The sequence below is a fragment of the Eulemur rufifrons genome, chromosome 9 (assembly GCF_041146395.1).
Source record: "Eulemur rufifrons isolate Redbay chromosome 9, OSU_ERuf_1, whole genome shotgun sequence".
Classification (NCBI taxonomy): Eukaryota; Metazoa; Chordata; class Mammalia; order Primates; family Lemuridae; genus Eulemur; species Eulemur rufifrons.
Window position 1 is genome coordinate 33,591,353 of NC_090991.1, and position 69,555 is coordinate 33,660,907.

At 55.0% G+C, this 69,555-nt stretch overlaps 2 protein-coding genes across 2 annotated transcripts; one reads left to right on the top strand and one right to left on the bottom strand.

Annotated features, from left to right (window-relative positions):
* The first annotated feature begins 11,620 nt into the window (after positions 1–11,620).
* DLX3 (distal-less homeobox 3) lies at positions 11,621–16,846 on the top strand. Its single transcript, XM_069481227.1, has 3 exons — positions 11,621–12,172; positions 13,209–13,399; positions 14,993–16,846. Exons 1-3 carry the CDS (start codon positions 11,848–11,850, stop codon positions 15,338–15,340), a joined length of 864 nt encoding a protein of 287 aa, XP_069337328.1. The 5' UTR covers positions 11,621–11,847; the 3' UTR covers positions 15,341–16,846.
* A 14,557-nt stretch (positions 16,847–31,403) lies between these two features.
* Positions 31,404–35,907, bottom strand: DLX4 (distal-less homeobox 4). Its single transcript, XM_069481229.1, has 3 exons — positions 35,625–35,907; positions 32,035–32,231; positions 31,404–31,646 (listed from the first exon to the last, which is right to left on the bottom strand). The coding sequence occupies exons 1-3, from the start codon at positions 35,905–35,907 to the stop codon at positions 31,404–31,406; spliced, it is 723 nt and encodes a 240-aa protein (XP_069337330.1).
* Between the last annotated feature and the right edge of the window lie 33,648 nt (positions 35,908–69,555).

The window sequence follows — 69,555 nt, forward strand, 5'->3', positions numbered from 1 at the left end:
TTCAAGACCAGCCTGAGCAACAGTGAGACCCCATCTCTACTAAAGATAGAAAGAAATTAGCCAGGCAACTAAATATATAAAAAATTAGCTGGGCATGGTGGCACATGCCTATAGTCCCAGCTACTGGGGAGGCTGAGGCAAGAGAATCGCTTGCGCCCAGGAGTTTGAGGTTGCTGTGAGCTAGGCTGATGCCATAGCACTCTAGCCCAGGCAACAGAGTCAGACTCTGTCTCGAAAAAATAAAAAATAATAAAAATTTAAAAATAAATAAAATAAGAAAACATGTCTTTTATGTTTACCTACACATTTATCACTTCTGGTGTTCATCTTTCCTTTGTGTAGATGCCAATTTCCATTTGGTATCATTGTCCTTCTGCCTGAAAATTTCTTTAGCAGTTCCTGTAGTACAGGTCTGACAGTGATTAATTACATGATCTTTGTTTCACTTTCATTTTTGAGAGTTTTTTTCATTTATTTACCACTTTTAGCTCTTTAAAAATGTCATTCCATTGTCTTGGACCTGCATGGTTTTGACAAGAAGCCAGCAGCTGTTCTTTCCTTGTTTCCCATGAATATAATGTGTCATTTTCCCCCTCTGACTCCTTTTAGGATTTTCTCTTTACCACCAGTTTTCAGCAATTTGAATATGGTCATCTGTGGTGTCGTTCTTCTTTGTTTCTTCTGCTTGAAGTTCACTGAGCCTCTCATATCTGTGGGTTTACAGTTTTCATCAAATTTGGAAAATATACAGGCATTATTTCTTCAAAAATTTTTTTTGTTTCTGCTTCTCTCTCCTCTTCTTTTGGTGCTCCAATTATACATATGTTACACCGCCAGCCTCTCTCCTGCATAAATGCCCTCTTCACCCCCATCAGGCTCCAACACCTCACAACTGGCCATTCCCCCTATGCGGAAGCCTTTCTCAACCTGCTCAGGCTCCATCACCCCATTCTGGGTCACTCCTCCCACCTTGCCACAGGGATGCCATCCTTAAGCCACTTGGGCTACAACATCTCATGCTAGGCTGCTGCACTCCTCACCATGCTCTGGCTCGGACTCCACACACTGGACCCCGCCCCCCAGATGCACTCCTCAGCCCACTCGAGCTCTCACCCCTGCTGCCCCCACCTCTGGCATCTTGTTTTTAATTTTACCTTCAAGTTGGCTGTGGCAGATGTAGAGAAATGCTATTACATTTTTGTATATTGGTCTTGCATGTGGTGATCCGGTTGAACTCTCTTATGATTGCTAATAATTTGTTGATTCTATTGGGTTTTCTAGGAATAGGATTATATTATCTTCCCTTCTAAACTGTATACTTCTTATTTCCTTTTTATTTGTCCTACAGCTTTGCTTATCTGTGATTTCTAATACTATGTTAAATGATGGCAGAGATAGTGGTGTCCTTCTCTTCATCAGTCTTAAAGAGCCCACATGTAGAATTTCTCCATTCACCATAGTGTTTCTGTGGATGTTTAGTAGGTGCTTTCACCAATTTTGCCAAATTCCTTCTATTTCTACTTTACTAAGTCTTAACATAGAGATATTTAAGTTTATCAAATGCCTTAGAAAAGAAGCCGAAAGGAATCTGTTGGCAGGATATCCATGGTACATGTACTAAATAGGTGCCTAGTGAACCAGGCTTGGGAATGGGCAGGAACAAGGGAAGTCTGGGGGGATGATGTCATGGCCCATAGATAGTCCTATCAAGACACTGCCACTAAATGGAGGGGCCCTATCTTTTTTAACTCTGTCTCATTTTTTAAAGGGATTATTTTTAAAAGCAATTTTAGGTGTACAGGTAAATTGAGCAGATAATGCAGAGAGTTTCCATCTACCGTCTTTCCCCTCAACACACAGTTCCCCTGTTATTAACATCTTGCATTAGTGTGATACAACTGGTCACCCAACATCGATACAGTATTATTAACTAATACTGTAAACTAAAGTCCATGGTTTACATAAGAGTTCACATGTTGTATTGTACAGTTCTATGGGTTTTGACAGATGCATAATTTCAGCACCCGTGAAGACAGTATCATACAAAATAGTTTCACTGATCTACCACCTCTTATATTTTCCTGGATTGAGCTTGAGCCCATTATCCACAGTGAGGTATCACAAGATCAGAGGAATAGCCTCCACATGTACTCGCCATCAGATTGGTACTAACTGATCAACACTATGGTCTTCACATGGTAGTAATATTCTCCAGGGATTAGGGGGTCAGGGCGGAGGTAAACTCACAACTAATGGTCACAGACACAGTGAGCATTGTAGAGGGGAAGGGCATGCCTCTAAACCTCGCTTGGGGGAGGCAAAGACATAAAATGTAACCAGAAGATATTTGCACTTCAGTGTTTATTGCAGCATTATTCACAATGACTAAAATGTAGAATCAGCTTAAGTGTTTATCAAGGGACGAATGAATAAAAAAGATGTGGTGTATGTATACAATGGAATATTATTTAGCCGTGAAAAAGAAGGACATTTTGTCATTTGCAGAAACATGGATGGATCTGGAGGACATTATTTTAAGTGAAATAAACCAGGCACAGAAAGACAAATATTGCATTTTCACACTCATATATGGGACCTAAAAAAAATTGATCTCAGGAGGTAGTGAATAGAATGGTGGCTGCTAGAGATTGGTAAGAGTGGTGGGAAGGGGTAGGGAAGAGGTGTTGGTGAAGGGGTAATTCTGTTAAATAGAAGGAAAAAGTTCTAATGTTCGATAGTGCAATAGGACAACTATAGTTAACAATAATTTCTTATATTTCAGAATAGCTAGAAGTTTTCAAATGATCCCAACATAAAGCAATGATAAATGTTTCAGGCGAATCATGTCCCAAATACCCTGATTTGATCATTATATGTTATATGCTTGTATCAAAATATAACATGTACTCCACGAATATGTACAATTGTTATGTATCAATAAAACATTAAAAAAATAGTTTCACTGTCCTAAAAATCCCATGTTCCACCCATTCATCTCTCCCTCCTTCCCTATTAATCCTTGAGACCACTAATCTTTTTACTGTCTCTATAGTTTTGCCCTTTCTAGAATGTCATATAGTTGAAATCAATATGTAGCCTTTTAAACTAGCTTCTTTTACTTAGCAGTATGTATTTAAGGTTCCTCTATGTTTTCCTGTGTCTTGATGGCTCATTTCTTTTTATTGCTGAATAAAACCTCCATTGTATGAATGTACTACCGTTTGTTTATCCATTCACTACTGAAAGACATTTTGGTTGCTCCTAGTTTTTGGCAATTATGAATAAAGCTGCTTGTAAACGTCCATGTGAAAGTTTTTGTGTGGCTATTTAAGTAAAAACCTAGGAGTGCAATTGCTGGATGGTATGATAAGACTATGTTTAGCTTTGTAAGAAACTGATAAACTGTCTTCCAGGTGGCTGTACCACATTGCATTTCCCCAGCAATGAACGAGAGTTACCGTTGCTCCTCAGCCACCTCCAGCATTTGATATTGTCAGTAATTTGGATTTTAGTCATTCTAATGGGTGTGCAATGATATCTCATTGTTGTTTCAATGTGCAATTCCCTGATGACGTACGATGCTGAGCATCTTTTCATGGGCTTATTTGCCATCTGTGTATCTCCTTTGTCGTCGTGTCCATTCAGATCTTCTGCCCATTTTTAAATTGGGTTGTTTTATCATTGTTGAATTTTAAGAGTTTTTGTAAATTCTGTATATAAGTCCTTCATCTGTTATGTGTTTTGCAAAGATTTTATCCTCGTCTGTGGCTTGTCTTTTCAGTCTCTTAATGGTATCTTTTGCAGGGTAGGTTTTCCATTTTAATGAAGGCTAACTTACTAATTTTTTCTTTCATGTATCATGCTTTTGGTGTTGTACCTAAAAACCCATTGCCAAACTCAAGGTTACCTAAATTTTCTCCCCAAACCTGGGGTCCCATCCCCTCCCCTCTCACTGGCTATTCACATCTACTTTGCATAGGCACCCAAAGAGGAAGTCCCAAATATCCTGAAGAATTCTTTGTACTCTGAGATGTTTCACAGAGAAAAGGACAGAGAGACACCCAGGTGGCCAGTACCCGGCTCTGTCACATTACCTCTGACAGCCAAAGCTGAGAGCTCACCTGCCCACCCCAAAGAAGTTAAGTCAGGCTACCTGGGCTCAGATCTTGAATCCATCACTTGCTTAGCTGCTCTGTGCCTCAGTTTCCCCCTCTGTCAAAAGGCAGAAATGAGAGTGCCCACCTCATAGGGAGGCGGGGAGCGGTGGATGAACTTACATACATAGAATGCTTTGAACAGCGCCTGGCACATAGTGAGCACTCAACGGGAGCCAGCTTTATCCTTTCATCTTCCCTCTTGATTCAACGGAAGAGATAATCATCTGCTGTAAGGCTAACCTCTTTGGTGGGCTTCCAGATCCTTCCCCTCCCACCTACTCGGAGATGGCACTCTTGATCACCCCCTCTCTACTGGCTGTGATAATTGATGTCTAAACAGGCTTGCTCCCATTTAAAACTCACCCTCTCCTCCAGACGTGCCAAATACCCTCCGGCTACCGCCCTCTCCGCCTTCCTTCTCCTTTCACAACCATCAGGACAGAGTTGCCTGCACGTGTTCTCCGCTGTTTCCTCCCATCCTACTGGCCCCTCAGCCAGCAGTGAACAGCCTTCCAGTTCCCCCTCCCCGGGCTCTTCCTGGTACCATCCACGGCCCGCTTGAGACACCATCCAGTGGGTACTTCTTGGTTCTCATCCTGCCCTGACCACAGCAAGATTTGGCCTTGCTGAGTCCTTGGAGCACTGCCTAGCACCCCTCCCCCCAACTCAGGCCACCTCCCTCTGCATTGCCCCCCACCTCTCTGCCCACTCTGTCGCAGGGGCTGCCAGGACCCTCCCTGGCCCAGGGTTCTCTTCCTCCCTTCCTGGACCATCTCACCCATGCTGGTGGCTCTACTTACCATAAGAGATCAAAGACTCCCAATTTATATTTCCAATCCCAGCATCTTCACTGATTTTTCAGATCCATGAGGCCTGTAGTCAACTACTGCTAGGACAGCTCCTCTAGATGTCTTAAAGACACTCAAATGCAACATGATCACAGTTGAGCTAATGGTACAACCACTTTGGAGAACTACTTGGTGATATCTTCTAAAGCCGAACATACACACACCCGGTGGCACACAATTCTACCTTTAGGTACCCACGGCAACATAGACACAGGCACCAAAAGACATGTAAGAGAATGTTCAAAGCAGCACGACTCACAACAGTCACAAACTGGAAACTCCCCAAATGCCCATCCACAGTCGAACAGATAAATAAGTGACAATATGTTCATAGGAGAGAATGCCCACATACAGCGATGAAAATGAATGATCTGGAAATATATCCAACAATATGGAATAAATCTCACAACATAATGTTGAGCAAAAGAAGCCAGACACACAAGAGTACAGCCCTCGGTGTCCGTGAGAGGTTGGTTACAGGAATTCCCTCAATACCAAACTCTGCAGGCGCTCAAGTCCCTGATATAAAACGAAATAGTATTTGCATATGGCCTAACCACATCCTCCCGCATACTTTAAATTATCTCTAGACTACTTATAATACCTCGTGCAATGTAAACGTTATATAAATAGTTGTTAACACTGTATTGTTTAGGGAATAATGACAAGGAAAAAAAAAAGTCTACACGTCCAGCACGGACCTTTTTCTCTGCATATATTGGATCCAGTTGGTTGAATCCATGGGTGCAGAACTCACGGATACAGAGAGCTGACTGTGTATACCATATACTTCCATGTATATAAAAGTCAAGGATATGCAAACCTGGTCTATGGTGCTAGGACTGGAGACAACGTTTACCCCTGGGGAGCAACAGCTGGAAGGGAGGGCGAGGGGCTTCTGAGTGTTGGGGGTGTTGTCTTCCAACCTGCCGTTCAGCCCGGGTGCTGGGTGTACAGCAGTGTTTGATTGTGCAAGTTCATTAATTATGATCTGTGCACTTTTCTGCATGTATATTAGACCCCAAAGAAAAGTTAAAAGAAAAAAAAAGGCCGGGCGCGGTGGCTCACGCCTGTAATCCTAGCACTCTGGGAGGCCGAGGCGGGTGGATTGCTCAAGGTCAGGAGTTCGAGACCAGCCTGAGCGAGACCCCGTCTCTACTAAAAATAGAAAGACATTATATGGACAACTAAAAATCTATATAGAAAAAATTAGCCGGGCATAGTGGCGCATGCCTGTAGTCCCAGCTACTCGGGAGGCTGAGGCAGTAGGATCGCTTAAGCCGAGGAGTCTGAGGTTGCTGTGAGCTAAGCTGACGCCACGGCACTCACTCTAGCCTGGGCAACAAAGTGAGACTCTGTCTCAACAACAACAAAAAAAAAACAAACAAACAAACAAAAAAAAAAACCCTAGATTCATCCTCTAGATTTATCCTCCTAGATTATTCCCTGTTAAGCAATCCCTCTTTCTGGTGTTCTCTGTCTTTCACAGAATGGCTCCAACTTTCTACTCAGTTGCCCAGATCAGAAACTTGGGGGTCACCAGCCTGAGCAAGAGCGAGACCCCATCTCTACTAAAAATAGAAAGAAATTATATGGACAGCTAAAAAAAATATATATAGAAAAAATTAGCCGGGCATGGTGGTGCATGCCTGTAGTCCCAGCTACTCGGGAGGCTGAGGCAGGAGGATCGCTTGAGCGTAGGAGTTTGAGGTTGCTGTGAGCTAGGCTGACGCCACGGCACTCACTCTAGCCTGGGCAACAGAGTGAGACTCTGTCTCAAAAAAAAAAAAAAAAAGAAACTTGGGGGTCATTCCCCATGTTCCCCTGTTCCTACCATTCACATCCAGTCCATCCCGAAACCCTGTCGCTACAGCCTCCTCCCTATGACTCAGATCTGCCCACCCTCTCCACCCTACTGCCTCTTCCTTAACCCAGACTCTATTCCTCCTACCTGAGCTCCTGCCTCCTACCTGAGTAGCCCCCCATCTGGGCCCCTCACCCCTGATCTTGTCATCTCTGATTCATCCCCACACAGCAGCCGGGGGATCCTTCTAGAATGAAAATGCAATCATGACTCTCCCTTGGTTAAAAATCTTTCAATGGCCTGGCGCAGTGGCTGATGCCTGTAATCCTAGCACTCTGGGAGGCCGAGACAGGAGGATGCCTTGAGCTCAGGAGTTTGAGACCAGCCTGAGCAAGAGCAAGACCCCGTCCCTACCAAAAATTGAGAAAATTAGCCAGACATGGTTGCAGCCAGCCAAGTAGTCCCAGCTACTTGGGAGGCTGAGGCGAGAGGATTGCTTGAGCCCCGGAGTTTGAGGTTGAAGACTGCCTCAAAAAAAAAAAAAAAAAAACCCACCACAAACTTTCACTGTTTCCCCACAGCCTCTAAATAAAGCCCATTCTCCTACTCTAGGCTTCCAGGTGCGCTGAGTCCTGGGTCTTTGACTCCACACCTGCTTCACCTTTAGGCAATCCCCTACAATGCTTTGCTACTCCAGGCAGTCCCACGAGCCTTTGCACAGGCTTTTCCAGGGGCTGGGAACCCTCTCCTTCCCCTCATCCCTGCTTTTCCCAGCCAAGTCCCGCACAGCCTTTATTTATTTATTTTTTTTTTGAGACAGAGTCTCACTCTGTTGCCCGGGCTAGAGTGAGTGCCGTGGCGTCAGCCTAGCTCACAGCAACCTCAAACTCCTGGGCTTAAGCGATCCTACTGCCTCAGCCTCCCAAGTAGCTGGGACTACAGGCATGCGCCACCATGCCCGGCTAATTTTTTGTATATATATATTTTAGTTGTCCATATAATTTCTTTCTATTTTTAGTAGAGACGGGGTCTCACTCTTGCTCAGGCTGGTCTTGAACTCCTGACCTCGAGCGATCCACCTGCCTCGGCCTCCCAGAGTGCTAGGATTACAGGCGTGAGCCACCGCGCCCGGCCCCGCACAGCCTTTAGTTCTCAGTTCAGATGTCCTCCTGCCTCCGTGAAGAGTTTAGGCCCATTTGGGCTGTCACAGTGGCATGTGCACCCGTCACAGCACACATCACATGATAGTGAGACTGTTGCTGTATGTACACTTTCCCCGCTGGAATGTGGGCTCCATGGAGGGGGAATCGTGTCTGTCTTGTTCATCACCACACCCCCTGCACCTAGTGTGGAGTCTGACGGGTGGCAGAGGTTCAGCAAAGGTTTGTTGAACGGGTGGTGACTCCACAAGAAGGTCTAGGCTGCAGAGTGCTGGAGGCCGGGGGTGTGTCTCCAGGGGGTTGGTAAGAAAGTAGACAGGAGTTCACCCTTGAAAGACAAGAGTCCTAGAATTTATCATCATGGAACATGGGCTTGAAGGGACCTCAGAGGCCATCTAAAAGTCCGTTTATTAATTTACAAATGAGAAACCCAAGGAAAGGAGCCACTGGATGGATAAAGATTGGGGGGAAGAAGAAGTGGTAGCCACAGAGTAAAGCAAGATGATAATGAAAAACGAATATTTAGCGCTGAAAGGTGGCCCACTTCCGGGTCTCCCCGGTGGAGCTGGACACCGGCCTCCTTGCATCAACCACTAGATGGCGCCAGCTCCCCAGGCAAGGGAGAAAGCACGGTCAGCCTGGCTCACCTTCTGTTCCATCCTTCCTGAGTTACCCCCTCAGGCCTGGCTCTCTGTGAGCCCACATGCTGTGCCCATGCCCAGGTGACATGATACCTGGGCTCCAGGGAACAGCTTTCGTCAGCAGCATAACTTCTCTCAGAGCCAGGCAGGGTGGGCAAGGGACCTTGCCCTAGGCATTGGCCAGCACTGCTCTTTCTCCCAGAGGGCCCAGACACAGGCTGCCCCGGGGACCTCTCTACCAGGGGCAGGACTCTGGCCGGGCTGGCACCTGCTCATCTTGTTGGCCCAGGCAAGGAAGGTGGGGCAGGTGGCACTGGTTCCACTGCATCCTCCAGCTACCTCGCCACCCTAGCTGGCAGGTGCCCACTCAGCAGTTGATGGCTCCATCCTGCTGGCCTGACAAGCCCCGTTGGGGCCACTCATGGCCCCATCTGGGAAGCTGCTCCCGCTCCTCCCCTGGAGCCTTCAGTTGTCCTAACCCTGCCAAGCATGGCTCAGCCTCAGGCGAGGGTCTGCTAGAGCAATGCCAAGATGATTCAGTCCCTCTTCAGTAGTGGGGAGTCTCATTTATTCATTCAACAAACATCTATTGAGCACTGTTCTGGGTGTCTGGAAGGTAGTGGTGAAGTGGATGGGCACAGTCCCTGGCATCTGGGAGCGTACATGGGGGGAGAGATGTTAACCTCACATTATCAAATAATTGTTTGATTACTTATTTAAGTTTCTAACGTCACAGTTTCAGTCCATTTCTAGAACTCTTAGAATTTCAGAACAGGATGGAACCGAGAAATTATCCTCATATAACCCACCACCACCACGCTTTCAAGATTGAAGTCCGGACTCCCGACTTCCAGCCCGGCGCTCATTCACTTTACTCCGGAGCCACGGGCCGGGTGGAGTGGGGAGGGAAGTGGGGGCTCTTGAGGAAGGTAGATTCCCCCAGCTCTGAATCACTGGTTCCTCCTTGGTCTTGGCTGATGAATGAATGAACCCCCCCACCAGAAGGGTCTTGCCCTACCCTGTCCCTTCTCTGTGGGGAGTTGGGGGCTCCAAAGCAGGCCCCGCCCGCCTCCCCCGCTCCCATCCTGGGAGGGGAGCCGGCCCGCCCAGTGCCCTTCCTGCCCCCAACGCCGCGGGCTCTCTTGGCGCCCTCTTGGCAGCAGAACAGAGGGCACCCAGAGCGGGTGGCAACTCGCCCCGCCACGGGCTCGGAGCGGCGGGCCATGGGCGCTGGGGGGACGCGGAGATAGACAGACAGATAGCGCTCCCCTCGCCCGCCCCCGCCCCCACCTTTCCCACGCGGCGGCCTCGGGGAGCGGCCCGGACCGGGCGGGCATCCACCCCTGCCCCTCGGCCCGCGGGCTGTGCCCTCTGTTTCTGCCGACTGCAGCTCTCAAAGCCCTTGGAGCCCCCGGCAGCCTGCTGGCGCGGAGGTGTCTGACTTTGAAAGGGGACACAGAGCCCCTTGCACACTTCTCTGCCTGGCGGTGTCTACGGAGACCCTCCCTGGGGCTTGGCGAGGCGCCGGGCTTGCAGAGCCCAGGAGTGACCACTAGGTGGCGCGCTGGCACCGCGTGTCCTCGTCGCGTTCTCCCGGCTAGGCAGGGCAAGGGGACAGGCGCTTGGAAGGGGCGGGCTAGGAACTGAGTTTGGTGGAGCCCTCCCTCCCCCAAAGAAAGGCGAAGAGCAGAATTGCGGGTGGAATGGAGATATCAGCTAGGCGTCGGCAACGGCTAGGATGACCTCCGGGCCTGGCCTTGGGGGTTAGACAGAACTAGGAGCTGGGGGGCTGGGGAGTCCCCAAGGAGGGGAGGCAGTTACTCAGGACTTTTGTAGGGGAAGGAGCTGAATGGAGCATCACCGCTCCCAGCCCCCCTGGGGATTGGGAAGGTACTGAGAGGTCTCTAGGCACCTGCATACAACTACACATTCACACAGAGATGGCCCTGCACGGCCCTGCACACACCGCCACTTTCTCACTCACTCACCCCTGCACTCACACACATCTGTGTGTACCGTGGAACACACGAAACCCGCACATTACACACCCCAAGGACACCCATCTCAGGCACCTGATCCCTAACAATGTCCACCTTCCCCAGTGCTGTCCCATGATAGAATCTGCCCCCAGAAGTGTGGGGGCACAGAGCCATAGAGCCAGCCTGTGTCCCACCCAACCTCATGGGGACTCCAGGTCCCTCGCTCCCCCCAGCAAGCCTGGGCCACCTCTAAAACTGCACACTTACAGTTTTGGAGATAGTTCTGGCATCACCAAACAGGCTGTACACCCCACCCTTCCCATCAGCCCCTAAATCCACATTTTCCTGCCCGCCCCCGCACCCCCCGCCCTGTAGGGTCACCCCAGGGCCAAATTGCGTCTTTCATAGACCCAAGGCACTTTTGCCTGGTGGGCCCCTTCCTCCATAAAAAAAAATTTTTTTTTAATTACATTTTATAACTACATTGCTACAAAGACAAATATCATATAGTCAAACATTTTCTCCCACCTAAAAATTGTTTTTCTTTTCTTCTGACTTAAGAGAAATTAAAACATTTTCTTGGGCCCTGAGTCCTCATCACGTTGGGCACATTCGTCTGTCATTTGCATACCACACACACACACACACACACACCAACTCAGACTACCTCCTTCCACAAACACCCAATGGGCAAATTCCCCTCCCTCCTCAGCCCACCTAAGCCCACCTCCCATCCCCAGCCAGGGAAACAGACAGACTGACAGATCCTGGGGGCTTTGCTGGAGCGACAGGAGAGCAGCGAGGGGCGTGTGTGTGTGTGTGTGTGTGTGTGTGTGTGTGTGAGTTTTGGATAACAACAAAGGCTGAGGGAGAGAGAAGAGGGAGGGGAGAGCGCGGGGAGAGGGAGAGCGAGCGAGAGCGCGAGAGCATGTTTTGCCTGGAAGGCAAGACTCGCGGCCAATCAGCGCGCAGGAGCCTCCCTCTTCGACTCCAGTATTGAGTCTATAACCGGCCGGCCGGGCGGAGCAGGCAGCATTTGACTGTGGCTTGGGACGCGAGGAGAGGCGTGCAGCGACCGCCGGCCGGCGGCGATGGTGTAAACCCCCTCCGCCTCCGCCTCCCCCGAGACGCGGCCGGGCCCTCCCCTCGCCCTCTGGACACACACCCCTGCCTTGTCTCCTCCGCCTCCCCTGCGCTCCGGTCGGCGTCGGCGCTGCTCCGCGGAGGCCAGCCCCAGGGAGGTGCAGCGCCCACCAGGATGAGTGGCTCCTTCGATCGCAAGCTCAGCAGCATCCTCACCGATATCTCCAGCTCGCTTAGCTGCCATGCGGGCTCCAAGGACTCGCCCACCCTGCCCGAGTCTTCTGTCACTGACCTGGGCTACTACAGCGCTCCCCAGCACGACTACTACTCGGGCCAGCCCTACGGCCAGACGGTGAACCCCTACACCTACCACCACCAGTTCAATCTCAATGGGCTTGCAGGCACCGGCGCTTACTCGCCCAAGTCGGAATATACCTACGGAGCCTCCTACCGGCAATACGGAGCCTACCGGGAGCAGCCGCTGCCCGCCCAGGACCCAGGTCAGGACCAGGGGGGTCGCCCGGAGGGTGGGGGACACTGGAAGGTTCCCGAGGGAGAGAAAGGTGAGGAATATAAGCTGAAATCTAGGGAAGCCTTGAGGGTACGAAAAGTACTGCCTGGAGTTAGAGGGGGTGGGCGAGATGACCCCTAGAGGGGCCAGGCGACCTTCCAGCCCCGAGACTGCGAGCGTTTGGGGCACGGTGCGCGCTGTGCGCCGCGATCTCGGGTGAGGATCCGGGCGAGCTGGAGAGGAAGGAGAGGGCGGTGGATTGTCAGGGAACCTCCTAATCCAGGTGATTTTGCGGGCACTTCAGATCGAGTTGCAGAGAACTGGAAGCTCTAGGGACCCTCCTTCGGATGGGAGATGGGGAGACGCGGAGTAGTGAGGGGGACATGGAAAAAGATCCACCAAAGTCACGGGAAAATGGGGGGAAGCAGCGATCGAGAGGCAGAGAAGCCGAACAAGAGAAAGGTGGAGACAGCAAGAGAGAAAAAGACTGAGTGAGAGAAAGGACGGAAGAAAGAGAGGAAAGGAAGGAAGGAAAGAAGGAAGGAAGGAGGTGAAAGAAAGAAAAATAAAGAAAGAGAATCTGTACTATCCTTGCAACTTTCTGAAAATCTAAAACTACTCTAAAATAAAAAGGTCAAAGAGGGGGGCGGGAAGAGCGAGAGAACAACGCCGACAAGGGGGGGCTGAGACGCCAGCAGACGGTGGCGAGGGGCCGCGAGGCTGGGCGGCCAGCCGGGAAGGCGTCGTGAGCAAAGCCGCGCGGGTCCTCGCCCGGCGGTGGCTGGCGCTGGGGACCGCGCTCCGGGGGCCGGGCGCGGAGCTGGGAGCGCCGCGTCGCGGGCGGCCGCCGGCTCCTGATCTGTCGCCTTGGCTCCCTCCTGGGCCTCGGGCGGCGGAGCGCGCAGCCTGGAAATCCCGGAGCGAGTCGGTGGGCCGGAGGGAGGGCGTTCCCCGGGGCCCTGGCGGGCGCCGAGTCGCAGCCTAGGCTGAGCGGCCCCCCGCCCCCGCCCGGTTCGTTCCCGCAGTGTCGGTGAAGGAGGAGCCGGAAGCTGAAGTGCGCATGGTGAACGGGAAGCCCAAGAAGGTCCGAAAGCCGCGCACGATCTACTCCAGCTACCAGCTGGCCGCCCTGCAGCGCCGCTTCCAGAAGGCCCAGTACCTGGCGCTGCCCGAGCGCGCCGAGCTGGCTGCGCAGCTGGGCCTCACGCAGACACAGGTTGGTGTGGGTCGGTCGAGGGCCGCGGGGGCCGGCTGGGGGCGCGCGGGAACTCCGGGTTCCCCAGTCGCTGCGGAGCCTGGCTGGCCTTTTAATGGCCCTGCAAGCTCCTGGAACTCTTGTCTGTGGGAATGCGGGCCTGCAAGTCTCAACTTCTGCCAGAAAGTTGTGCGTTAGCACGAGTACAAGTGTACATAGTTGTGAACCCGTGCAACTGTGTATGTCTGTCACAGGGAGAGGTGCCCTCCTTCTCTACCCCAGGATCCCCAGCTCCCAAGTCCCCCTGCAGTGCTGGTCACTTAGCAGAAGTCCACCTCATGCTTCCCCTCCAGGCTAGGTATGCACTACATGTATACGTAGGGTACGAGTTTGCACGCATGCTGCGGGTCTGCACGCAGGAGAGGATGCTTCCATAGGGAGTGCGATCCTTCAAGGGTCATTGTGTATAAAGATGGGAGCACATGTGTGTGACTGTGCACCCTGGTGAGTGGATGTACAAAAATGCGTGCTTTCATCAAAATACCACATTCCTGCTCAGCACCCAAACGCTGCACCCTGGCCTCTGCCAGGAGCTAGGAGGAGAAGTTCCCTACCAGTTCCCCCAGGAGATGGGGACTCAAAAATGGGAGGCCCACCCCCACCCTCAGTCTGTCCCTAAAGCCCCCAGCAGCCTGTCACTGCTCAGGGGAGGAGTGGCAGATGCCTGGCTCCCTGCAGGTGTTGACAGGCGGCCTCCCGTTGTGGCTGTGGCTGGCTGCGTGGGGACCAGGCCCTGGGAATCTGGGTCACCTGGTGAGGAGCTGATTCATTGTTTGTACCAGTCATGGGGTGGGGAGTGGCTGGGGGAGGGGGGTGATACCCCAAGGGAAATTTGGGGAATCATGGCTCATCTGCTCCTGAGTCCTCAGGTCACCCCCATTCCCAAGCTGGAGCCCAGGAGGACTTGTCCATGCCCGAGCGTGTGAACCTGGGTGCTCGTGTCTGTGGGTGTTTATCTGGGTGGGTCTGTGTATGTGTGTGTCTTTGCAGTCTTAGCCTGGTGTCTGTGTGAGGCTGTGTTGGGTGCGTTGCTGAGTAGGGAGATGCGGATGTGGGTGTGTTTGTCTCTGTGTACCTGTGCGCCTCCGCTTCTGGGTATCTAGTGTGAACCAAGTGCCACAGACTGCCCGTCTCCACCTGGACTGCTTCTATTGAGTGCTTACTGCATACCGGCAACCTTAAGTTTCTTCTATGTCGTAGCTTATTTAAGCCTCGGAATGACCCTGTTGGGGAGGCAATAGTTCAGTCCTCATCCTCATCCTCCTTTTGCAGATGAGAAGAAGGCAAGAACCAGAGAGGTTAAGTAACTTGCCCAAGGTCACACCTAGTAAGTGGCAGAGCAGAAATTGCACCCATTTGGTCGCATATTCCTAGCCACGGTTCTCTCCCGAATTGAAGGAAGACAGGCATGGGGCAGTCAGGACACCTGGGTTTTGCCTGGTGCTTGTGTGAAACTGGGTGCTGGCCTTGTCTTCTCCGGGCTGGGTTCCTCTTGGGAGTTCTTCCTCAGCATTCTGTGAGGCTAACCAGCTACCCTTCTCTTTTCCGGCCCAGGTGAAAATCTGGTTCCAGAACCGACGCTCCAAGTTCAAGAAGCTCTACAAGAACGGGGAGGTGCCTCTGGAGCACAGTCCCAACAACAGCGACTCCATGGCCTGCAACTCACCACCGTCACCTGCCCTCTGGGACACCTCCTCCCACTCCACTCCAGCCCCTGCCCGCAGCCAGCTGCCCCCTCCGCTCCCCTACAGCGCCTCCCCCAGCTACCTGGACGACCCCACCAACTCCTGGTACCACGCACAGAACCTGAGTGGACCCCACTTACAGCAGCAGCCGCCTCAGCCGGCCACCCTGCACCACGCCTCCCCCGGGCCCCCGCCCAACCCCGGGGCTGTGTACTGAGCACCCACCTGGCCTGTAACCCCCAACGAAGGACCCCGGGACCAGGCAAGAGGCGCCTCCGTCCTAGCTGACACTCAGGAATAATCGAGGAGCACAGGGGAAGGGCGCCCCCTTTCCCTCCTTCCTGCCCCTTCTTCCAGGGACTCAAGAGCTTCCAGATGAAATTTGCATGGACCAAGGATGTCCCCTGAACCTCCCTCCCCCTTCCTAGACACTGGGGTGCCCCTCCAGATGTTGGAGCATTCTACCCCAGTGGGGACATCTGTCCCCCTTCTGCTCCAGGAGCCTGGATTGGCTTTCAATGGCTCATCACCTTCCAGCTTCTAAAACTCAGTACCTGTTCCCAGACCGGAGACCGTGGGGACAGGGGGACTGTGAAGGGTTTGCAGGTCCAGTCTGGGCCGGGGCACCAGGCACTCCGGATCCTACAACCTGTCAGGCCTGGTTCCACCTGTGGCCTCCCCCTGCTTGAGTGGCCCCTCTGCCAAAAAGACATCGGATGTCGTGACTGGGACTCAGGGTGGCGACCTGAACTAGCCCCCACCCTGCACTTCTAGCCCTCATTTAAGATTTGAGGGTTAAACCAAAGAAACCCCCAAAGTGAGGGAATCTTTTAATATTTGTGGTTTAAGAGGAAAGAACTAAAGGAGCCATCTCTCTCCTCTCTCGCCTTCTGTCCGGAGAGAAGGAGGGGTGGGTCTCAGATGTTTTTCCTAAGGACCTATTTCTTCTTCCATGTACAGGACTTTGCACAACTTTGGTTTTAAAAGCTGTTGAAAACTAGGAAAACAAAGGGCATTGTTAACAGATAGGACCAAATCTCCCCTTGCGCGGGCATCTCCATTCTGCCCCTGCCCCCCAACCTCACCCCCTCCCCTCCCCCAGTAAGTTGGCAGTTTTGGCGCCAAACCCCACATCTCCAAGGAGACATACCAGGCAAGACAAACCCCCAACACCCCCTTTCCAGTGGCCTTGGAAACAGATCGCTCCCGAGCTAGAGAACGTCCAGCGACATGCGCAGGATAGGAGGGGAGGGTTCATTCGTGCCTTTCGGGGTAAGGGGTGGCTGCCTGGAGGGCTGATGGCACTGCCCCCACCTCCCTGACCCAGACATCCCCCCAAAGCTAACTTTCCTCCACCCCTGATGTGGTAAAGCATCAAGAAAAGGAGAGGTAGAAGACCATAGTGATATATAGAAATGTATTTTTTTTTAAGAGCAACAGAGAGAAGCAGCCTCCTCCCTGCTGTGGTTTCCTATTTATGTGACCCCGGTCCTCCTGGACGCATCTCCCTGTGTGCTGTGAGCTGAGAGAGAGCGGTGTGGGCTCTGGCTGCATTTGGGTTTCGTGGGAGGTGCAGGAGCCAGGAGAGACACGGTGGGTCTTGAAGAGTCCCACCCAGGGGGACAGGAACAAAGCCATCTCCCATCCCCTCCCAGCCTTCTCATTCCTGCTTTCTTACTGGACCCATCTTTATATATAATGTTAATAAAAAAGAAGCAAATAATCACTGAGCTCTGTGAACTGGAGGCCGGTGGCAGACAGCTCTTTCGGGGAGGGCCTGGGAGTCAGGAAAGGTCTTTGGTGGGGAGGGACCTCTGAGCCTTGAGGGGCTCCTAGGGACACAGAGTCCCAGGGAACCCACTGCGGAGATGTGGGCTAGGCCTGGCCCTGGTGGTAGGTGCTCCTGACCCCATGGCTGCCCCCAATCTGGGCAGGTCTGGGTGAGAGGCTCCCAGCCGTGGCCTCCCTGACTCCACTCTGCTTGGTGGCGTGGCGTTCCCCGTCAGCCGGCTCCCTGGGCAGTGCCGCCGCCGGGTGACCTCCGAGCTCCTCTTTGATCTTGAGCTCACATACAGACGTGCTTGCACACGCATGTAAACCCCCTGCCTCCACGCCCAGGCACTCCCGGCCCCTCACCCTCCTGTCTGCCCCTTCCAGCTTGGGGTGAGGGTGGAGCACAGGGACACCGCTGCTCCCTCAGCTGACAGGGACCTGGGCCACTGGGATCCAGGCCGGGAGATGGTGGGGGTGGGGAGGCTCTGTGTTTACCTTCTTGGGGAGGGCTCAGGCCCTGACTCAGAGCCTGGTTAGCTGTCACCACCCTCCTCTCCTAGGTGCTCAACCCCAAAGCTCTGGAGACCGAGAGCTGGAGGTGGCTGAATGAACGGAGGTGTGTGCGAGTGACACATCCTGGCACAGATGGGAGACAGCGCGAATGTGTGCACACACCTGTGAAGCTACCTCCCTCTTTTGTACACACGAACCAAGACACAGAACAATATCTCTCCATTGTCACACACACGTGGGCTCCCGTCTGAGGCCAATGTGTCGTCATCTGCAGGCACAGCTGTAGACAGGAACACACACCTGAGACACACTAGCATCACACAAGCTGCAAAGCCAGAGCCTTAACGCCCAAGAGATATAGGCTCCCCAACACATAGGTGGCACAGACACTCAAGTCACCCGGTGTCACTCACACACACGCAAACACACACACACACACACACACACACACGTGCGCGCGCACAGGCAGAGGAAACTCCCCGTGATGGAAAAAGTTGGATAGAAAATCAGCAACGCCACCCAGCAGCCGAGGTGACCCAGCTCAGCCTGGAACCTCCCTGTCAGGCCCTCAGTTTCCTCATCTGTCAATGGGGATAACAATCCCCACCCTGTTGGCTGGGCTGTTGCGAGGCGCAAAGCCGCATAAGGAGGAGAAGGCAGACAGAGTGGGTCTCAGGCTCACGAAGGGACTTGGGACACAGTCACAGCCATGGAGATGAGGGGTTCTCCTGGCAGGGCTCCAGAGCTGGGGGCACCCAGCCCCCCTCCATCCTGCTCCCTCTCAAAGGCAGGCCCTTCCCTCCCCCCACGCTCCAGGGAGGCGGGAGGGAGGAGGGCCTCCAGCCCACAGACGCCGCCAGCCAGCCGGGCTGGCAAGGGTTAAGGTGGCAGCTGCCAGGCGGGGCTGAGCCGAGCAGTTTGGTTTGAGGGCTGCGTGCAGGCAGAAGCAGCGAGGCGGCAGCCGGGCAGACTTGCTGGAGACACTGCATTTTATTAGGGCTGGGCTGCCAGCAAAGGGAGGGAGAGGGAAGAGAAGGGCAGAAAGAGAGAGGAAGGAAGGAGGGAGGCTGGGCGGGCAGGCAGGCAGCTTCTTCGGGATGAAAGGATGTTGTAAGCTCCCTAATTCCTCCCAGCTCATCCCTGCTCTGTCGGGCTGGATTAACTGCCCAGGTGACCTCCTGCTGGGGTCAGCCCCACCCCTGACCTCCCCTTCCTCCTCTCCTCACCTTTAGGCCAGGCAGGTCGCCCTCTTCAGCAGCCCTGGTGGGGGCCGGGCCCCCATGGGGACAGGGGCCTGGGTGTGGGACCAGGCAGGGTGTCCAGCCCCTCTTCTGCCAGGTGCTTCTTGACTACACCCATTGCCTCATGTTGACCTTCAGGGAAGAAGGTGGGTGTGCTAGGGAACCCCAGTCTGCCCTGAGGGTCACTGTTCTCCAAACCTTAGAAACAGCTGGCATTTGCTAAACTCCTACTTGGTGCCAGGGACTTTGCATGTGATCTTCACAACAGCTTGGGAGGTGGGTGGTATAGTGTCCATTTTTCAGATGGGAAAACTGAGGCTGGAGAGGTTCCGTCTCTGCCAAGTTCACCTAACTAATACTTGGCAATGCTGGGATTTGAACACAGGTCTGTCTGGAGAATGAGTGCTCTTAATGGGCTTTTTGGAATCTCAGTTTACTAAGACGCCCCAGGGCAGAGTGTCCAGAGCTGGACCCACTGCAGCCCCACCCGCCCCAGCCACCCAGCCCTCCTTCCTGGGTTCATCCCTCGGAGGAGAATTGGAGAGGGGAGGGCTGCTTCCCCAGGGCTGATCCTAGGAAAAGCTTAATGCTGGGGTTGGGAATGTGCACACTGGAGTCAGGAGTCAGCTGACCTGGATTTGAATCCTGCCTCCACTTTATTGGCTGTGTGACCTTGGGCAAGTCACTTAACCTTTCTAAGCCTCAGTTTCCTCACCTGTAATGTAGGGATAATGCTACCTACCTGGCAGCGTTGTCGAGAGGATTAAATGGGATAATGTGAGTAAAATGATTAACAAGGTACCCAGCAGATGGTGAGTCGTACTCAGCTCATGGAAGTGGCTGCTGACAATGGTGACAGGGAGACGGGGCTCACTCCCCACCCACCTCGCCTCCTGCCCCATCCAACTCCCCACACCCCAGATTCAGCCCCCCGACCCCTGCTGCACTGGCCACATTGGTTGATCCACCCCTCTCTAGGTGCACTCAGAAAAGGAATAAGTCAACCAGTATTTATTGAGCACCTGCTGTATGCCAGGCACTGCTCTAGGAGGCAGCCCACCAGATGACCAAAGCCCGGGGAAGGAAGGCACAGATCCCGGGCCAGGAGCCCCAGGGCCAGAAGCAGGCCCACCCTGGAAAGGCCCGCAGCTGGGCACATGTGACCCAGTCCAGGGAGGACAGGACGGACTGTCAGAGGAATGGGGCAGGGCAGCTGGGGGTGGGTGGGAAGGAAGCTTGGGAAGACATCATGGGGAGAGGTGGCATTGGAGTTATGCCTCGAAAGAAGATGGGAGTCTAGGGAACATACTCCAATAGCAGAGTGACTCCCCCTCCAGGACTCCATGAAGAATGAGGCTTGTGGGAGCGCCTGAAAACAGCAGCCTCGTGGGTCATGCTAGGGCCACTGCGGGAGGGAGGCGGGCACAGGCCAGAGGGTCCCTAACTCCTTTCCTGGATGCTGGGCTCAGAAACGGACCAGGGTCTGGCTGTTCGCAGCCCCTCAGATGCGCTGGAAGATGCCCTCACACCTTGCACTTGGGGGTCGGGGGGAAGCTCCAGGCCCTTTTATGGGAGAAAATAGCTCCTGCCCTTCTCGCTTGGGGAGGTGGATGAGAAGGATGGTCTCCAACCCTGTTTCTGAGGCCCCCTCCCTGGAGGGCACCCCAGGCACTAGGGATCTTAGAGACGCCACCCAATTCAGTCCCCCTCAGCACCACGCTGCACAGAGGCTGGGGTAATGGGAGTGAAATGGCGGGATTCTGGGCAGCTGAGAAAGGACCCTTGAGGTTCAGCTCCCAGCCCCTCCCCTGGCTTCCAAGACCCTAGGTGAGGGTCTGGTTGCCTAAGCCGGTTGTGTTGTGTCCTGTCAACTGTCGGAAGGGAAGGGGAGAAGAGAGAAGGGAGGGGGGGGCAGAAGGAGGGGCTCCAGCCAGCACCCTGGTCTCTGTTTTTCCAGCTTTAATTGCAGCGTTAATCACCTTAATAAGCTGTTTACCAACTACCCAGCAGCCTGAGACTCAGAAGCCAGAAAGTGCTTGGAGATGAGTTTCCGAGGCCCCAGGGAAGGGGGGCAGGAGGAGGATGCTGGGGGGCCTGGTGGGACTGGGGCAGAGGGAGCAGGTGAGGGGCTGCGGGAGAAGGCAGGGCCAGGAAGTCAGAGATGCCAGCCTCACGCTCTTCCAGGGGGCCCCACACCCCACCCCCAGAAGCCCTTGAGGTCACTTCCTTAGGGAAACCTTCCCCAATCTCCAACCTGGGTCCCCAGCCCCTGTCTTTCTCTTGTCCCTCACTGTGCTTGTCACCACCAGCTCAGGGACTCTTTCCAGGCTCCGTTCTCTCTGCATGGAGGCAGAGCCTGCATGGTGCCTCCTTTATTGCTCTGCCCAGCTCATAGCTTGGGCACGAACCACGTAGAGTAGTTTTGTTCACCCTGGGGAGGGCTGCTGGGCTGTAAGGCCAGGGGCCTGGGGATGCCTTTTATACCAAGGTCCCTGCGGCAGAGCTGGGGAAGGACCTGAATGGGGGCATCGAGAATGAGGGCAGGGACTTGGGCATGTTCCCCTGGACACCTTCCCCACCCCCGCCCTGTGCCTAGCACAGCCTGGAATGACAAGATGCTCCGCGAACATCAGATGCATGAAGGAATAAGCGAGGCAATAGCTCTTGTGACCCTTCGCACAGTCCCTCTCTCAGCACCAGGGGAGGGGCTGTGAGGCTGAGGGGAAATGATCACCGCCCCTTGCTAGGCTGTTGGGTGTGAAATGGGATGTGACACGAGCAAAGCCCAGCACCCAATGGCTACTCCCGGGCCACTGTAGAAGTTGACAGTGATTAAACTCTCACTGGGTATTATCTCATCTAATTATCAGGAAGCAGGCCCAGAGAGACTGTGTGACTTACCCCAGGTCACATAGCAAGTGAGGGGCAGTGCTCTGAGTGCTGGGGCTGCTCTGCCTACACCAGGCCACACCTAGACAGGAGCTACTGAGTGGGCTCTCAAGCCCTGCAGAACTGAGAGTGTCCCCTGGATAACGAGCAAGTGGCCCCGATGTTCTGAGGCCCCTGCATGCTTTTCTTCAAGTGGCCTGGTCAGCTGGGGGATCTAGGAGGCTTCCTGGGGGTGGGAGAGAGTACAGAATGGCCTGATGAGCCCTCAGAGAGCTCTGGGAAGCTCAGAGGCCCAGGAAGCACTTAGGAAGGGTCTGGAGTCCCCCGGCTGCTCTCTGCGGGAGGTGGGAGTCAGAGAGGAGGGGCGTAGGGCCAGGGCAGCAGGACAGGCACCCTGGAAAAAGTCAGACCTGGGGAGGGGGACTGAGGGGGTGGGGCCTTGAGGCCCAAATTCCTAGGTTGTCTCCTGGGGCAAATCGGAGCAGGATTGGAAGTGTCTGCTGAGTAAGCAGGGAACAGAGACTCCACACCCTGGAGGATTAGCTGGAGCAGGGGGAAGGGCGTCCCCCCACCTCAGGCAGTTCACCTAGCACCTGGCAAACGGCAGCAGCCTGCCCTTCCCTGCGCACTGAAGGCGCCTGGCCACGTCATGCAACGCGTGTGGCACTGTCCCACGCCCACCCCTGGGGCCAGGCAGGCCTGCCCTAAACTCAGAAATAACTGATGGAAGTGGCGGCAGGGGTGGGGGGTGGGGGGAGGTGATGTGACCTCAGCTGGGGGAAGGGAGGGAGCTGAAGAAGTCAGAAGGCCAGAGGGAGCAGGAGGCAGGCTGGGAAGGAAGGAAAGCAGAAGGAAATTGCTCCCAAGAGCGGAGATCCTCCTGAGATCTGGGCAAGGCAAGGTGCTAACCGAGGACCTTACTATATGCTTGGCCCTAAGCCAGCAGCTTTCACAGGCACTATCTCATTTTATCCTCACAACTGCCTAGCAAGGTCAGTGCCATTATTATCCCATTTCACAGGTGAGATAACTGAGGCTGTGTAACCTCAGGTCAGTCACTTGCCCTCTCTGTGCCTTACTTTCTCTCATCTATAAAATGGGGCTAATCATATTTCTCTTGCAGGGCTGCTGAGGAAATTAAATACTGTCACACGTATAAAGGGCTTAGCACAAAGCTTGGTACAATCATGGGAGCTCAACGAACTCATCAATTTTAGATGAAATCAGCTGTGGGCAGTTAGGACCCTCCTCAGTTGACCTAGGGAGTTCTACAACCCTCAGTGGGCCCAAAGTTGACCCTTCCTCCCCTGTTGGGGGAGGTCTCATATAGAATGCCTCCCTCTGCTAGGAAAGTGCTTTCTTGACTCCAACCTCAGTCTACCATGCTTCAGATATAATGGAAGGATGACCACTTAGGAAAGAACCATGTGCCTAGTGCCAGCAGAATGGATGATGACAGGGGTTAATATAATATATGTCAGTTACTAATCAACTAAAGAGCTGTTCTCCACATCCGTATGCTTACGGTATTTTATGATTTTGTGTTTCCATTATAAGATGGATATTTTTCATTATTTATTGCTATACTAGAGAATAGCTACCGATATATTTATCTTGTATCTAGCCACTACACCAAAATTATCTTAATTCCAAAAGTGTTTTTTTCTCCAGAGTTTCTTGAGTTTTCTAGGTATATAATCAAATATCAGTAAAAAAAAAAATAGTTTTATTCCTGATTTTTTGCCTAGTTGGAGAAACTCTGGAGTTGCAGGAAAGGTAACTTTTCATGAATGATGTCATGAAAGGGGCCTTGTCTGCCTCTGCGTGGGCTCCCCAGCAGGCTCTGGATGGCCTCACCTCTTCAGGCACCTTTGCGCCTGAGGTGCCCAGAGGGCTCTCTTGGGGAGCACAGTCAGACATCCTCGCCCTTTTGACAGCCTTCTGCACAACTTCCTGCACACATAGCAAGGCAGCTTTTGTGCAGCCCACCACCCATGCTACTGGATGTCTGTGTGAGACAGCCCACACCAGGGCTTTGCTCACAGGTAGCCCCCAGCCAAGAAAGATGCTTGGTGGGAACAGAGACTCCCAAGCAGAGAAGAACTACGGAGGAACAGGGGTATTGGGCAAGATTCCTCATGGATAGAGAAAGTTTTTCTTGCTTGGCAGTCAGAGATCCTAATAACTACTAATCCGTGCTGAATCCTTAGTGTATTAGAGTACCTTTTGTATTTTAACTTGTTTAGTCCCCACAACAACTCTCTGAAGCACATGCTGTCATCTTTATTTTCTAGGTGAGCAAGGCGAGGTACAGAGAGGTTAAGAAACTCACTCGAGGTCATGGAGTTGGACTTGAACTCAGGAATCTGGCTCTTTATTATTTTGTGTTCCCGAGGGTAGAACTACCCCCTTGAACATTACGTGGTAAACTGGTGAGCCAGAGGGGAAGTTAGGGGTACGGGAGAGAGAGACACTTCTGGCACCAAATTGGTGTAGCCAAGGTGAAGGTATAAACCACAGTATCTCCTGGCATACCTGGTAGATTTCATAGCTTCCCAAGGGTGCACTCTCCCGGTCTCCACGACCTTGGGAGGCATCACTTTCATCATTATCCCCACTGCATAGGTGAGGAAATAAAGACCCAGAGAGGTAAAGTGACTTGCCCAAGGCCTCTTAGCTGAGGGCCTGCATCCCAGAGTAGAAATCCATGAAGATTCTCTGAAGGAGGAGGTAATTTTTATTTTTTTCAGACAGAGTCTCGCTCTTTTGCCCTGGCTAGAGTGCCGTGGCATCAGCCCAACTCACAGCAACCTCAAACTCCTGGGCTCAAGCCATCCTCCTGCCTCAGCCTCCCGAGTAACTGGGACTACAGGCATGTGCCACCATGCCCGGCTAATTTCTTCTATATATATATTTTTTACTTGTCTAGATAATTTCTATTTTTAGCAGAGTCAGGGTCTCGCTCTTGCTCAGGCTGGTCTCGAACTCCTGACCTTGAGCGATCCTCCGGCCTCAGCCTCCCAGAGTGCTAGGATTACAGGCGTAAGCCACCATGCCCGGCTGGTAAATTTTATTAATATTTTTCAAGGGGGCCGAGGGGATACTTCTTATTGCTCAGATCGGACTCATAGGGACTGGGAGTGGGAGGGACCCAAAGGTCAGAGACGAGTCCCAAGGCAGAATTCAGGGTTCGGAGAGGGTGGCGGGAGGACTTGAAGAGGTGAGACAAAGACCTGGGGTCACGGTGGCTGGGAAGAATCCTGCATTGGTGGATCCAGCTGATCCCCCTGGGCTCGGGGAATGTGACAGGAGCTGGGCAGAGGCATGTCAGGAGCCTCCCGCAGTCTGGCTTCCCCCAGGATCTGTTGGAGCAAAGAATTCCCGGCGGCTCCAGGGCTGGGAGGAGGAGTTTGCAGCAGGCCCCAGCTTGCAGAGACAGAGAAAGCAGCTCCTGGGTCCAGCCCTAGAGGAGTGGTCTCGTGGCTCTGCGGCGGGCAAGGCGGGCAACAGGAAGGGCGCAGCCTGGCAAGGGCTGCCCCCATCCCCTCTCAGACCTCTTCTCAAGCCCCCTCACTGATCCCCTCCACCCCATGACGCGGTGGGAGCATCAGGGTTGGGGCAGGGGTGAGCAGGCAGCGGAAGAAACCACTGAGCCCGGGAGCCCCCAGTCTGAGAGGGCAGGACAGTGCCCGGCTCTCTGGCAACCTCTGGCAACCCCCGTGTGCGGGAGGAGTACACGTCCCCATGGGGCAGGCTAACGTGTAAAACAGGACGGAGAAGGTGATCGTGGGGCCATTCCAGGGAACCTCGTGACGGAGGCCGGACAATCCAGATGCCAGCGCTGGCGATCAGCTGGAGGGGGGAGCGTTAGAGAGTGGGGGCCACTGGCCTGCGTGAAAAGGATCCTCCTTAGGTGTGACCCAAAATTCAACTAAACCCCCAATGGGGGGTGGTCATACGGAGCTGAGAGGAATATATTCCACAGAGAGCGGCACCCTGCCCTGGAAATGAAGTAATCTCTCCATCTTGGGGCCAGAGAGGCTGAAGGCCTGGCATTGTGAGGCGCTGAATCAGAAAGCTTGATGTTTGGAGGAAGCTTGGGACCAACTCCTTTCCCCTTCCCGGACTGGCTAGACATGTCTCCCACAAGGCCAATGGGGCTGAGTCCCTTAGTGTCATCAAACTATGAGGTTGGAAAGAGCTGCAGGACGCATCCAATCTGATGGAGGAGGCAGAGTCCTATACTCCAGGAGCCTTTGGTCTGGTGGGAGACACAAGGTCTGCCTTACAAAGTCCCAGACCAGAGTGGAAAGTGGTGGCACACACATGTTTAGCACCCCACTCCCCACCAGACACACACACACACGGGATCTAGCAAGAGAAATTATCTGAGTTTCAGAGAGGTTATGTAACTTTCCCACGGTCACACAGCAAGTAGGATCAGATCTGTGGCTCCCAGAGCAGTGCTTTCCTCATCACTCTGTGATCTCAGGCCCCCTTCTCCCTCCCTGGGACTGGAGTCACTGTCAGGGCAGGGGAGCAGAGGGGTCAGTGGAGACATCCCAGGGAAAAGGCACTTAAGCCCCCCTTACCCAGGCCCTGCAGCAGGGCCAGACTCAATGGCCACATCTGGGAGCCACGGACTGTGCCAGGAAGGGCTGGGGACAGGAGCTCTTCTTGCTAGAGCTCAGGAAAAGAAGCGGGCAAGGCTTCAGGGAACAAAGAAAATAAAGTCACAATAAAATTATTGGGTTTCTGTGGCTGTTCAGCCTCCCTCCCCAACGGCTCACCAGGGAAGTATTCCCAGAAAATAGGAGATGGAGAGCCAGGAAAAGGAGAGGGAAACAGAACGGGGCAGGAGACGAGAGAAAAGGAAGAAAAGAACCGCCCCCCCCCCAACCCATGCACACGTGTGCTCACACTCTGGAAAGCTGGTCTGTATATTTTCGTCTGTTTCTGCCTATGTTTAAGTTCCTGGCATCTCCTTCTTGGCTCATCCCTCTGTGTCGTGCTTGTCTCTGTGAGTATGTAAGTTTCGAGTGCATTTCTCTGTGCATGTCTGTGTACAGCCATGGGCATGTTTCACGCACATACACACGTGTGCCTGTGTGTGCAGCTCTGCCCACTGTGTATCCTGTCGTGTGTGCCTGCCTGCCTATGCGTGTGACATCTTGGAAAAGTGTGTGCATGGGTCCCTGTGTCTGCTTGTCTCTGAGTATTTGTCCGGGGCCTTTGAATTTTGAGGTTTGGGGTAGAAGGGTCTTTTATTCCCCCTTTGTAACCAATCTGTGCAGGCCAGAAAAGGGGGAAGGAGAGGCAAGCAGAGGAGGCCACCTGGCCCTCTCTGAGCTTTCTCATCTTGGAAGAGGAGAGACAGCAGTCAACCAAGGACTCACTGATGGAATTTCTCCCTGGCTCCCAGGTCCAACTGCCACGCTACTCAGAGAAGGGGCTAGACACTAGAGCTGGAGGAACCCCTCCTTGGAATGAGAGGGGGGTAGATATGAAAGAGAAACACTTTGAGGTCAACGACTTTTTCTTTTCAAATATTATTGTTAAACATTACTCACCGCCTGGAACAGGGGCTTCCAGGTCAAGGGGGACCCTAGCTCCTTGGGAAAGGTTGCAAGGGTCTTTGTAGAGGCCTGAAGCCCCTCCCCGCACCTTTGCTTCAGCCCTGGCCTCCCAACTCTCACCTCTAGTTGCCTCTCAGCTCCATGAGGTCCCCTCCTGCCCCCTCCCAGGCCGAATGAGCCCTGGGAAGGGAAGGGTTATCCCAGGGAAAGTGGGGGTGGGGTGGGGTGGGGAACACCTGTAGGACGCTTTTGGGGAGGAAGAGGCTTCAGTGGCCTCGATGACAGAAAGCAGAGAGATTTGCTGCCACTACAGTGGAAGGAATGGAGGTTAGGCACCAGGCAGAAACTGGGAGACTTTTGGCAGGGGAGCAGAAAAATGGGTGTCTCATCGGCAACTTGGAGCAGGAAGTCATTGTCCGCCTTCTCTAGCTTTCCCCTCTCTACCTATATCCCTTAGAAATTCTGGGGAGGTCCCTGATCTCCAAGGCCCCCCGTCTACACAGGCCTCAGCTACCCGGATAACATTCCAGTGACTCTCTGGATACAATCCCAGAGGCAAGTCCAGGCATCCAAACCCAAATGAGGCTGGGAGCTGAGTAATCAGCTGCTAGGGCTCTGCAGACATTTTGTCGGGGAACAACCAGCTCCCCACCCCCACCTCCTCGGATTTGGGGGTGGAGGAGGGGCGGTCTGTCACTGGGTGTCTTTCCACCCCTGCTCCCACCGCCACATTCTCCCTCTTCCCACCTGCAAGTAATTTGGCCAATGGGAGGGCAGTTAAGATTGCAGCGTGGAATCCCTCTAGATCTGTGTGCATTTGCCGAGGAAGGGGCTACCTCCTTTCCCCCCAGACCCCATGTGCCCTTTTCCTCCTCACAGCGGCAAATTGCTTGTAATTATCTCACATTGAAAGCCTTCAGGAGCCGCTCCCAGAATTGCTTTAATTGAATTAATTGATCTCATTTTGTTGGGGGAAGCATGAGGGACATGTCTTAAAATAGTATAGGGGGAGAGGGAAGGAGAGTGACTCAGAAGGGAGGGGAAGCCCCAAGTCAGCTCTCCCGTGGCTGAGACCCTTGTAGGTGATAACATGCGCCTCGGACATTCTCCGGACACATGTTCCCATTTGCGGGTTTCGGCTGACTTCAGATGCAATGTGCTACCAGCCCTTGTGCATCTGCGACCTTGCCTGTGTCCTGCTCTCAGACGGTGGGGACCAGGGATGTGTTGAGCCCCAGGTCTGCCAAAGGCAGGAGGTGAATGGATGGCAGTGTGAACCGCCCTCACCCTAACCCCTCCCCTTGCCCATAATCACACAGCAGCGGGAAATGCCCTTCATTAAGCGCTTACTACGTTCCAGGCACCGTGTCAAGCATGTTACAAGCACTATCTCATTTTGTCATCAAGACCATACCAGGAAGCAAGTCGTATTAGTATTCCTGTCTTGTGGGGGAGGCTGAGAGACAGGTTAAATAACTTGCCAAAAGTCACACAACTAGCAGGTGGCAGAGCTGGGACCCTCTGGAGGCCAAAGCCCCTGCTCTTAACCACTCAGTCTCATTCCCCCTCCTAACTGAGCCAATTTTCCCAGCGCAGCAGCTCCTCATGGGAAGAAACAGCTTGAAAGAAGGGACTGCGGCGGCACCTCCTCCACTGGGGCTCCAAGCCCATCACCACCCAGAGCCCAGGGAAAGCGGCCCAGCTCCCTAGTGGAAGAGAGACCCCCGTTTCCCCTGAAAAGGGCAGACAGGGGTAAGGAAGAGGGGGATGCTGTCAGCTCCGCTGGCCCCTGGCGGAGAGAGTAATTACACTCCTCCTGCTACTTAACTTTACAACCTGGGCTGTTGTTTTAAGGATGCACTGTGTTGGGCTGTCCAATTAATCTCGCCTTTGGAGGCTTTCCGAGATGGGGCGTAGATCTTATCTTGGGTCTGTAGAAAGAGGAGTGTGCAACCTACAGTGGGAGGGAACAGCTGCCTGAGGGCCTGTGGCCTCAGAGGAGACCCAGAGGAGGGACATGGGACTAGGGCCACGAAGAGCTGGGGGAGACCAGGACCTGGGGGCAGGGGAAGGCGCTGGAGGGAAGAGGAGATGTTTGGCCTCCCGTTCCTCACTGCTCCCGGATCTTGACTTTGGCCCACCTGTGCCATCTGCTATCCCCAAGAGAATCCTCCATGTGTGTTTTGGGGCATAGGGGTAGCTATGACCCAGACCCACCAAGGAACAGGGGCCAAGGAGGGACTGATTGCAGGCATCTGGAGGTGGGGGCCTTCCCCTCTGCCCTACATATGACCCAAATTTGGGCAACTGTCTGGCCTGCTGGAGTTGGCTGGACGTGCCCTAGTGGGATTTTCACACTGGGGCAGGCCCTGAGTTTGCAGCACCTGGGAACAGGTTTAGGCAGTAAGAGGGAAGCTGGGTCTGGGAGCTTTTCTTGCCTGGAATTGGAGGCCCCTCCCCCAGCCCCTCAGGCCAGGCTGGGGTGGATTCCCTGCATTATTCCACCCCCTGTCCTCAGCTCCCCTCACCCCCATGGCTCTCCTGATCCCTGGGGCGCTGGGCCTGAGGTGGGGTGGTGTGGCCCTGAATCTGACTCTGGGTCCTGCTGCTCCCTGGCTGCCCACCCTTCTCACTTGGAACTGACCCCCTTGGCCCAGGCTGGATTGGGGTCCCTTGGCCTGGCACTTGACTCAAAAGCGTCTGGTCAATTTGTCCGGCTCCCTGCTAGCCCAAAGCATCTGCCTCTGTCATCTTGGTATCCCCAGGATCTAAGGCAGAGCAGAGGATGTTTGTTGGATGAAAAAGAATTCCTCTTCTTTCTGGTGTTTTCCATCTCCTCCCCCATGATGAGCTGAGGCCATTCCATGCCCAAACAGCATACTTCTCCCAGTAGGACAGGGCTAGTTCAGTGGGTGAGTCTTCTCCCAAGGTGCACAGGGGCTCTCCCAGGGCTAAAGGTGGAGTATAGGGGGTGTGAGGTACCTGGCTCCCTCCAGAACTGGGCCAGGAGAGAATCTGCTGGTGAGGATCACTCAGACCTTGGTCATTCCCAGCATGAGCACCTTCTGGGTTCACACTGGAGCATATGAAACTATGGACGTTATCAGAACACTCCAGAGCTAGAACCACAGAGCTGGTGAGTGGCAGATACAAATCTAGAATTCAGAGCCTCCGACTCCTAGTTCAATGGCAGCCTAGTCGGATGGGAGAGGAGAGATGAGCAACCAGACCCCATCCTGGAAAAGTCAGGGAACAAACACCTCAAAGCCAGGACCCACATTTTTGTATTGTACAAACTTTAATCTCTGGAAGCTCTTGGTGTGAAGGATGGTAAGAGCTCAGGGGCTGCTAGTCAGGTGGGTTATAAACCTGAGCAGTTCCTTTGGACACAGACGGCTGTGAGGAGCTGAATTGCCAGGCCTGCCCCACCTATTTGGGGATGTCTACACCTGCACTCATCCAGGGAGCTTGTTTTTCCCCCATTTCCCCCAAAGTGTTACCCAGCTGGGTTTCTGAGAGACAGCGTGCACGTGGGTTTGTCAGGTATTAGGGGTGGGGGAAGAGGAGGAGCTAGCCTGTTAATAAATATCTGTTGGATTCTATGGGTAATTGGAGCCACTGTCTACCCAAATTGGGTTGACAAGGGGAGAAGGGGGCTTGTTTAGGAGGAGAGCACAAATTACCCATGGCCCACAAACTCCACATTTCTCTGCATCCCTCTACTTCACAGGATGGTGAGTGGGTGTATTAGTTATGGGGGTAACGGGCTGACCTCCAGGAAAAATCAGGGAGTCAGGGGGACCCACTCTGGATATCCACTTCTGCTTTTGCTCACAAATGGGTTGGGCAAAGCCCAAAATACACAAAGGGAAAAAAATACTCTAGCTGGTTTTGACTTCAGGCTGTAGTGGGGCTGCAGTCCTTTCAAAGGGGTGGGGGGAGGGGAGAAGGAGGGCGGAGGGGAGGAGGAGTAGGGGAGTGGCAAGACCAAGGACCCTGGGGGCAGTTTCAACTCCAGTCAATGGCTCGCTCCAGAGCCTTTGTCCAGCTGGAGGGAAGGTGTCCAGCCCCTGGTAGTGGTGGGAGACAGTGGTTAAGGCTGAGGTCCTTAACATAACTCTTTGGGTTGGGGGTACAGGACTCCACCCCATCCCTTTTCCTTCTCCAGCTCCTTGTCCTCGAGAGAATACCCATCTGGAGCTGGTTTTCTCCCAGCCCAGAAGAGGTGCAGGTGGGCTGGGTCCTGGGCTTTGTAGGAGGGCTGGGGCTGACCCGCCCTGCCGCAGACTTACAGCATCTGAGGTGGAGCCAGCACTTCTGGGGAGTGATGCTGATACCAGGCTCCAAAGCTGTTGCCATAGCCACTGGTGGGCAGGGCCCCCGTCTTGGGTAGATCCCAGAGGGACGGAAGGGGCGGGGAGCAGGGAGACACCGAAGGGGTCCTCCCAGGGAAGTCCCCTTCCTGTCCGCCAGAGTTCTGCTTCAGGAGCTTCTTGTATTTGGAGCGTTTGTTCTGAAACCAGATCTTTACCTTTGGGAGAAAAGGGGAAGAACGGAAGATCAGGAAGAGCGTATGTGTGGAAAGGTTCCAGAAAGGGAAAGGGACCCAGCTGCAGGGAGCAGTCCTGGGAGTTGAGCAGAGACTGGGGACATTTGCTCCGTTGCCTCAGAAGTCCCCTAAGTTCCTGCCTTTGAGGTGGTATCCAGTTCTCCCTGTCTGATGTACCCTCCTCTACCCGATCCCCCATACTCACCTTTCAACACACATCTCCCCAATATTGAGACCAGCTATGAACACTCCCTGGAGAACTATGATGACAAGGCCAGGTAAACCCATCGGTCACTCACACCTGGGGGCTGAGTTCCCAGAGAACACACTGGGGAAGGTCAGAGCGCAGGAGGGATGGGACTGGCCCCACCTGGGTCTGAGTGAGGCCAAGCTGCGCCGCCAGCTGGGCCCTCTCGGGCAGCGCCAGGTACTGCGTGTGCTGGAAACGCTGGTTCAGGTGCTGCAGCTGCAGGCTCGAATAGATGGTCCTCGGCTTGCGCAGCTTCTTGGCCGGGGCCTGCGAGCGCCCGTCCGAGGGCTCTCGGGACAGCAGCAGCTTCTCAGAGTCTGGGAGATAGAACAAGACCGTCGGAGGTGGGAGGAGAGTGAGGGGGCAGGACGGGCTCCTTCGCATCTCCTCTGCATGCCGCCCGGGATTGGCAAAAAAACGCAGCCACCGGGCTCGCCCCCTCGGCCCTTCTCTGCCTTCCTCAAGCTCTTTTCAACCCCAGCCACGCTCGCTGTGCGTCAGGTGATACACGACGCAGTTCTGCTCTCAGGGGGCTCCCACTCTTACGGGTCCTGTGATCCTAGGAAGAAAGCGCCAAGGGCCAGAGCGAAGGGACCGCGGCGCCTGCGGTGGGAGGTCGGAGTTCAGCTGCTGCGACGGCGCCAGCCAGGGGTAGGGTGGGGCAGAGAGGCTCGGTCGAGGGCTGAGCCCAGGCCTGGAGATGACAGAGGAAGGGCATTCCGGGCGGAGGGGACTCAAAAGCAATGCTCAGAGGCTAGAGATGGTGTCCGCGTGGCAACCTCTAGCTGCCACAATAAGGGTGGGTCAGAGGCCCGGCTGAGCGGGCCTTGAATGCCAGCATCGCGGCGTGGAAAGTGACCTCCAGGGTTTGCCATCGACTCTCCTGGGGCGTGCCCTGCTGGAAAAGTGACCATCTCTCCCCCCCTCCCATGGCCAGCTGGGTTTTCAGGGACCTCAGAAACCGGCTCGGCGTGGAGCAGCCCCTTCCTCCGCCCTGCCGCACCTGCAGAGGGGTTCCGGCGTGGCAGGGAAGGTAAACCGAGGTCCGAGAGCGCGCAGCGCAGGCCGGCGGGGCCGCTCCTGGATCGCGCTGCGGTGCCGCCGCGGGAGATCTGGTCACCTCCCGCCCGCCTCGCTCTCCTGGAATTTCGGCCGTGGGACAGCTCGGCCCTAGAATGCCAGCGTGGGGTGGGGAGCGAGGGGTTTCCGTCCTTCCCAGCCAGCAGCCCCCAATCTGCGTCACTGTACGGGGACACAGGAGACCGTCCCAGGCCGATGGGAGGAGAAGGGTGGATGAAGCAGCCGAAATGCCCTCGGGCTTAGGGCAATGTTCCCCGCATTCCACGCGGGTCTGTCCCCCGCAACGTGAGCAGGGAGAACGCACAGCCCAGTGAGTGCCCAGACGTGGCACTCCCGCCCTTTTTCCCCCTAGCCGGGCACACACGTCAGGGTCCCAGCCCTTGGCCAGCCGCGGTCACCAGAGCCTTCACCTCCCCCGCATCCCTCACCCGTGGCCTGGGGCGCTGTGGGCTTCTCAGATCCTCCCTCCTCGACCCCTGCTTCAGCCAATTCCCAGAAAAACCTTTGGGTTTCCGCTCCCGCCCTCGCCTGTCCTGCCTACCCTGCCTCGACCCCACTGCTTGCAGCCCCGGGCAGGCAGCCGAGCGACCACCCGCGCCTCTCTGGCTGCAGGGACCGCGCAATTCGAGTGGTGACGCAGAGAGAGCCGCGCAGGCAGACCCGCTGCTGTACTCTCAGAGCCCTCCGCGCCCCAACTCTCGGAGCAGACCCCTCCTGCAAGTTCCTTCCCTACAGCTGCCTTTCTCTACACCAGTTACAGCAAGTCACTACCGAATCTGTCCTGGTCGCGATAACCGAGCCCCAGGGCCTCGCTCCAGGCGCGACCGCACCCGCCGGCTCCACGAGCTGGCCGCACCGCTCACTTGGAGCCAAACCTCTCCCTGGGGCGGCGGTGGACCTAGAGTGGGGGTAAAGGGGGACCCCAAGCTCTCTCTCACAACCCAATCACCCTTGTAGGGTGGGCAGAACCTGCCGTTTCCAGTAGAGAAATGCTCGAAATCCATTCTGAGGACATCTGTGTGTGTGTGTGGTTTTTCGTTCGATCAGGGAAAGTCAGGAAAGAAAATGGAACTCTCCACTCTGTTGTCCTTAGACCAAACAAAGGAAAGGCACGGGGTGTGGAAGACAGGACTGACAATGCCGACCCCACTGCCAACAATTCTCTTAAGGACAAGGTCCTGTTATTCCCATCCATTCCTCAAACACACCTAGGCACACACACAGGCACACACACACACAGATATACCCTCTTAGCATACACTGAAGGAAAGTCCAAGGAATTCATCTGTAGCAACTAGAGCTACCCTCCACCCCAGCTGCCCCTACACCAACCACACCCAGCAGCCTGGGAGAGGCAGCCCCAGTTCTTCCACAGAAGGCAGTTAACTTTTGGGGATTCTGAGGAAGTTCCCTAAAATCTACTGCCCTGGCCCCATGCGGTAAAAGACTATTTGCAACCCCCTGGAAAACAGGCTGTGTCCTTGACCCATCCACACCCTGTCTTCAGGCCTCAGTTTGCTCAAATATATATCAAGGAGATTGAACTCCAAAATCCTAGGGTCACTTCTGGCTCTGATGGTTTGTGAGCTCATGTGTCAGAGCTACAGAGGAAGGGAGGAAGATGTCTTGGTCCTGGCTGACTCCAGCAAAGTCACCTAGTGGATGTGCATCCTTGGAAGAAACTGTGCCAAAGACAATTGTGGGGGCAATTAGATGGGGGCAGAGAGTGCAGAGGACCTAGTGTCTTAGCAGAGCCAGGGCAGTGGGGTTTCTGAGCAGCGCCCATGCCCACATCGTGTGTCAGCTCAGCCGTGCAAGGCCCAGGATCAGGAAGACAGGCTAGCTTCTTAGCTTCATGGAAGCCTTCCAATGAGCACTTTCTCAGGAGCTCAAAGTTGCTCCAGAAAACAGGAACTAGGGCCTAGCCTATCTCAAAGTCAAGGGGTGAAGATGACAGGGATGGCCTGCTCCTTTGGCTGGGAGGCTGAGGTAGCCAGGGAGAGATGAGAGACTTCCAGACCAGCTTTGGGTTCCATTCTTAGAACAATGGATGGTGGGGTCCTGGCCCCAGATTCTGCCAGGCTAGTTTCCAGTCAAGGTCAGGCATGGTCTGAGGAGAGCGGGTAAGGCCAGGGGAGGGAGAGGAAAGAGCTCAGAATAAGCTTTGACATTTACAGCCCTCCAACCAGGGTTTGATTTCTGTTTATGGGGGACAAGGGGAATGGGGAGAGGGGTTACAAGGGGAAGGAAGAGAGTGCAGGATGGGGCGAATCCTGAGGAAGGGGCTAGGCCCCCACCCCCACATCTGGATTGCTTCAGTTTTCCGTTACACATAGGTACACACCACCCCGCTGCTCCAGGGAATGGGGTGGGGAGCCCTCCCGCCAGGCTTCACACAACTGCAAATCGAAACCAGGTCGGTTTTGAAAGGAGACCTAGACCAACTCGCCCCCGCCCCTCCCCCCGGCGCCTCCCGCCCCATCCCTTTGCCCTCCCCCCACCCCCAGATCCCGTGGAATCAGAGTAAGGTTTGAATCCTGTTAGCCGCGTCCAGCCAGGCGAGGGAGAGGTTTAGGGGCGCACAGGAGCCGAACCCCAGAAGTGGGAAGAGCCTCCGCGGCCGGACTTACCTGCCTCCGATTTCTGTGGGTGCTCGGTGGGGCCACAGAGGGGCTGAGAAGGCGCCGCGGGTTGCTGGCAGGGCAGGTAGGAGTCCCTGGGGGTCGCTGGCCCGGCGTAGGGGTAGGACAGGAGGTGGCCATAAGGCCTGGAGTAGGACAAATCGGGGGAGGCTGCGGTTGTGGGGGACAGGCCAAGCGGGTAGGCAGCCACTACCGACGGAACGGGGGCGAGGTCTGGGAAGACAGCTTTGGAGCCGTCCGGGCCAGGGAGGGGGCAGGGCAAAGAGGTCATTGCGGCCAGGGCCGGGGCCGGGCCGAAGGACCTAGGCCATGGCCCGGCACGTAGTCCGCTTCCTCCGCCAACTCTCTCTTTCCCTCGCCTCGGGCGTTGGGCCGGACGAGCCCCCCAGCCAGCCGCCCCCACACTTAAGATCCTGGGGAAAATGTCTCTCTGCGCCTCTTCCAGTGGAGAGCGCGCGCCCGGGAAAGGGGTTCCGGGGGGGTACCCCCCATAGCTTTCCCCTCCCCCCTAAATCCATGGGGCCCCCCTCCTCTCCTTCGGGTTCGGTTCCCGGGACCCGACGGGGGCCCCGCCCACCTAGGCGCCCCAGATTGGCTGCTGCACGCGGTGACCTCACGGAGGCCTGGAGCCGGGACCCGCCTCCCTGGGGCAGCCGCTGTAGGGAAATGAGAAATGGGAAATGGGAGGGGGGACTGTGCACACGCTCTAGGCCCCTCTATCTCGGGGTCTTTTCCGAGAGGGGTGCCGGGGTTGCAGGTCGATTGGTGCAATCCGGAACCTTGGTAATAATGGCAGAAATGCTACGGAGTTGGCGGACCTGGATGCCCAAAGGGCTAGGGGAACTGCGCGGTGGGCGGTGGTGTCGCGGCTGCGGGGACCCTGGGAACCTGCGTATGCACTCTCCGGCTCTCGCGGGTCTGCACAGCGATGCAGGTCCCGCAGCCGTGGACCTACAAGGGAGTCAAGAATAGACAGCCAGTGCCGGTGGCTTATTCAGAGCGTCGGAATGCGCCGATGCCGAGCGCAGGCAGTTTGTTGGTAAACAGACGCCCGGGCTAGGAGGGTGCCGCGGGGCGCCTAGCCTGCCCGGCAAGCGTGCGTTGCGCACGCCCCCTCGGGGCGCCCTCGGCCCGGCACGCAGCGACCGCCGCGGCTGCGCCTCGCAGTCCCCCGTGCCGGCTTCCGCTTCCGGCAGGGGCCCAGGCTTGGTTGCGACATCGCAGCTCCTGCAGGCCCCCGAGGCTGCAGGAGGGATCTGCCATCTGGGCTTTAGCTCGTGTGGCGCCCCGCCTTTCCTGGCGCCTCATGGGGCAGAAGCCTTGTATGAACTGGGACAAAATCCAGGAGTGGGAGATGAGTCCAGTTTGATGGCTTCTGGGAGGGCACAGGAAACACGACAGGCCAGTCTTCCTGGCCGCATTTTCCAAGCTATGTGCAGGACCTACCTGTAAACATTAGTACCCATGGCCTTGATGTACACGTGTCCACACGTATACAACTACACAGGGACACCATTCAAATATAATATAAATACTAGCATCTACCAATATACAGGTGTCTACACAGATGTACACACTAGCATCTTTCTGTGAAAGAAGAGGCTCATTTATGGATCTGCAAACACATAGTGTAGTTGTGATTTATACACATACACACACACCCAAAGAGAGATAGTGCTTCCCCTGAATACAAGCATTATGCAGGACTTGTCTCTTACACCCATCCGTGAATATACAAGTCAAATCACTGGAGTACATTATTCAAAAATACAGAAAATCCAAGCACATGAGAATTTATGCACGTGTCCCTTCCCTAGGAGCCGGACCTGTCCACGCGTATCTAAGCTGCTTCATGTTAGGGGAGAGACAGTTCCATTCCCTGACTCTCCAAGTCCTCACAGATTCCCCAGCATCCCCACACACCTTTTTCCCACTTGAGTATGCAACTTGACAGGCACATTCATGTTCGTACTTTCATCATCAGGGCTCAGAGTGAAGGTAGCAGTCTCCGAATTGGGGGATGGGAGAGGACAAAGTTAAGAGGAAGAAGGAATCCTGGAAGAGTAAGAGGACACTAGGGGGTGACCGGGCCCAGGCCTTCTTGGAGAGACAGAAAATCAGCGGAAGGTGTGTGCAGGGGTGGTTGAAGCCCACAGTCAGGTGTGCTGCAGTGAGGAAGAGCAAGTCTACTTCAAACTGGACTTCCCACTGGAATGGCTAGAGACAGGTTTTTCCAAGAAAACATTCCTCTGGCACCAGGTTTGGAGTTCTCCAAACTGAAGCCTTGGAGCTGGGAAGAAGGGGCTCTGTAGGGGGGCCCCTTCCTCTGAGCAGCTGGAGAACCCACTCCCCTCTCATCCAACAGGGGATGGAGGTTTGGTCCGTAGAGTAATGCTTTTTCCATGTGGGACCACCTTTCTGTCTTTCCTCCAGCTGTGCCGCCAGCTCCCTAGAGCTGGGGCCGCGAACCTGTGAGCATATATCCTTCCAGGCCTTCCTTTTCCCCACCATCATTTTCCTCTGGAGGGAGGCAGCCACACAGCAGTGCTGTGGTGGGGTTCCAAGGAAGGTATCTCAGGGTGCATCAAAGGAAAAGAATGCTTTTGGGGGCAGGGTTGGCTGTCAGCGAAGGAAGGACACTTCCTCCCAGGGCCACATATATACCTAGAGTCCTTTCTGAGTTAGGCCTGGGAAGGAAGGGCAGGGGTGGGTTTTCTGGCAGGCCTCTGAAGCACTTGGCTTTGGGCATCCTCCAAAGCCAGGAGATCCATAGTTAAGTGCCTCTCCTAGGCTCTCAAGGGGCTACTTTGAACTCACACAGAATTCTCACCCCTATGCAGCAGCAGGAACCACCCTAGGGCGCTTTGGAATGTATCGAACACTCACAACATCCAAGTCCTGTGCATCCTCACACACACACACACACCCCAAACCCCGGTGAAGAAGGTACTATTATTATCCCCACTTAAAAATTCATTGATTGATTGATTGAGATGGGGGTCTCATTATGTTGCCTAGGCTGGTCTCAAACCCTGGGCTCAAGCCATCTTCCCACATCATCCTCCCAAATAGCTGGGGCTACAGGCTCCTGCCCAGCTTTCCACAAATGAGAAAACCTCTCCCTCCACCATCTCCTCCTTCTCCAGAGGGTGTGGGGCTTCAGCACCTGGCTGGGAAACCTTGGGGTCTCCTCAGATGCGGTCTCCCCAAAAGAGGGATCCTCTCCAGCAGGAATCTAATCTCCCCATCTCAGGAAAGGTGGGAGTGATGGGGATGGGGGTGGGACGGCAGTAATCCTGTTTGATGGGGAGGGAGGGAGGCCTGGCTTGAGAGGCCTGAGGCTGGGTTCCCATCCAGCTCAGCGATGAAGCTGCTGGCTGTGATATTTTGGGTCAGCCATTTCCTGTCTCCGAGACTAGTTTATCCAGAAGGGGATAAAGGGAGGGAGCTGGACTAAGAACTCCAAGGTGTTGTCATTTGCTTTATGATGAATTGCAAAAACCAAAATCCAAAAACAATAAAACCAAGAAGAGGGGGGAGGGGCAGAGGGAAGGAGCAAGGAAGAAAGGAAAGAACTCTGTACCTCAGCCCCTCGGAGCCACAAAGCCAGAAGTGGCTCTCCCAACTCTTTGGGGCCCGCTGGGAGAACCCCAGCACTGTGGCGACGCCATGGGGCAGACCACAGGGTCTGGAGTGGGGACACCGCGACGTGGGGGTCTCGGGAGTTGGCCGAGGCGCGGCGACTGGACCTGATCCGCGCGGTGCACGGTAGTTTGTCTGCTTCAAGCGAGTCGCCGGGCAAACGCCGGTAACGATCGCCTGCGCCTCTTAAGCACCCGCTGCGGTGGGATGTATTCCTTGCTTGAGGTCACCTTGAGTTTCGATCCCCCCCCCCACCCCCCGGTGGCGGGAACTCCCTCCGAACCAGCACCTGTCCCTGGCGGTTCATCGCCCGCCCTCCAAACCCGTGGTGGGCGCGCCGCGCTCCCCTTACAGTTGCTGGCTAGATACGGTGCGGATCGCACCCTACTGAGCAAAAAGGTCTGCGTCTCTCTGGAGTCGGGCGCTGAGGTCTGTAACCCGAGCGGCTCTCAGAGCCGCACCTGCACAGATGTGCCCAGGGGAACAGCGATTCGACGCGCCCCTAGTCCTGGGTACTCGGCGGCCCGTCCGGGATTATCCGTGCTCTTTCTCCTCCACTCTACTAACAGTCCCCAAACGAGCTTTTAGTTTAGTTTTGTCTATTCTCAGTGAATTTTAAATTGGACTTGGCGGGGCCTTTCTTAGTAACTCGGTTTGAGGAAATTTTGTGGATAATTCGGTTTGGCATGGGGGATGGGTGGGTGGAGGTGGGGACGAAAGGAATCGAATCGTTTCCTGAGCTCCCTCCGCTCTGGTCCGTGCGCTGTGGATAGACGCCCCGCATTCAGCGAGGTCCAGAGAAGGGGCAGTCTGCAGAGGCCTGCGTCCCTCTCTCCGATTTGACTTTTCCTGAAATTTGGAATTACTGCGATTCTTTCCCTCTTTCTGATGGAGCATTTAATCGCCGGTGCAAGGCAGGCGGCGGGCTGGATACTGAGGTCACTGCAAGCTCGGCCGCGCGCCCCCACGTGCGCTCACCTCCACGCTCCCCTGGGAGCTTTCGCTGCGACTGCCCCGCCTCATCTTACAAATAACCCGGTGAAGCTCCCGGGGGTGGGAGGGGAGAGGCCTCCGGGTCAGCGCCAGCTAGATCCCGTCTCCGCTGGGCAATCAGGCTCCCCACTGGGGTCTCCCGCTCCGCCCCCAGCGACGCTCTCCTGGAGTCCTCTGTGCTTTACTTCCAAATTTCAGCCTCCGCTCCAGGAAAAATCTTCTCTTTGATAATTGACTGGGATGTATTAAGTACACATGTATATGAAGTCACCAGACAGATTAAAAACAAGACTACGAACAACTCTTGGACCTGGACCCTCCTTTCAAAAACAAGAAAACGGTTAACAAAAATGGAGCGGTATTGAGGGTGCATTGGAGGCGCCCTGTGCGGCGCAGCAGCCATGCGGCTCAGGACTTTGCTCAGCGCGGGAGCGGGGAATGGCCAGGGGTGGGGAGCGCATAGGTGCCAGGCGCGGTGGCCTAGGGAGAAGGAGTTTTCCGCGCGGTGTCCCCGGCCGGTACCCAGCAAACCCGAGGGAGGTGCCCGCACCCGGAGCTGGGCGGACAGACCGCGGAATGGCGATCCAGGCGCTTCGGTGGGGGCGCGGTGAGCTGGCTGGAGGCCCTGGGGCCAACCCGGCTGCAACGAATTCGCCGTGCCCGGAACGAAGGCAGCTCGGCCCAGATCTTCAGACCTTCCCAGACTCGGGCACGGAAACTAGGGCGTTCTTCCAACGTCTTCATCGTCCCGTCCCGGGTGCAAACCGGAGGTAGGACGTGGCAGGAGTTGGAACGTTCAGCTCGCCCGCAACAACGGAGCGAGTGTGTGCACAGGCGCACACAACAGAGCACATAGCCCACACCCACACACCATAGACACACAGACGCACTCCTACAGCCTACTGGCCTCAGCATACACTACACAGGCAACCACACAACCACATCGCACACACACATAATGCACACAGCACATACCCACCGCGCGCACCCCCGCCGAACACACACATTACTCACGCCTGCCCTCTGGACCCCCTCGATTTGGTGGAGGGTCTGTAAGGGTGGGGTTATTGGTTGAATTTTCTAACTCCCAGACCAGACCCTTTGGAAGTCTGGACTGCTTTTCTTTCATAAGAAAAGGATTGGTTAGGTCCTGGAATCCTAACCTGTGCCGTGCAGTTGGGGAGAGGAGGACAGCTTTACCTCTGCTGGTCTAGGCCTGGGAGAATGGGGGAAAGATTGTCTTGGGGGTGAGAGTGGGGTGGCCCCGTGGGCGCCGCAGACGAACCCACACCTCTTCCCCTCCAGGGAAGAAAAATAATCACAATTACCAAAAAAAAAAAAAAAACCCAGCCCTCAAACGCAGCCTTTTCCTCCGCGTACCCAGGCCTGGTGTTGGGGGAGGGTAGATGGAAGTAGGGTGAGGGGCAACTCAGTCCCACCCTCACTCTTCCCGGCTCCCAAACCCTCCCCCACCCGCCTGAGCTACGGGGGGAGGGGGCGGCGGAGCCTGGAGGAGGGGCCCGGCCCACTCTCCAAGGTTTAAGGAGGGGGCGGTGCCTCCCGCACCTCCTTCCGCCCCGCTTCCACCCTCAGTCGTCAGTCACCCTCATTAATTCCCGTTGGAAAAGGATCAGACACTGGAAATTCACCAACTACTGCCTGGAAAAGCCTGGAGGATGCGTTCAGGGGGAAGGAAGTGGGCAGAGAAGTCGGGGAGGGTTTGCCCTGCCTAGGCGGGGAGAGGGTTGAGCCCTACCAGTGGCCTCCGAGGGGGACCGAACTGCACTGAGTTACCCATTTCCACCTTCTCCCCTGTAGGCCCCTCCCAACCTCTGAGCTGACTCGCACCTGTTCAGGCCGGACCTAGACCGAGGAACAGCTCTCCGCAGCCCAAATTCTGGTCTGTGCCCAGAACTAGTGGGGAGGAGAGCTCAGCCCCACACTCCCGCCGACCAGCCACCCCGGCCAGGCACTGGCTACCCCAGTTGCTTTCCACAGGCGAGGGGAGCGGGCGGGGTAGTAGTCCCCTGGATGTGTGGGGCACAAGAGGATCCAGATGAAGGCATTGTTCCTGGAGACACCACTAAGGTACTTTCTAGAGCCTGTCCCAGGGCCTTTGGGGAAGAAGGGGAGCAGTGGTGATCTGAGGCCTTGTGCCTTGGGTAACACAATAATAATGATAATATCAGTGAACACTTAAGTGTTGTCTGTGTTCCCGGCACTATGCTAAGCCCATGCATGCATCGTTTTATTTAATCATCACAAGAATTCTATTTGATATATTCTGTGCATATAAGAATATATGCTGTATCAGTATTATCCTCATTTTACAGATGAGGACATAGAGGCACAAAAAGGTCGAATAACTTGCCTAATGGCTGGAATTGGAACCCAGACCAGCTGGCCCTCTTAGCTACCACAGGGGCTGTCTTACTTGGAGATGCATCACCCAGCAAGGGCAGAGGAAGGGCTGAAGATGGCTGAGAAGGGGGAGGAGACTCCAGGAGAGGAATGCCCTCTATAGAATAGCGCTAAGAGAAGCAATAGCATGAAGGATGGCTACTATTTAATGGGGGCTTTTGTACTGGACATGCTTTACATGCATTTTTTTTTTTTTTTTGAAATCTACACACAGCCCTGAAAGGAAGTCCTATTCTTATCCCCATTTTACAGATGAGACACAGAAAAGGTGTGTGCAGGGCTTACATCCACTTGGCTGGAAGGTAAGAGCGGGGAAAGAGCTGAGGCCAGGCATGGTGCCTCATGCCTGTAATCCCAGGACTTTGGGAGGCTGAGGCAGGAGCATTGTTTGAGGCCAGGAGTTGGAGACCAGCCTGGGCAACATAGCAAGACCCCATCTCTACAAAAAGTTTCAAAATTAACCAGGCGTTGTGGTGTACACCTGTAGTCCCAGCTACTCAGGAGGCTGAGGTTGGGAAAATCACTTGAGCCCAGGAGTTTGAAGTTGCAGTGAGCTATGATGACACCACTGTACTCTAGCCTGGGTGACATAACAAGACCCTGTCTCTAAAAAAATAAGAAATAAAAAAATAAGAAAAGTGAGGAAAGAGCCAAGACTTAGAATCAGGGGCTTGAACGCCAACCTAGAGCTTCAAATGGGGCCCATGGGCAATGGGAAAGACCAGGATGGAAGCTGAGAGGCTGCCCAGGGGTATCTTGGGTGCCAGGGTGGGTTGAGAAGGGAAGAGTCAGGGAGCAGAGAGCCCCGTTAGGAGGCTGTTGCAATAGGTCAAGCATAAAGTGAGAAGGGAAGGCTGTAGCAGAGGCAATGGGAAGGACAGGACGCATGAGAAGGGTGGGTGAGAAGGCGGCTCAAAGTCAAACCCCACTGGGCCTGGCAACTGTGCCAGAGCAAGGCAGAAGCACAAATGACTCTGAGGTTCCTGGCCTTGGCAATCCAAGTGGCCTGGGGGAGAAGCCATGTGTTTGGTTCAGAGATTCAGGTATTTGATGGGCAGATAAACCATGGACCAAGATTTTGGGCTAGATGCTCCAGCAGGCAGCCAGCCACGCAGACTGCACAGGTGTCTTTCCTAGTCCTGCCAGTGTGCACAGGTGAAACTTGCATATATGCAGATGTATGCAAATGGAGCAGCCCAGTCTGGGCCCAGAGCCAGAAACCAGTGGGACAGGCCCTCCCCCACCTCCAGGAAGGGGGAGGGCTGCCCCAGCCCTGACTCACTCTCTGACATGCCGCCTGGAATGCCACCTTCCCAGCTGGCTTCCTCCAACTTGGGGAACTTGCTCCTGGAATCACCCTGAAGCTCAATCCCAGAAAATCGTAAGCTGAGAAGACCTGGGGCTGCTGTTGGGGACTTTCTAAATTGGAGTAAGGATTTATTCGGAGCCCTCCTGGCAAAATCAGCTGGGGGTGGGGGCCGGGGGAGGCAGGAGGAGTGCCTGTGGAATAGGACATTTATAATACCCAATGTACATGGCATTCCCTAAAGCATTTCAACATCTATAAATACATTGGGGCCTCATAATAACTTGTGAAGTAGGTGGTTTATTAGCCCCATTTTACAGATGGAAATACTGAGGCCCATGTCGTGAAGTGCCTTGCCAGGGAAAACCTGACTAGCATGTACAGAGCTGGATTTCCAATCCAGGCCTTCTGACCAGTGCTCTTCACACTACTCTATGGTTTGGTGCTGGCCTGGGGAAAGGGGGCCTAATTCTGGAGTCTGGGGCTCAATTTGGGGAAACCACTGACCCTCAGGTATCTGGACAGGTAGGGAAAAGAAGCCTTTAGTTCTCTCAGTCCTCAAGGACTTCAGCAAGTAAGTGAGCTCTTGTCTCTAGACCTGAGGCCATACCCCTCCCGTCTGGCCAGACCGTGCACCCCACTTCGGGCTCCTTCAATGCTCTATCGGAGCACCTACTAGGTACAGAGTTTGTGTAGGTTACGTTGGGAGACTGGCCTACGTCTCACCCAATAGTGAATTTGCCAATCTGTGTATTAAAATTACGGAAAAAATAGCGAATTTAAACACACACACACACACACAGAATTAAGGAATATTTATAAACTAGGTACCCAGGCCAAGCCCCCAGAAACTTGAGCGACCCTCCTGGATCACAATCCTCTCCTCCCGCTTGGGATTCCAGCTTGTGTGTTAACCACTTCCCTACTTTTCCTTATAGTTTTATCACATATATCTGCTAACTTTTACCGGCTTGTGACTTTTACGTGAATGGAATCGCACCACCCATATAATTTTTGCTTCCCCTCACTCAACAGTTCATGGATTCTCTCTCTCTCTCTCTCTCTCTCTCTTTTTTTTTTTTTGAGACAGAGTCTCGCTCTGTTGCCCAGGCTAGAGTGCCGTGGTGTCAGCCTAGCTCACAGCAGCCTCAAACTCCTGGGCTCAAGCCATCCTCCTGCCTCAGCCTCCCGAGTAGCTGGGACTACAGGCATGTGCCACCATGCCTGGCTAATTTTTTTTTTCTGTTTTTAGTTGTTTGGCTAATTTCTTTCTATTTTTAATAGAGACGGGGTCTCGCTCTTGCTCAGGCTGGTCTCAAACTCCTGAGCTCAAGCAATCCTCCTGCCTCGGCCTCCCAGAGTGCTAGGATTACAGGCGTGAGCCACTGCGCCCGGCCGACAGTTCATGGATTCTAAGAGGTCTTCCTTCGGATTTGCCTGGAGTGTGTATTCAGCTGAGTCATCCCTCTCAATCAGATGCTCTTGGATGGATTTGCTCTGCAGGGCAGAGATGGGGTTCACCTTGTGAACACAGGACCCAGCACAGGGCCAGGCACATAATGAATGCTCAGTTAACAGGCACTAAATGAATGAATGAGGATGAGTGAAATGTTGACCTCTGTTTACATTTATCAGGAATACCAAGGCAGGGGTGACATTCAGGAGGGAGGCTCCTGCCAACGAGCCACTTCTCCCTCTCCTGCCCTCCTAAAGAACAAGGGGCTGCAAATGGTAGTGTCTCCCTAGCACAGCCAGATGCTGTGGAAAGGACACCAGTCTGGGAACCAGACAGATCTGAATTCTAATCCCAACTCCACCCTTTACTGACTTAGGCAAATAAAACCTCTCTCTGTCTCCGCTTTCTCTTCTGTGAAATGGACATAACAATAAGCCCAACCTCAGAGGGTTGTGAAGATTCAGCAAATTACGCTAAGTGACTGTGCATAGTAAGTGTTTCTCATATATTAACTTCTCTTCCTCTTTCTATTGGTCCCCTTGGCCCACCCACCGGGGGATATGCCTATCTCTACCACTCTACCTGCCTGGAGGGGGCCACACCCAACTTGATTAAAAAGGTTTTGTTCCTAAGGATTTGGTGATGGCAGCAAGCGGTCAATCCCAGGATAGGAAACTGCAGGGCAAAGACCGTGCCTTCCTCAGCTCCTCACCCTGGCAGCACCTGGCACTGTGCATTGCATACTGAGGTCACAGGGCAGCCTTTATCCCCCAGCTAATCCTGAAGCCACACTCAGGGATGCTAGCGAGGGTCTGCCCCCTCCGTGGCATAAGGAATACTTTCACCATCAGGATCTCGGCGAATCCTTACCACCCGGTCAGGTGGGGCAAGTATTGCTGTCCCCATTTCACAGATGAAGAAACCAATGCTCAGAGCAGCTCAGAACCTTGCCCAACATTGCACAACCAGTAAGTGGCAGAGCTGGGATTGGAATCCCGGCCTCCTGACTTTGGGGTTCTCGGGGTTTTTCCAGAGCAGCCCAACTGCCTCTGAATGGGTGAAAGGGGAGATGGGGACAGAGCTGGCAGAAACTGGCTGTTGCGTGGACTGAAGGGCTCTCTGGGCTATGTGAAGGGGTTGGTGGTGGCCTGAGTGAAGCCTGGATCTCCGCAGGAGAGCAGTACACCCACAAGAGTCAGGGCTTGCAGAGAAATAAGGCAACTGGCCCCCTGGGAAGTAGGGAGTGGGGATGTGAGAATTGTCTGCAAAAGTGTGAAGGGTTTCCGATGAATTCTGTGTGACTTTTGAGGCCAGAATGCAGAGAACCAAATGGAAGCTGCAGGAATGTAGATTTAGGCTCGGTATAAGAAAGAAATTTTTGGGCCGGGCGCGGTGGCTCACGCCTGTAATCCTAGCACTCTGGGAGGCTGAGGCGGGTGGATCGCTCGAGGTCAGGAGTTCGAGACCAGCCTGAGCAAGAGTGAGACCCCGTCTCTACTAAAAATAGAAAGAAATTATATGGACAACTAAAATATATATATACAAAAAATTAGCCGGGCATGGTGGCACATGCCTGTAATCCCAGCTACTTGGGAGGCTGAGGCAGGAGGATTGCTGGAGCCCAGGAGTTTGAGGTTGCTGTGAGCTAAGCTGATGCCACGGCACTCATTCTAGCCCGGGCAACAGAGTGAGACTCTGTCTCAAAAAAAAAAAATTTTTTTTGATAATTAGAGCTTTCAAAAGCAGCGCATTCTTCACTCTGTCTTAGGCACCAACGCCTTCTACCTTGCACAGAGCGATGATTCCACCTCTCGTTTCCTCTGTTGGAATAAGACATTCTGGGGGCAGGTTCGCCTCTCACTGAGCTTTGCTTCCTCCGACGTGTGTGTATACAATCTGCCCTCTCTGTAAGTGTTTGCGAGTCCCCATCGCTCAGGTGTCCGGGCAGAGCTTGCTGTGGGATCACAGGGACGCTGTGAGATGTGGCTGAGATGCCAGACCCTGGAGCAGATGGCAGTAGGTTTGAATCACAGTTCTGCTGTTAACTAGCTAAGGGACCCGGGACAGGTGGCTTAGAATTTCTGAGCCTCATTTTTCTCATTAGTAAGATGGAGTCAGTAATACCCACCCCATAAAATTGTCGTAGGGTCATGAGGCACCACTGCATGTGACTAGCAGGGTGCTCAGCACATGGACAGCCAAGAATGTGGCTTTTTTTGTGATGTATGGAGTTGAGGGGCTGTGTCATGGGTTACAGAAATGGGCCAGGCGTCTGCTAATGTCCCTCCAATTCTGAATATGATTCTATTCCATAAGCATCAGGAAAGGAGCGAAGTAGGAACCAGGAAGCAGATTGACTCATTGCAGGACACTAAATTATTAATAAACAGAACCTTCATTCAAGTCCCTGAGTACTTAAGACTCTCGCATGGACTTTTCCCATCTTTGCCCTGCCCGCTTTTGGGCAAGCCACCCAAGCCTGGGTTTGGGGTCAGGGGCTCTCCTGGTTCCTGGAGGATCTGGGCATCATCAGCCCTGGAAAAGGCACCAGAGGTCCCTAGACAGCCCAGCCCGCCCTGAAAGCCTAGCCTCAGCCACAAACAGGGCCCCAAAGTCCTGATTTGGCCATCACCTGTTCTAGCCACAAGGCTTTAGCCAGCCCAAGCCTCTAAACCAGTGAGATGATGTGGCACCTCTGGGAGGATGGCAGTGGCTCCTGTGTGCCAGTCACCCTGGGCTGGGAGGGGCCCTCAGCAGCCTTAGGACCAGCTCTCGGCCTCCGGCAGGGCTGCTGCTCAGTTTCCTGGTCCTTCTTAGAGCTGGAAAGCACCTCAGAGGTCCCCAGAGTCAGAGGGTCTCAAATTCTGGGATCAGTAAGGTCTAGGGTGGGCCTGGAAGTCTGCATATAAATGAGCACCCATGGTGAGAAACTGACTTGGCCAGCACCCCTTGTGTTACACCTGGAGAAGCTGAGCCCAAGAGGGGACAAGCCTGGCCCAAGATGACATGCCAGAATTGGACAAAATCCTCACTCTCTGGACCCTAGTATAGGGTGTTTTTCAACTCGGCTGCCTCTCAAGGCTCACTCCCCCAGAGAAGGAAAAGGGAAGGTCAAGTTCACAGGGAAGTCTTTCCTGAGTCCATGCCCCATGGCTCCATCAGAGGTTGATCAAGCATATGAGAACCATTCACCCTCCTAGAAATGGCTTTGGAAAAAATCGAGATTGAAGCATTGGACCTGCCGGGGGCCTCTCCACGGCCGGGGCGTGGGAGCAAGCAGGTGTTTGGGCTAGGTCCGTGGAGGGTCACACAGGCGTGCATTTGGCCATTACAGTGGTGGAAAATTTTGGTCTGATTTAGAATAACCTCTCTATTTGCCTGCGCCTAGCACGGTACCTGGCACACGGGGCCAAACGATGGCGTGCTGAACAAACGGACAACGCTTAATGGGATTGGACTTAACCGGCTCCAAGGCGAGAGTTACGGGGTCTCAGCAAAGCCTGGAGAATGCCAAATAGTGGAAGGTCGGGACGCACGATGGCCAGGGAAATACAGCCAGAGGAGGGAGGCAGCTGTAGATCCCACTCCCCCCACGTCACCCCGGCCGGTTGCCACTGGGTCTCAGCCCCAGGGGTTCCGTGAACAGAGTGGGTCTGCGTGATTGTGTGCGTGATTGTGTGGATGTTGTGTTTGTGACTGTGGCCACGTGACTAGTGTGGAACCGAGACTGTATGTGTGACTCTTTGTGGCTTGGGTGTGGCTCTGTGCACTGTGTGGGAGCTATGTGCTTGTGGCTGCATGTGACTGTCTGTGTGGCTGTATGTTTGCGTGACGACGTATGTAGAAATGGGCGTTGTCTGCGCAACGTGTGTGACTCTCAGAGATCAGCTCTGAGAGCGGCTGTCTGTGTAGCTGTGTGTTGCTCTGTGTGGCCTGTGTGCAACTCTGCATGGAGACAGCTGTCATAGATTCTGTGACATTGTCTGAGGGGGGCCTGCAAGGGTCTGGCTGTGCTTTCTTCTGTGGGACTGAATCTATGCAACTGCCTGGTGGGTTACCGGCATGTCGTGTATGGAGGTGGGTGTTGCACCCTCAGCTGTGCGTGTCACTGTGTGCTCCTCTGAGGGACTCGTTGTGTCACTGTGTGTTCCTGAGGGACTTGTTGTGTCACTGTGTGTGACTGTGACTGTGTGGGTGACATAGCATCCCTCTTAAACCACCTTCCTTGGGCGGCTTTGATGTGGTTGAATTTCTAGGGACCATAAGGACGCCTTCCTAACTCAAGGACTTCAAAAGATGGCGATCCTTTCTGCCTAGCTGGGGGGAAAACCCATTTCCCCCTCTCCCTTCCTTCTCCCCCTGTCTGGAGGAGAGGCCTGTTTGTTTTCCTATTTTTACTGCCTAGGATGAGTTCATGGCCACAACTGACTCACCACTCTTTCCAAAAGACATAGGGAAGGAAACAGGGGTTGCTTGGTTGGGGCCTCTGCCCATGAGCCCGGAATGTTCCGAGCAGGACCAAGGAAGAGAGCTGGGTCCCCCGTGGGCTGTGCGAGCACCTCCAGCCACTCGCCCACCCTGAGTGACCTCTCTTTAGAGGTCACCGTCTAGTCCCCAGCCTCCTGCCCCAAATGAGAGGCCTCTCTCCTTATCTGAAAGTTCTCCCCTCCCGTTAGTCGCCAGCCAATTGAGAAGTAGCTGGAGCTTCGCAGGAGCATTGGACACATCGCTCAGCTCCAACCGTGCTGCAGGTAGCTCCCACCCAGGCTGGTTCCCGCCGCAGCACGGATGCCTCGGCTCAACAACACTGTTTGGGCGCCCCCTATGGGCAGAGCCTGCCCAGGCGGGAGGAGGCACAGCTAGGGGAAAGAGGCCTGCACAGTTTGATGGGGGAGACGGGGTTCTTGTCCCCAGGCACACTTAGTCTTACTGGGGGGAGTCAGAATCCCCCCTTACACACAGGCTCTCAGACAAAGAACAAGGAGAATTCAAACTATAGCTTTCTGGGCTGGGAGAAGGGTCGTGTCCACAGTCTGCAGAAGAATTAGAGAGGGCTTCTGGAAGGGGCTTTGGGGACTTTGGTGCAGACTAGGAGGGTGTGTCCTGGAGCATGGGTGACTGGGAGAACCCAGGGATGGAACAAATTCATCAAGATATACAGGAGGCGAGGAGAGGTGGGAATGGTGAAGTCGTATAATCGTTGAGTGAGATGGCAAGGGCAGGCTTGGGCTGGACCCTGCCCATGTGGCAGAGGAACTCTGCCTAAGCAGAGAGTCTGTGGATGGGAAGTCCCTTTTGCTATCTACCTGGTGTCCCTCTAGCTGCAGCCAGCATATAGTCACCCATGTCTGGTTGCCCAGGGAGCCAGACACCCCGACTGTACTCCTAGCCAGCTTGCCCAGCCTGCAGGCCCTCCTGCCCGCCCTGTCCACCCTGAAGATGCTCCTGCCAGGCTCTCGTCCGGCCAGTGGCTACAGCCATAAAAACTTCCCTCCACCCCCGCTGTCCTGGCTCACCGCCTCAGAGGCTCCTTCCAGCTCCTGAAACAGGCTAACTCACTAGATCCTACCCCCCAACCCGTCTGGCCTGGGCCTGAAACCCCTCCCCATTTTGAACTCAGGGGGGTTTGGACTACCCTCCAGGAGGAATTGAGCAAAGCCTCAAACCAAAGAGTCAGGAGGCTGGGCTTTGGGGGAACTCACTGGGCAGGGCACCCAGCCTCAGTTTGCCCATCTGCAAAATGGGGCTAATGGTGCCTGCTCTGCTGGGTTCCCAGGGCGGGTGGGGAAGGCTCCAGTGAGCTCATGGGTGTGAAGGCCCTAGTGAGCTGTAAATAGTCCAGTGCTCGTGGGAGGGAGGGAGGGAAGCCGTGTTATTCCAGCTGGGCCTGGCTGCCTGCATGGAGGCCATGGCCAGTGGGGGTCTGGGGAACTGCGAGGCTCTCTGTGCCAAGAGCTGGAAACAGGAGAATTTTAGGCTGATAACGCCACTGAGAGCTGGGGGTAGGTAAGGCCCTGGAGAGGCCACCGTTTGGCTGACAGCTGCAGGGTCTGTGATACAAAGGCTTTGGACGAGTCACTTGGACAAGTGACTCTGAAGAAGCTGCTTTTTGAAAGAAGGGTGGTGAGAAACCTAGGGTCACCAGGTGACATCACTCGGCCTCCCTGACATCCTTGCCTCTGCAAGGAAGGGATGGAGGCACCATCTTTTTTCTCCTCTGTCCCTATGCCCTTGGGGGAAGAGGCTGAGCATGTTAGGTGGTGTAGACTCAGGAGATTAACTGTGGCTTTTTCTGGTAAGGAAAATTCTGGAACCCCAACCAGTTCACCAGGACGGTCTTGCTGCATCTTTCTCTAGCCTGTCAAAGAGACTGTTCCAGAGCCCTCTCTCTCTTCTTCAAATGGCAAACCAGTGCCTTCCCCCACGCAGCCCTCACCCCGTCCAATCCGTCTTTCTCCCTCCACACACTCACCTTGGCCTTCGCCCTCTGCGACTTTGAACAGGCTGCTCCCCCCCCCGGAATGCTTTCCCTCAGCCCCCATGCCCACCGCCCAAGCCTCAGATCAAGTCCTGCCCCTGCCAATTTCTAGCCACGTGACCCTGGGCAAGTCACTGCACCTCTTTGAACCTCAGTCTTCCCGTCTATAAAATGGTGTTACTATTACCTCCCAGGGTGGTGAGAATTAAGAGATAACACATGAAGCACTGAGTCCAGTTCCTGCCCAGGGGAGAGGCTCAACACCTTCTCTCTTTCTAGAATCCCTCCCAACACCTGTTCGCCTTTACTGATTTGCCTTTTTTTTTTTTTTTTTTTTGTTGAGACAGAGTCTCACTTTGTTGCCCAGGCTAGAGTGAGTGCCGTGGCGTCAGCCTAGCTCACAGCAACCTCAGACTCCTTGGCTTAAGCAATCCTACTGCCTCAGCCTCCCGAGGAGCTGGGACTACAGGCATGCGCCACCATGCCCGGCTAATTTTTTCTATATAGATTTTTAGTTGTCCATATAATTTCTTTCTATTTTTAGTAGAGACAGGGTCTCGCTCTTGCTCAGGCTGGTCTCGAACTCCTGACCTCGAGCGATCCACCCGCCTCGGCCTCCCAGAGTGCTAGGATTACAGGCGTGAGCCACCGCGCCCGGCCTGATTTGCCTTATTTATTGCTTTGTCATAAATCAAAAGACAGATACTCACTGAGTACTTACTATACATTTCATACTGTAGCAAGTTCTCTGCCCACCTAGAAACAGCTGCCAGTCTGGGTGGGCAGGTGACATCTGTACCCAGGGAACATCCCACTACTCCAACAGCACAGCCCTCACGCCAGGCTGAGTGAGTAGCAGGGTTCTGGAGGAGACAGAGAATGGTGAGGGCAGGAGTGGTTTGGGGAGGGCTTCCTGGAGAAAGGGTCCTTGCAGGACAGGTAGGATAGGCAGAGGGAATGGAAGAGGCATGGCATTGGTGTGCTCACTGGAGACATAGGAGTAGAGACCATGTGGGAAGTTTTAGGAGAGAAGACTGGATTGAAAAGTTCAAGCCAGACATTAGAGACCCTTAAGAGCCAGGTGAAGGAATTTAGATCAGATTATGAAAGGAAATAGGGAGCCACAGCAGGTTCTTGAGCAGTGGGAAGTGAGGGTAGAAAGGGAATGGATGAGCCCTCCATTTATTAAATATAAACTGCATTCCAGAATTTTGCCAGGTGCTTATTATATGTTTTCCCACTCAATCCTCAAGCAACTCGGTGCCACATACATTGTTATCTCCATTGTACAGATGGAGAAATAGAAATAGAAGTTGAGTAATGTCCCCAAGGTCACAGGATAAGGAGAAAGTGAGACAACTGAAGTCCACCTAACTCTGGGGTCCACTTGCCAGCACAGCCCAGCTTCCCTCAGAGAGGATACGGGTCAGCACTGGCCAGGACCCTTCTACCCCCACGCCCCACCCTGCCCCGACCCTTGGTAACATTTGCTTCAGGGGCTGGAGGAGTCGTGGGCCCACGGAGGTGAAGCTGCCTAAGGAGGTTGATTTTTCAGCTGCTTATGGGATGGAGAGGCCAGGGATGACAGGGGACCACTGGTCTCCGGTCCCTACACAGGGAGGAGTCCGGAGGGCCAGTGGGTGAGAGGGAGCAGTCAGAGGTGACTCGGGGCTTTTGAGCCTGCCCGCCTGGGAGGAGCAGGAGGTTGTTGACGGAGCCAGAGAAGCCAGGGCAAGTGGCAGGAAGGATGAGGCGTTGGGTTTGGAACGCGCCGAGCCTGACGCAGTGGGCCAGGCAGAAACAGCCCCCAGCTTTGGAAACCCGGGCTCAGGGTGCGGTAGAGAGACCTGACCCCGAGGACTTTCCAAATGCTCTTTCCTGTCTCCTCCAGACTGGGGACGCCCAAGAACGGGGACTGTGGTGCCTCCTTCCTTGGCTTCCCCTCTGGCACCCAGAGTTGTGTCCTGAGAGGGTGGGGGGGACATTCTAGGAAGGCGCTGACTGGCAGCTTCCCATACCACCCCCCGACCTTCCTCCCTCTGCTCCCTCCGCCCGTGGTACCTTTGAGGCCTGGGAGCCGAGGGCCCAGCTCCCCTCCACAGACCCATAATGACAGCTCCCCTGGGCCTTGCTGTACCAACCCCACCAGCCCCTGGGTTACCCGTGCATGTCTCTCTCCCTCCCCAGGCCTCTCCTGCCCTCGGCAGATGTCTCTGGAGCACCCATTATGCCAGCCCTGTGCTAGGCACTGAGGGTGCGGCCATGCCCTCACGAGGCTTACCTCCTAGTGGGGGTGACAGACAGTAGCCAAGTAATTAAAATGAACTCATTTGCATCTGTGCTAAGTGCTGTGAGGAAGAATAAAGCAAGAGTAGTAGAGAAGGAAGGAAGGGATGGGGACACCAGGAGACGCAGGGGCAGTATTTCAGGTCGGGTCATCTAGGAAGGCCTCTCAAAGAAGTCTCTTGAGTTTTGAGTAACAAGAATAAGGAAAAGAGTAGGGAAAAGCATTCCAGTTAGAAGGAACAGCCAGTGCAAAGCCCCTGAGGTAGGAGTGGGGCCGTTGTGTGTGAGAAACAGCAAGAAGGCCCCTCAGCCTGGAATGGAATGAATGAGGGGAGAGGTAGGAGGATGTGAGGCTCCAGCGGTTGGCAGAGCCGGGACATGTAGGGCCTCGGTCTCATTATTTTGAGTGACTAGGAGGTCACTGGAGGGTTTGAAGCACGGGAAGGAAATGCCCTGATTTACGTCTATAAAGATCTCTTTGAGCCATGCATGATGGCTCATGCCTGTTATCCCAGCACTTTGGGAGGCTGAGGTGGGAGGATCACTTTAGGCCAGGAGTTCAAGACCAGCCTGAGCAACATAGCGAGACCCCATCTCTACCAAAAAACCCCAAAAAACAAAATTAGCCAGGCATGGAGGCACTCATGTGTAGTCCCAGCTACTCGGGAGGCTGAGGCAGGAGGATGGCTTGAGCCCAGGAGTTGGAGACTGCAGTGAGCTGAGATGGCACCACTGCACTCCAGCCTGGGCGACAGAGCCAGATCTTGTCTCCAAAAAAAACCAGAAAAAGATCCCTTTGGCTGAGGGGGCGAGTGCTGAGACCAGGCGGGGTCCTCTCTCACCCTTCCCCTCCAGGATCTCGATGCCCCCAGACCCCTCTGCACATCGAGACACAAGCTCCAGGGAACAATCCAGTGGAGTCGTCTTCAGTTATTTTCTCATAGTGAGAAAGGTCCTGAGGGTGACTTTAGGGACCCCCCCAAGGTGGTAGCTAACAAGGAGGAACTGCCTCGTTTGCCTTTTGGGGATCCCTTCGTCCCCAGCCTGGTGTGGGGGTGCCTCTGTGTCAGGGGCTCTGTGAGGAAGGTGGTGCCTGACCAGGGCCCACACCAGCACCCAGACAGAACTCTCAGGTCTGAGTGAGGAGGGCAGGGACGGGGGCGGGGGAGCAAGTGGCCTGGCAGGTGACCTTTGCCCTCTGCTCTCCCCTTAAATCCTGCTGGAGCCCCTAGCTACCCAAGCATGGTTGGCAGGTAGTGGCTTCCCACTGGGTGGGGCCCGTGGCATCTGGTGGCCTCCTGGGGCTGACCCCGGGGATGGACGCCCAGCAGCAGCCCTGGGAAGGGACTGAGTCAGATCCGGAGAGCAGCACGGGGCAGCCCGGCTGAGGTCACGGTCTGGTGGCTGGAGGTGCCGACCCGAGTCCTCCACCCCCAGCTGGTGTTTGTCCAGAAGGCCCTCTGACGTGTGCCAGGCGTCTTCCTGGCCGCCCCGCAGCACTCCTGGGATGCAAGATGCTCAGAGCTAAGAGCCGGCGTGGCTGGGCGCCAATCTCCACCCTTCCTGTGTGCCCGAGTCCCAGGAAAACGTGACCCTGCTCTCAGGGAGCCTCCAGTCTGAGGGCAGAGGCAGGACCCTGTCCTCGCAGGGCCCCCAGTCTGAGAGGGGACCAAGAACATCTAAAGAACACAAAGTGATGATCAAAATAACCTGGAGTGGAGAAGGGGTCCGACGGGGAGGGAGGGAGGAGGTGGGAACACTGAGTGGAATGGCCCCCAAGGAGAGCAGTGGGCACAAGGCCGGGCACTCTGAGACGCCTTGTGGACACGGGCTTCCTCAAGTCTGGCATGTGCCCCTCCTCAGTGCAACTGTGGGTGACGGGCCGGGGCCAAAGGCAGCAGTAGGCTCTGGTGACCACTCTCGCCCCTTGGGGGTCCTCCCCAGGAGAGGAGCACTGTGCACTGGGCACTTGGGCCCGCTCACTCCTGGCTCGTCCATCGGGAGCCTCAGCCTGTGATCCCCTCGTACCCGCAGTGCGGCGAGCCGGGCAGTGTCGAAGGCAGGGCGCAGGCTGGCAGGGGGAGATGGCTGTCTCCCACCCGACGCCCTGGGGCCTTCCCCTCCACAGCCTTGGCCTCCTCCCTGCGTGGGCTGTCAGAGCTTGTTTGGCCCGAGGCTTCTCACCCCAGCGTCTCCTCCCCCTCACCTTCCTGCCCAAGAACAGCAGCCAGAGGCCCAGGACGGGAGGAGAGCCAGGGGCCAGAGCTGGGCTGGGGCAAGGCTGGGTCCTCAAGCCTGGGCAGAGAATCAAGCGCCCCCTGGACAGAGCCTCGAGCTGGGGGGCTTCCTGCCTGAGGGGGGCATCCACGAGCCCCCAGTAGGAAAGACAGGACTGAGCCTTAGACTCAGAAACACAGCCAGGTGGACTCTAGATTTAGGACCGTGAAAATCAGAGGGCCCTGGGGAGAGACGTGGGCTCCACGTGAGGGGAGAGTGGTGTTATAACAGTCCCAGCCATCTCGAGGTGGCACTGGCTAGCTTTGCAGGGAGCGAGCTGCCCATCAACTGAGGCATTCAAATAGAGGCTGCAGAGGTTAATCATCCTCTCACTGAATGTTCATGGAGTACCTTCCGTACATAGGTGGCCCCATCCAGGCAGTAAGTGAGGAGGCCGGCGCTGAATCTCCTAGCTTAAAGCCCCTTCCAGCCGGCGCTGCAAGGCCGGGCTCCTGTGTGCAGGGCTCTCGCAGGGGGCTGGAGGGAGGAAGAGCGAGGGTCAGGCCTGGGGCTCCGGAGCCTGCTAAGCCCTGGGCAAGCTGCTGCTAGACGGCAGCCCCCACCCCAGCGGGTGCAGAGGCTTAGGTCCCGGGGCTGCAGGGCGGCAAAGGGAGCCAGACAGCTTCTTAGAAAGTGGCAGGCAGGTGAGCGGGGCTCCCCAGTGATAATTAAGGAACAAAGGTGCCGAGGAGCAGGAGCCGCGCGGGCCTCTGGGGCAGGCGGGCTAATGGGAGCCTGAGGAGAGGTAATAACACGCGGCCAAGCCGAGCAGACAGCCCGGCGTCGCGACGCCCACGAGCCGCCCCCTCGCCCTCCTGCGCCAGAACAATGACTGCGGCACCGGCTGCGGTGAAAACACACGGCGCTGCGCTGAGAGCTGCTCCCGGCTTCCCAGCGAGGTCGCTGCGGGAGGTGGGCTTGCAGGGAGCGGGGTGCGGGGGAGCCCAGGAGCCTGGGGGTGGCGGGAGGTGGGTCAGAGGGAAGCCAGGGGTGGGGGAAGAGGACTTGGGCAGGTGGACGTGTGGCGATGCCCTGCCCAGCGGTAAAGGCAGCGCTGTTCCTCCGGTCGTGTCCCAGTGACTCACCGCCCCACACGCCGGAGGTGGTCACAGAGGCAAGAGCCCTGGCCTCGGAGCCCTGCGTCTGCTTCTGCTTCGGACAGCAGTGTGACTCTGGGCAGGGCTCTTGGAGCCTCGGCTTCCTCACCTGTCGAAATGGCAACGATAATAAGTCCCACGCGCTGGGTGGGCGGGAGGAGTCCCTGGGCTGGTGGACAGGAAAGGCCCTGCTTCATAGCAACCCCCAATGCAGGTGTCCCCAAACTGGCCAGAAATTAGAAGCTCAGGTGGAGCCACACACAAGGTCTGTCCTCTACCCGAGCCTGCAAGGGCAGAACTCCCTCCCAAAGCCCCTTGCACCATTTGGACCTCCCCATTCCCACCTCCTGCACACAAACACTCCCAATCCACACACCTGTGTGTCGCACCGGGAACAGCAAAATCCTACAGGGTCATGCATGGCTTTAACATTTGCTCCCCAGCTCCCCTCCAAAAACAGGCCTGCAAAGTCACCCCAACACCAGTCACCCTGTAGCGTGTACTCCTGCTAACCACACAGAACTCCACTGGTGAATAAAAAGTGGTAGAGCAAATGTATACTTATATGTACCCAAGTGTACACACTCCCCCATATGCACTCCTGCATGTGCCTAAAACTTCAAAAATGGAGCTGAGAGATCATTGAGGTCAGCCTCTGCTTCGAGCCTAGAGACCATTCAATCCTCTCACAGCAGATGGTTGTCTTGTCACTAGAGATTTCTGTTTGCACACACATTGTATGTGTGTTCACATTCTTACCCCCCTATTGGTGCATTTGGCTACTACAGTAATTGGTATCCTACCCTCCACATCCCTCCTTACCCTGATCTAATCCAGCATATTGCTGTCTGAGTCACCTTTCTGAGACTTAGCTTTCCCTGTGTCTCTCTGCTACTCCAACACCCTGCATGGCTCCCTATTGCCCTCTAAGATAAAGTCCAGGTGCTTTACCTTGCCATTCCTTCCTCCAGTTCTTTACTGGTTCCCCCAATTTCATAGGACCCCAGTAACCTTATCAGAGGACATCAGTGCTATCTCCCAATCCAGTCCTTGAGTCCCCTTTACAAGTTATTGTCAAGCCTTCCTTTGAGATTCCGATGATGAGAACTCACGGCCTTCTGAGCTAGCCCGTTTTATTTCGCTACAGCCAGCTGCAGTTATCTGAGCTTAACCTAGCGAAGGCCATGCAGCCTGCTTCAACTCCTGCCGCCTGCTGGAAGCGTTCTGTGATCTCCTGCCCTGTGGTTCTGCCTTCAGCATTCCCTGCTTTCATGCTATTGTTGCACATCTGAGGCCCTTTCTTTGCTATGAGACTGTGAGCCTGTTGGGGACAGGACACCTGAAATAGCACTGGTGCTCAGTAACTGGGTGTCTGTCGACATGCGCATGCATGTCCAGATGCGTGCAGGTCTGTCCCCAAGCATCCTGGGTGCACACAGACACTGCAGGTACTGACACAGGTGGGCAGCAGAGACCCTTCCAGGAGGCCCCACTGAGCCTGCTCTCTGCCGCAATGTGGAGACCCCTGGTCTGAGATGAAGGTGCTCTAAACTCCCCATTTCTGTTCCCATCTCCCTCCAGGGGAGTGAGCAGAACTGAGGGAGAGTTGAGAGGTCCCTTCTGTACCCCTTCTGCGGCCCCCAAACTGTCACAGCACCAATTAGTTTAGTGACGCAGTTGCACACCCCACACTCCCGCTCTCTGACCCCTCTCCAAGTTATTTTTCTCCATAACACACCTTCCCTTCTACAGGCTATATCGCTTGCTTATTTCTTCTGGTCGCTTTCTGTCTCCCTCTTCTAGAATGTGAGCTCCTTGAAACAGCGATTTGGGGCTGTCCTGTTCATTTCTGGATCTCCGGTGCCTAGAACAGTACCTGGCACACAGGGTTCACTCACTGCAGGACAAACAGAGGTAATCAATTTCTTCTCCACCCCTGCTGGACAGTGGGCTGCAGGAGGGTTGGGTCCACGCCCCAGACCTGTCTTCCCAGGGCCGTCTGGGGCTCACAAGGGGGTCTCGAGTCCATGCCTGTTGACAGAATGAACAGCGGCCATCAGTGGGTTCACTCACCCTCTCTGACCCTGGTTTCTCCAGCTGAAAAACGGAGCAAATAAATATAGTACTTGCTTGTAAGCAGAGTGACTGCCCAGAGTGGGCCCTCAAATGTTCTCTGTCAATGTGAGGAGGTTGATGACAATGACGATGATGAAAAAAATAAATAGGGTGAAACAAGAGACTGGGCCTTTCACTTCCCAGTCATGATGTCCGTCTCTGACTTCTTTTGGCCTGTGGGTTAAAGGAAGCGGGATCCTAGGAGGCTGGATGGGGACTTAGGGACCAAGAGTGGAGATGCCCCCACCACTGCGAGGCAAAGCCCAGGGAGCTGGGCTCTCTAGTCTGCAGGAGGAGGAAGAGCCTGAGGCTAAAGGGTCCCCTCCTGGTCCCCTTGCCACTGTGCTTTATGGGCCACGGGGGGCACAGAGCATGGCAGCATCAGGACAGGGCCTGCTGCCATGGTGGGAATTTGGAATGTGCCCTTGCTGCTATGGGTTGCACCAGCTCTGGGCAGAGAATGCCCTTGTCCTGGAGGTGCCAGGGACAATGAGAGATCACCCTGGACGCTTGTCTGGGCTGGAGTCAGGAGACCCAAACTCCAGCCTGGGCTCTGCTTCTCACTCACCTCAAGGCAAGTCACTCCCCTCTCCCTGAGCCTCAGTTTCCTCTTCTGCCAAATGGGAGAATTGGATTAGGGGGTTGTTAACGCCACCCTGACAGGCAGGCCACGGTGCAGCATGTCAGCATGGTGCCTGACACATGGTAGGTGCTCAAGCAGTATTGGGGTTCCTGTACATTTGAAGTGTCCTCTGAGGAAAGAGAAAGCAGGGCTTGCCTCACACTCCTGCCCGCCACTTCTGCCAAGAAGAGAATCCTCCAGGGAGCCAGAGACTATGACTAAGCCATCAGTCGGCCTCCGCGGCTGGCCCCTGCCTCTTTCCAGCCCAGCCATCTCCATCCGACCCCCACCTTGGCTGCCTCCCAGCATCCTGCCTCCCCCTCCCCTTCCCCACTCCGGAGCTCCAGGGCCAAGCCCTGACTTTCTGCAAGAAGTCCCTGTGCACCTTCTGCCCTCCCCACTAAGGCCCTGGCTGCCAGCTACCTCCTCGGCCCTCAGACACGGGGGTTCCCACCAACCTCACAGACAGGCCTGGGCTCTCTGGGGCCTACTCGGGTGGTTTATACCCCTGGGTGAAGCCCAAGGCCTCAACCAGTTTTCCCCAGCACTTTGGGTTTCTTCAGTGCCCAAGTCCTGCAGCCTTCAGTGGTCTCATCGTCCCGACTCTGAGCTCTGGTCCCCACATGGAGGCTCTGCCCCCTCCCACTGAGCCCCCTCCCTAGTCCTGGAGCCCCCAAGTTCTGTTCACAACAAGGTCCTGATGCATGAAGAGGCAGCCTATGAATCTCCCTTGTGGGGCAAGAATGGTTTTAATAACTGCCTTGCAAACGTGGGGCATCTGGAAGGGCACCCATCTGCCTGCTGGACCTGGGGAGGACACATTTGGGCTGCGACCTGAAGCATGAGTTGGCGTTGGCACATCGTGCAGGGGTACGGGAAGGAGAGGTCGTTTCAGGCCCGGGAAAGCACAGTGAAATGTCTGCGTGTGCTGGGACCCGCCATGCTCTGGGGCTGTGTGAAGACGCCAGAGGACAGGCCTGAGCGTTGGCAGAGGCTGGGCCATGGAAGCCTTTGGGAGGCATACGACAGGGTCCAGCAGGAAGTGGGGAGCAACACAGCAGGCCACCCCTAAAATGTGTGGGGCCCAGGACAAGAGTACAATTGGGGGGCCACAACTGAGATAATACATTGCTAAATAAATTGTTCTTTCTACCTGCCTTGACAATATGTCTTTGTAACAAAACAAAAAACATTGCAAAAAGCCATGGTTTTTTATATGGCTGAGTATTTATGTGACTAAAATATTCTAATTTAACTATTAAAATTAAAAGGCAGAATGTAAATTATAACTAATGAACATAATAATAGAAAATTAAGATTACTTGAGTGTAAATTTTTAATTTAAATTTGGGAGATCTAATGAAATATTCTGAGACAGCTTTAGAAAATATAATTCTAATTTGTAATTCCAACATTCAGTGTCCATGAAATTGCCAATATAAAGATTTGCTATCAAATTTCATGCATGTTCCATTGAGAAATACCTTTATGCAAATTAAGAGTTGTACGAATTATTTAGCAGAGCAGAATGTTTCTCACCCGCAATGTGCATCTATTTTGAATACTATGCTAATGTGTGAGTACCTCTGGAACTAAAGAGAAATAGCAATGTGGATACTCGACACTAGTAGGAAGTTTTGTTAGGTACGAATCTATTGCATTGGCTGGGCGCAGTGGCTCACGCCTGTAATCCTAGCACTCTGGGAGGCCAAGGCAGGTGGATCGTTTGAGCTCAGGAGTTCGAGACAAGCCTGAGCAAAAGCAAGACCCCCGTCTCTACTAAAAAGAGAAAGAAATTATCTGGACAACTAAAAATATATAGAAAAAATTAGCTGGGCATGGTGGTGCATGCCTGTAGTCCCAGCTACTCGGGAGGCTGAGGCAGGAGGATTGCTGGAGCCCAGGAGTTTGAGGTTGCTGTGAGCTAGCCTGATGTCATGGCACTCTAGCCCAGGCAACAGAGCGAGACTCTGTCTCAAAAAAAAGAAAGAAAGAAATAAAGAAAGAAAGACTCTCTTGCATTAATCTGGAATTTTTTTTTAAATAACCTGTCGCAAGTATGCTATCTGAATAAAAGGATTTAACTAGCATATCCATTTTTCCCCATTTCTTCAGTTTTTTATTTGTTGTCAGGATGGGGTAGTGACTTCCAAGCTTCTTACATGGCAGGCTGGAAACCGGAAGTCATTCTTTCCATTCATTTCTCATTTCACCCCAGCACTTGCACAAAGTCCCTCGGTCACCGGCAAGCACACACGGTTGCTTTCCATTTCAGTAACGTAGAGCAAGAAGCCCCTGACTGGGCCCCGATCGGTGTTAGTTACAAGAGCAGATGTTTAAAGTTGTGGGTTGCGCCACGTAGCAGTTGGTGCCAGACCCCGCAGGACCTAGGCTTCTGTGGGTTCTTGAACAAAGGTGGCGTCAGTGTTGTATTCGTGTGACAAGGGGCCTGGGCAGGGGCTCCTCTTGCTGGTTCTGGGAGCAGTTCTGCCTTGAAGGGTGTCGAGCAGAGAAGTGACATGGTGAGATTCGCCCACCGTGGGAGCTCTGGGGAAGTGGATCAGAGGAGAGTGAGGTGGCTGGGGGCGTTTAGAGGGAACTGTGGAAGTACTTCCTGGGTGAGAAAAGATGGAAGCCTGGACTAGAAAAGTAGGTGTGAGCGCAGAAGGGTGATAGAGGTTGAGAGAGATATTTAGGATGCATGTAAGTGTCTCCGCCTTTTCCCATGCTCACTGGAGCCTTCTCTGCAAGGCTGCAGACAGGACGTGGACAAATAATTGTATGGCTAAGGTAAGAGAAATTCAGATTTGAGGACAAAAGGTGACCAGGATGGACCCAGTCCTGAGCTATTTGATGTACTCCAGCAGTTAGTAAGTGACTAAGAAGAGGTGAGGCTTGGCCCACACCCCCCAACCCCATGGAGGGCTGTACCTTTACGTGCAGAGAGAGCTCTGAGTTAGACATCAGGGAGCACTGCTCCGGAATGGGTACGATATGGAGGACGGGCTAGGGGCTAGGGCCAGGGAGGAACACAGAGCCCCAGAAGACACCCCCAGGCAGGGACTGCTTGGTTTGGGGCCGAGCACCTGGAGGCATCAGCTTGGACAAGATGACCTCACAGGGAACCCTTCCAACTTCAGGCTCTTTGCCCTGATCTCAAGGGCTAAAACTCTGCCCGCGCCCTCCACACTCCGCCATGCCGACACCTGGCAGCCCTGGCAGATGGTTATCTCCCCTCCCCCACCCCACGCCTCCACCCAGCCCGCCTGTCCGTCTGCCAACAGCCCCACTCCTGGCCTTTCATCTCGTGCCACGGCAGCCGGCCCGATGCCGCAATCCCCCAGGCCCCAGCTGCCCAGCTCCACAGCTTCTCCTGGGCTTAGGCCCCACAGGGGCCAGAGACCTGGGTCCCCCAGGGCTTTGGCCTCCTGCTGCAGACCTGCCCAGGGTGGTCTTGGGGTCACAGCCCGTCCTCAGCCTGTAAACACACACACACACACACACACACACGGTCACACGAGCACACACCTTGAGGCTCACCCCCACTGTCTTTCCTGCCTGGGTCACCTCCCTCCATCATTACCCCCCTCAGGACCCATCTCCAGAGCCCTTTTCCTGCCCTGTCCCTTCTGACTGGGCTCAGGCAGCAAGAGGGAGGCAGTGAGGTCGCAGGAGGAGGCTCGACACTGGAGGAACGTACATTGCCAATGAGAGCCGCCATTTTCTTCAGGAATGTTCTCCTTTTCCTGGGATTGGCAGGGGCAGGCAAGTGCTGGGGCAGGGACTGGATGAGCTGGCCAGTGGCAGGTCAGGGTGACCAGATCCTCAGGTGGACCAGTTGCCACCACAGGCACTGACCCCTTCCAGCCCCAGCCTCACTCCCAGGGCCTCGGGGAAAGCTTGGGCTGAGACTACCTGGCCTTGCGGGGGAGGGGACAAGATAAGTTCTCTGTGACACAGGTGGTGGCAGAAGCCTGCCTGGAGGTGGGAGGGAAGCAGAAGGTGCTTTGATGAAGGCAGGGAGGCTGAAGCAACAGCTCGCAGTTGGCCTCCAGGGCTTGCTGTGGAAGGAGGTGCACGTGAGACAGAAAAGGCTGGAACACAGCCTCCTCCTTGGCTGCGGGTGAGTCTAGGCCACAGCACGGCTTGGTCATCCCCCTGCCTCCAGCAGAAAAGCACAAGGCCACATCCGGCAGAGGAAGGCAGAGGCTTTATCCAGAACTCCCCACCCCCACCCCAGCGGCACCCCCAGCCTCAAGCACGGACAGCTGGGCCTGGCCTGAGCTCTGCTGGCCGTGGGCATCCAGGAGCCAGGCCAGGATGTGTGGGCGCCTCCTGCACAGGCTGTGGGGGGGGGGGCTGAGGGCAGACCCTGGGTCTTCTGTACCTTCCTCCCTGCTCCGCCACAGAGTTGCGGGGCACTGCCCACTGGCAGTTACAGCCAGGCAACTTTCCCGAAGTCCCAGTTCATTCACAGCCCATCGCCACGTACCTGCTGCCTCCCAGGAGCTGCACAGGAACAGGAGGGGCCTGGGAGCATTGTCATCACCCCCAACTGTTTGCCAGTCAAGGAGACAGAAACAAAAATGATCTGAGGAGGGGGCGCTCCTGGGGGCTGGGAGCTCCTGGGAGCTGCCCAGAGAAAGGGTGGCGGGAGCAGAGCATGAGGACGGCAGGATTAGGGACGAGGGCGGCACAAACAGCTGTCATCAGCCACAGGGAGGACGAGGGCGAGCTGGATGCGCTTGAGATCCATGGTCTGGGGAGAGTGGCAGGAATAAGGTGTAGATGCCTGGGGCGGGGGCAGGAGAGCCCCTGGGGAAGGAGCGAATGGAGATCCACATTTTACTGTTTATTTTCTACCCTGTTGACTCTCACACAAGAGTGTGTGCATGTGTTACTTATGGCATCGAAAAATATAATAAATGGTGAAATCCAAATAACTCGTGGAGTTTGATTAACAGTAATGTACCAATGTTCATTTTTTAGCTGTGACAAACATACCCTGGTGATATAGGATGTTCACAACCGGGGAAGCTGGGGGAGGGGTGTACGGGAATTCTCTGTTCTATATTTGCAACTTTTCTGTACATCTAAAACTATTCTAAAATTAAAACGTAGGTGTTAAATATATAATAAAGACAGATAAAAACATGCCTCACTCAAAGTGCTGCCACTAAGAAAGTCCATTTGGTTACACAATGGTGGCCAGTATCGGACTGACCAGCAGGCTCCCAGGGGAGCAGGCCAGCTGCAGGAAGGGGGTCATTTTACAGCACACAGGTGGATGGGACAGTTTCAATGCTTGACCAGTGGGCACCAGGAAGGTTGTTCTTGATGGGTCAAGGAAATTTTAGGCTATTGGCACGCCAGACTGACAACCGGCCTATCCAATATGGTGCGATGAGGTTATGGTGGCAAAATTCGGGAGCTGTGAGAGCCTGTGGGGGACCCTAACCCAGACATGGGGGGAGGTAACACCACATGCCTGAAGGGTAAGTAGGTGACAGACAGGGCGGAAGGGACCTGCACGGAGCTCCTCGTGGCGGGCGTGGAGCCCTGAGGAATGGCAACTCAGAGCCACCAACAGAGCCCGGAGCTCAGAGTCAAGCAGACCTGCCAGGAGTCCAGACTCCTTACTCATCGTGTTCTTGGGCAAGTCATTTAAACTTCTGGGGCCTCAGTTTCCTCATCCATAAAATGGAGATTATCATTCTATCTGCCCTGCCTGCTTCCCAGGGTTGTTGTAAGCATCACATGAAACAATCATCGCGAAAGGGCCCGGCGTGGGGCAGAACCACCCTGGAACCAGGAGCACCCTGTCCATAAGTGAGTCGCGTGGTGGGCGCGCCTCTGCCCAGCACCAACACTGGCTGTGGCCGTCCGCAGTCCCGGACGCAGACCTCGGAGGAGCTCCCCGAGGCAGGGCCCTTCCCGGGAGCAGGCGTCCTCCCCTGCACCGCTGGGGGCAGATGCCAGGCCCTTCCCGAGCCCCCAGGAGATAGGCCAGGGGCCCCCGCGGTGGGTGGAGAGCAGGCAGCGGGGGCCTGGGAGCGCAGGCTGCCAGGGCTGGGAAGATGCTGAGGTGGAGATGGAGGTATCTGTGAGGGCTCAAGCCCAGGGGGGAAAAAATTCTTGCCGGAGCTGTATAATTAAAATCCTATTAAGCGGCGCCTGGCAGTCTCCCATCAACCCCCTCCGAGGCTCCACCGCCGAACCCTCCGCAGCAGCTGGGGCACCCTGCTCTCTGGGCACCGGCCTGGGGAGAGCTGGGGGCCGGGCTGGCCTTGGGCAGAGCCGGGGTGGGCCAGGGTTGGCACAAGGGCGGGGAGTGCGGTCAGGGCTCCGGCCCAGGCCTGCATCTGGGCCCCTGCCCCACTGTCATCCTTCCCTCTGCCCTGGGAGGACTGGGCGACCTCCACCACCCCGTCGGCCCCTTGGCCTGGGACCGAGGCTCCCCTTCCCTCCTCCACTTCCCTCGCAGGCTCTCAGCTCTCCAGTCTGGGCCCTTGAAGGGGGCTCCCGTGAGCCCCGTGCCCAGCCGAGGCACCGTCCGAGGAAACACCTGCTGCGCGCTGCTCTCCGGGCACTGGCCCAGGGCTGGCTCGGCCTGGGGAGAGCTCAGGGCCAGGCTGGTCTTGGCAGAGCCAGGGTGGACACAGGGAAGGGGAGTCGATCTCTGTCTGAGGCGACATCCCTTTCTCCTCCTCCCTGTAGGCTCCGGGCTCCTCTTTTCCATGCAGCCTGCAAGGCCCCCCAACCCAAACTCTATCTCCCCTTCTCCTCTACGTCAGCCCCTCAGTATCCACTGAGTCTCCACTCTGTCGTATTGCCCTGTGCCTGTGTCCCGAGTACATCGGTGTCTTGCCTCCCCCCTCGGATCGGGTGGTCTCCCCGTCACTCTGGGGCTCCCTGCAGGCAGAGTGCAAGCACAGTGCGTCCCATGAGCCTGGGGCCGATTGGTCTCTCCCCAGCAGGGGCTCTGTCCAGAGAGTCCTGGGCAAGGGGAGGGGGACCTAGACCTAGGGGCTCCCAGCTGTCCTCTTCAAGTGGCCGCAGAAAGAGCTTCAGAAGCAGGGCTGATGAAACGGTGGGCAGGGTGGAGGACAGAGACACAGGCTGGGCCCTGGCCTCGCCCTCTGAAGAGAGAATCCCAGCGTTTCTCCTTAGTCCTTGCCCCTCAGCACACCTCTTGGGCCCGCACTGGGGGTGGATGCTCTAATCCCCCCTGAGGGGCATGAGGGGCCTCATGTAGCCTCCTCCCCAACCCAGACGATGCCTGTGGGTGGGACGGAGTGGAGGCAGTCGCAGCAGGCTGTCGAGGTGGCCTGGCTTGTGGGCCCTTCCCTGTGGTTCCCGACTCCCTCCTGGTCACAGGGCTGGAGACGTCCTAGAGGTCCTAGGGCCCTATCCCCTGCCCACACCAGACTGGTCTCAAGCCAGCCCAGAAGGGACCGAGGTTTCCCTTAATTCTCCCAGACCTCTAGGGGAAGGGGTTTCACTCCTTTCCTCAGAATCCCTCTAGGATCCCAGAAGAACGTCAGGCCCACGGCTCACTGCCCTTTGACCTCTCCCCCAGGTTTGGCCAGTTTCTCACAGGCCACTTCCCAGCCCAGGGTCCCCTTCCAACCAGAGGGGACACCCTTCCTGCAGGTCCCTGTCTCCTCGTAACTGGAGAAATGAGCTCAGCTCATCTTTCAGTCTGAGGGGAGGCAGAGTGGGAAGGGGAGACCCTCAGCTCCACCCCACCCCCAGCTCCAAACCTCTCCAGCAACAGCCTGGCATCTAAGGAGTCAAAAGTCAAGGGTTCAAGTCTGAGCTCTGCCCCTAACCAGCTGTAGGGCCTTGGGCAGCCATCACACCCCTCTGGGACCCCATTTCATCTTTTTTTTTTTTTTTTTTTTGAGACAGAGTCTCGCTCTGTTGCCCGGGCTAGAGTGCCGTGGCGTCAGCCCAGCTCACAGCAACCTCAAACTCCTGGGCTCAAGCAATCCTTCTGCCTCGGCCTCCTGAGTAGCTGGGACCACAGGCGTGTGCCACTCTGCCTGGCTAATTTTTTTCTATATATTTTTAGCTGTCCAGATTATTTCTTTCTATTTTTAGTAGAGATGGGGTCTCGCTCTTGCTCAGGCTGGCCATTTCATCATCTTGATGAATCTGTGGGTGTAGAAATGGACTCTTCTCCCTCCCCAGTGTTGTTGGTGGTCCTACCACCCTCTACCCCCAAGGCACCCCCTCCCATACACTCCTCTTCCCACCAGGCACCCACCCAACTCCTCTTCGTGGCCATTTCATTTCAACAAGCAGTTACAAGGTAGGTACACACTCTGCCAGGGGATGGGGTCACAGACACAAAACGTGGTCTCTGTCCACTGCATGAGCTCCTTGTGCGGGTCACTTAGGGGAGAGAGACCAGAAACCAGAGCAAGGCAACTTGGCAGAAACAGAGACCATTAGATGCTCCATGCAGATTTTTGCAAATGTGCATGCAAATGAACTAAAGGGGCACAGGGCGGTTTGTGGGACCAAATCAGTTTCTAAGCATAGATTTGATGTAGTGTTCAAGCTGGAAATGACTTCAGAGAGGATAAGGTGACACTGGGGCCAGGGAGGGAAAAGCCTCACCTATGGCCTGTAGCACAAGGTATGGCATCAGGACCAGGGCCAGAGCTTTGTCACCAGCAAACAGAAGAACTGGGCCTCCTTGGGGACTGGGAGCATTCTTCAAATCCTCCCAGAGTGGGGATGGCCAAGAGAATTGTGGCAACCCAGGGTGCAAAAGACAGCCCTGACACACCGGAGCCTCGGAGCAGTCCCAGAGAATTCACATCCCTGCCTTGGAGGTCCAGAGTGGAAGCGAGCAGGGGCCCACCGACAGCCATACAAAGCACAGGCGCCATGCTCCAGTGGACCCACGAGCTCTGCTGCTGCTGAGGGCCGAGGAAAGAGAGATTCATTTTGGAGGCAGGGACTCAGGGAGGGCTGCCCCCGGGGGAAGGGACATGGAGCTTGGAACTGTGACTGTTGACAGAGAGGAGGCCTTCACTGGATCCCACCCTGGGTCTGCCCGAAGCAGGTCTGCTTAGCACTGTCCTTCTCTGCAGGTTCAATGACACAGAATCCTTCACCGCCATAAAACCACTGTTCAGGGCCAGGCCCCTCAGTGGGAAACAGAGGGGACTCAGACAAGAGCAGGGTCACGCTCTCTGAGTCCCATCAGAGCCAT

Excerpts from the sequence above, each read along its gene's own strand:
- DLX3 (XM_069481227.1), top strand. The coding sequence starts at position 11,848 with ATGAGTGGCTCCTTCGATCGCAAGCTCAGCAGCATCCTCACCGATATC. Across the intron at positions 12,173-13,208 it reads GCTGCCCGCCCAGGACCCAG|TGTCGGTGAAGGAGGAGCCG; the intron begins GTCAGGACCAGG and ends TCGTTCCCGCAG. Across the intron at positions 13,400-14,992 it reads TGGGCCTCACGCAGACACAG|GTGAAAATCTGGTTCCAGAA; the intron begins GTTGGTGTGGGT and ends TTTCCGGCCCAG.
- DLX4 (XM_069481229.1), bottom strand. The coding sequence starts at position 35,907 with ATGACCTCTTTGCCCTGCCCCCTCCCTGGCCCGGACGGCTCCAAAGCT. Across the intron at positions 32,232-35,624 it reads CCCACAGAAATCGGAGGCAG|ACTCTGAGAAGCTGCTGCTG; the intron begins GTAAGTCCGGCC and ends TCTATCTCCCAG. Across the intron at positions 31,647-32,034 it reads TTGGCCTCACTCAGACCCAG|GTAAAGATCTGGTTTCAGAA; the intron begins GTGGGGCCAGTC and ends TTTCTCCCAAAG.